The following is a 70,821-nucleotide window of genomic DNA, read 5'->3' on the forward strand; positions in this document are numbered from 1 at the left end:
CGCAAATGCAAAAGTTTGGCTAGAACATACTGTCTTTTCACGGGAAAGACGAGGTTTCACATTGGAAATGCAAGTAAACGGAAAGACCAAAATAAATTTATAGGGAGATGGTTTGATTTTCCATGTGGTCTGTCAAAACCAGCTCTTTGGCACATTTCTGCCCTCCAGCTTAATTCCAACCTATAATTTCCACTTCTCAGCATCAAAGGCAGTTTGCTCACTGGATTGCTGGACACCGTCCACAGCATCCTCTAGCTGCGCGGGAAAGCAGGTGCCGAAAACCTCCCGCCCTGCCAAATGCCCGGCATCACGTCGTATTTATGCCGATTCCGGCTGCCTTCTGCTGGCGCTTTCCCCACCCTTGAATTTTTCATCCCCTCCTCTTGCCGTTGGCTGAAGTTCTTCTGCTTAATAATCAGCATCTTCTGGACAAAGCTGGGGAGGGGGAGTCTCCTCTTCTTTGCTTGGCTGACACTGCTCCAGTTTCTCAGGGCGCTGGCCGTGTGTTGGGAGTAAATACCGGGACGTAGATATCGCTGGGGCCAGAGGGGCCGCAGCCCGGCAGACTTGAGCTTTATCGAGAAGGGTGACCTTGCACGTCATGGCAAGCGGCGGCGAGAGCCGGGCCGGCGCCGCGTTGCCGCCCAGCGGCGCGGCGCGTTGCCCCGCCTGCCCAGGAGAGCGGGCCGGCTGCCGGGCGCCGCGCTGCGCCCTTCCCTCTCCCGTCCCAGCCGGCAGCCCCGGGCGCCGCGGGGCCGCCGCTGCCGGCCGCTCCGGCTGATCAGAGGTGCAGGGTTCACCAGGCCTTGGGCTTGGCTGGCGCGGGGGAAGGGCAGGGATGGCGCCACGCGTTCTGCAGAGCGAAGCAGGGCCCTCCGCGGGGAGGTAAGGTGCCACGGCAGCACCGCTCCCAGCCTACCTCCTGTAATTCTGCCAGAGCAGCGGGTGCCAGGTAAGAGGAGGTGAAAGCAGCTTCCCTCGCCCTGGGACGGGCACAGAGCAGCAGGGCTCAAATCTGCAGCTCTCTCTGCTGCAGCGACGCAGCACAGTGCGGCCCATCACCGGCACCTCTTCCCGCTTCCGAGGGACGGGGGGACTCGTGTCCACAGGGGTGGCGATTCACCGCGCCAGCGCTCGCTGGTGCTCATCCAGGCGCCCGCGTTCCCGGGGCAAGGACAGGGAACCGCGTCCACACGCAGACCTCAGCCACGCATGCGACGAGGCGTATGCCAACACACCGGGAGCGGGAAACCAGGGCTCACAGGATGTAACGAATTATCTCAAAGCAGTTATAAATGCAGTAAAAACGGTCCGGTGTGCAAGGGCCAAAACGCGCCAGCTGCAGCTAGAGGAAATTCTGACGGCTGTGGCCATGGGCTGGTTGATCGCCATCGGATTTTTTTTCCCCCTTCACAAGGCGGCAGCTGTCCCCGGCCCCCGAGGCTTGTGGCTAAAAGCTTATTTAATTTGAGCTCTTCCTTTCCCAGCGTCAGACAATTGAGCTGATCCCCATCACAGAAGTTCACTACCAGTATTCGGGGAAGCCTTACCTCTGCTACATCTATGGACTCGAAAACAAGGTGTACGTGCTGGACTACCCCGAGAGGTGCTGCTGCTGCTGCACCGTCGTCTGAGTCGGTGCTGGGAGAAGAGCAGTTACGGCAGCAGCCACCCCCCAACCCCTGCGCCCACTCGGGGTGCTCCAGGGGCACCGGTACCCGCCGGGACACGGACCTTTCCCACCGCACCGGCTGTGCCTGCGTCTGCAACAGAGGAGTGCGAGCGAAACGGAGAAGGGAGGAAAGCCGTGACACCCTTCCCTCCGAAGCACTTGTACCCAGCCCTCCCGCTGGGTGCAGGATCAGGCCTCCGCCTAAAGATTCCACGCCGTGGATGTTTTCCTTTCTTGCCGCAATGCTCAGCTGCTGAAGCGATGCATATCGACAGAGACATTTTCAGTCCAGCTACGCACTTCATGGCTGGTGCTTTCCTTTCCCTGTTTTATTTGTCAGTTTTCCTGAGTTGCTACATAATCTATAATGATATATTTCAAAATCTATCCAATTACCAAAGCTAACTTTACAGGATTTCATTTTAAAATACCCAGTAACATAATCTGAGGGGTCGTCGTACCAACATGAAAACTATTGCCTAAGAATAAAAGGCTCTTGCGGTACGTGCCGCGTGCGATGTCCTCGGCGGCTGCAGGGCTGGGGGAGCAGGAGGTTGGGGCCGGGCGAGGGGTCACCCCGTGCCTCTGGCGGGGGGGGCCGAGCTCTGCTGCCGGGGTCAGCACCCGCTCGCGGGCCTCGTCCAGACGGGGGTATTGGCTCCGGAGCCTGCGGGAGGCAGTTCTGCCACGGCTCCTCCTCATCCGCTTTTCCTTTTTTATCACCAGTCCTGCAACGTTTATCTCAGAAGAGCTCGCAGGAGACCCCCGGCTCGCTTCGGGTTTAAGGATAATTTAATTTTAGTGCAAACACTTGTCTTTGCAGCGTAGGGCTTGAGGAGACGAAGCAAAGAGACCCTGAAGAGTTCAGAAGTGTGCAGGCAAACAGAGAGACACCGACACTCGTATTTGAAAGCAAACCAAACAACCCTCCTCTCCTCCCCTGTGATTTTTTACACAGCGCTCGTGCTGTTCGGGGCCTAACGGAGGGGTTTTGGGGGGGGTGCCCCAACAGACTGCTGCGCCCGATGGGGCCGTGCTCGCCTGCGCCCTGGCAGCTGGGTTATCGCAGCAAAATCCGCATGGGGGGAACACTGCTCTGCGGGCTGGGAAACTTTTAAAAGATAAAGACCCATACGTCAGCTTGAACGGGGATTGTGAGGGCTGAGAGTGAGGGAAAAACGACCGGGGAAAGACATTTAGCAGCCGATAAAGTTGAAACAAGTGAGTTGAAAGTACTTTGTAAAGGAAATGTTTTCTAATGCTATTTCTAAAATGAAAAAACCCATGTGGTTTCTGCTACTGTGTAAGCAGAAAGGATGGGAGGGGGTGAGGAGCTTTCCTGATTTTGCTGTCGAGGGGGGGACACAGGCAGCAGCTGCCGTCCCGGCGCAGAGCGATGCCGTCCTGGCGCAGAGCGATGCCGTCCTGGCGCAGAGCGATGCTCTCCTTCATCGGCCCAGCCTGGGGCGGTATGTACTTACATATAGACACATACGATTTTCTATAGCTGGGTGCAGAGGAGCAGGCCCCTGGGGCACGTAAATGAAGCAGGCTGCCTGCCTGGCAGTGGCAAGAGTTTTCGGCAGATGCATCTGATGCAGTTTTAGTCTGGCCTTACTCGGGTTAAACAAGTCCCCAACCGGCATAAGGCTGAAAAACGCTGCAGGGAGCTGATGCTGCGACTCATCGCACCGGGTGGCCCATGCAGCGCAGGGCAGCGGGCGCCGGCGTTGGTGCGGGGGGCCCTGGGAAGAGCTGCAGGACCCCAGGAACCATCGGCCGCTCACGCACAGGAGCTTCGTCGCAGTCGCTGCAGCCACAGCCAGGGCTTGGTTTTGTCTTGTTTGAAGGGTGAAACCTGGGTGAGGGCTGAGCTGCAGCCGCCTCCTCCCGTCATGGCTCCTGCACCCCAGAGCCCACTCAGCGTGCAGCTGGGCAACGAAACGCGCGGGGAGACCTCAGGTGCTGCGCATCAGCGCGGAAACGGGTACTTGGTGCACGCGCAGAGGGCGAGTCGTTGCGAAGAACAACAAAAGAGAGCGGAGAGAGAGCTGGAAATGGCTCCGATGTGTGCCTCGCAGTTAGGGCTGGCAGGGGAGAAGGGAGGTGGGGGGGTGCAGGGGTGCCCAGCGCCTGGGGCGCTGCGGGGCACGGGGGCTGCGGGCTGGGACCGGGCCAGCGGGCGGCAGCCGGGCTGAGTCCGGGGCAGCCGTCCTGCCCTGCGGTGACCGGGCTAGCAGCGAAATGCCATGGCAGCCACCCCCAGGCAGGGTCCTCCTCTGCGGAGGGCTGGACCTGCGGCTGTTGGAGGGCACCGTGCCGTTTGCGGAGACCACACAACACCATCACGGCGAAGAGGAAAGAAAGGAGGGTGTTTTTCTCCTGAGCCGCCAACGGAGAGGGACCAGACAGCGTTAGAAGCAATCCAAACAGCCTAAATAATCATCAGGCCAGACTCCTTCTGGACTCAGCAGTTGCTAGTGGTTGTTCAGAAACGAACACAAACCCCACTTCGCTCTCAGCGCGTCGTTCTTGAAGCAGGAGATAACCTCCATCCTCCCTGCTGCTGCTGCCAGGGCGGAAAGGGCCAACGGTGGTCTCCGAACAAAGAGCATCCCACTGGCGCCGTGGCAGCCGGGGGCCGAGGGACGGCTGGTCGGACATGCTCCGTCTGCAACAGCCCTGCTCCTGCCCTGCCCCACACCGCCCTGCCCCACGGCCCCGGGGGGCACGCACCGCAGGGCCTTTAGCTCGCCGTGTTCCGCTCGACGCTCGAGCCTGCCTGTGTTCCCGGCGCGGGGGAACGCCGCGGGCACGATGCCCGGGCGCAGGGCGGGCAGCGGGAGCGGCCGTGGGAGGCAGCGGGGCCGCCAGCCCTTCCCGCGCCCGCGCCTGGGCTTCCGTCCCCGCGCTAAACCGGTACCCGGCCCAAGGCGGGACGAGCATCCCTGGACGAAGGTGCCTGTGGGAATGAGGCACCGGCAGCCAACGCCGGGTGCTGCCTCCCCCCGTGATGGCCTTGGGATGGGAGTCCTGCCATTCCTGGCGTTTTTTTAATAGAACTTCAACTATATTTAGATCAAAAATAAATACATTCTTGGCTTGAGCACGCTTTTCAATGCCTGATGAATGAGCAGGACCTCTTTCACAGGAAACTATAAAATTCCTGGGGCGAGGGCTTGCCCCTGCCAGGGCGCAGGGAAGCCGAGCTCTGCGCTCGCGCCTGCCAGCCTGCGTGCGGACGCCTTCGCTAGCCGAGCGCCGGTCAGTACTGTTACCGGTAACTGCACTGCTACGGTGGTGGTTAATGCTGCATGGGAACGAGGAGAGGAGCTCGATGATGCTGAAATCCTTACCCTGTGTTTTAAGGAAAGCGAAGCTTTGTAAGGCCTTGCTGGGCGGGAGCAGAGGGGCCCTGGCCTGGCCGGACCCTCCGAGATGCTGTCTGGGGAGAGCACCTGAGCGTGGCCGTTTTCTGCCGTGTCCTGACGTTCTGCGGCACCATAGCTAGGGATGCTCGAGGGCCTTGGCTGGTTCCTCAATTTCGCTTTCTGCACTTGCTGCCTGGGAATTCATCCAGCCTGCTCCTGAGCACGCCCACCCTGTGTGCCTGTGCAGCCCCCGGGGCAGCAAATGCCGCGGAGGCGGGCGGCAGCTCGAGCACGACTGCAGGTTTGCCCGAACCGATGCTCTTTCAGTCGCCGCAGCGCGCGTCTGAGGAAGCTCTTGGTGGGGGCCCCAGCTGCCACCAAAGGAGCGAACCCTGCTGGGAGGGTCCAAAGTCTCCCCCTGCCCCCCGAGTCTTTGCGGGTTTATAAAACAAGTTCAGTGTTTTGACACAACAGCCCCTAAATGCCGTTTCACCCGATACATACGGGAAGTTGGTCGCAGCGGCCATGCTGTCAGCGCGTCCTCCCCCGTTCCCGGTGGCCGGGGAGGGCAGCGTCGTGGAAGACAGGAGAGGGTTGGATTCCCGGTGGGTTTGGCTGGGATCCCCCCGCAAACCCCCTCCCTCTAGCCCCTCTCCACAGCTCCATCCTCCCCCAGGGCTCTGAGCGCGCCAGGATGACGCAAACGCCTCCTCCGTGCCAGGAGGGATGCCGCCTTGCGCGGAAGCCTACCAGCTTCCCACGGCTCCCACATCCCACCCAGGTGCCCCCGGCCCCCAGCCCCACCGCGCCCGCTCCAGCCCCGGGAGCTGCAGGCGGCTGCACGGGGGGCCGGGGAAAGGAGCTGTGCGCTCCCCTTCCCTGCGTCTTCCACCCAGTTTAGCTTCCTCCCCGTGTTTTTGCCTCTAGCACCTTTAAAATAACATTTCTTCTACCTGCTAGAGCAGGCTCGTTGCTTTACGCTGAACAGCCAAAAGCTCTTCAAAAAACTGTATCTTCCCGGGAAAGAAAAAATCTCACTGCATTGATCTGTCCGTCTGCCTCAGCTCCGAGGCCCCTCGCGCGCTGACCTCCCGGCACAGCCTGCGTCTGTGGAGGAGACTGCTCTGAGTTAGGCGGCTGCTTCTCTCCTCTTTGCGGGTGCTGGGGGGGTTTCCAGCGGCCGAGGCTGCGCAGGGCTCTGCGCTCTCAACGTGGTAATGTCGTATCTGTGTTTTGCGCTTGCTAACCGTCAGTCAAACTCCCGTTTTAGGACATATTTTCACTGAAATACTGCCTTATTTGGCCCTTTCCTCTCTGTGATTCCGGTGACATCACCCACCAGGCAGTCGATTCGAACGGCGCAACGCGGAGCCGCTGTGCCGGGGGCGCGGGGCCGGCGTCCCCTCCCGGCAGCAAGCTGGGGGTGGCGGGGCCGTGAGCCCGACACGCGGCGCGAGCAGCGGTGGGGTCTGCGTTTGAAGGGAGCGCTCAACCTTCCCCCGCGGCGCGCGCAGACTGGGACGCGCCGCGGCTCTGCTGCTGGCGCGTGGCGAGCGTGCCGAGTCGGGCCCCTGGGCGTGTGAAAGGGAAGATCTGCCCCCGGGCCGCCCGCTGAGCCCCCTCTGACACGTATCGCCCTCAGCCGCGGGGTGCTGCAGGGCCGGCATGGGGACGTGGGTACCACCTAAGCGCTGCTGCTCGGGGCAGCGCGGCCGGGCAGCGCGGGCGGCGGGGCTGGCGTCGGCGAGGCGGCTGCAGCCGCCTTCCTGCCGCTGCGCGCCCTGCGGCTCTGCGCGGTCTGGCAGGAGCGTGACGCGTGCCGAGGCCGCGTAAGTTGGGGGCGGCTCGGCAGTAAACTAGAGGTGCTCCTTGCTCCGGTAGGAGCCAGATGTCTCTTGCCCCCGGAATAACAATAAACCAGCTTCACAGTCTACACAAAGGTTTCTGTTCTAAATCCTGCTCCCCCCAGGAGTTATCTCCCCCGGGACAACCACCTTTATTTCCCTACTCCAGAAATTTCTTCTTGCCGTGTCGGAAATTCACAGACCAACTCTATAAATATCCTTTTGGCTGAAACCCCACTATAAAAAAGTCCTGTGCCAAGAGCTAATTAGAAATAAAAAGAAGATTAATTCTGAAAAATCAGATGAAGTGGGGTATTTCTGGGTTAGGGATATTTCCCGATTGCATAAACCCAAACAAAACAAGCCTCTCATATTAATGACTCCTACTAGATAAACCGATTTCTTTTGCTACATTTCAGAATTAATCGGGGTCATGTTATTGCAAGAAAGACGTGGTTTTGCCAGTTTGTGCTGCTGGTATTTCTGGCAATGAAATGGCTGAGGACTGTTTAGTTTGGGGTGTCCATCGCCACCGGCTGGGAGCGGGCAGCCGGGGCCATGGCCGCACAGTGCCCATCCCTCACGGCTGCTCCGTCGCTCCTGCCTCAGGAAACCCTGTTTTTCAGTGCCACGTACCTTGTGGGTGGTGAAACGGCTCAGGGAGGCGTCTGGGGGAAAGGGAGCAGGACAACCTCGGGGTCAGCTTTTGGGTGGGGATGTGGGAAGTGACGCAGGTGCCGGTTTGGGGGTGCTCCTCCGGGTCCCCTCCAGGTCCCTGCCACCAGAGCATGAACAGGACCCCGCCAGGGAGGCAACAAAGAAGATAAACCACATTTTCCAGTGTGAGTTGCTTTGACTTTCTATAACGAGAACCTAGAGAGCGGAAAAACATTAAAAAATCCATATTTGAGGCAATATACACGAAGCAGCAGTGAGGGTTGCAGCAATCCCTTCGGCAAGTCCATGGATGTTGGAGTCCCCTTGATCCCTGCATCTATTTTTGACATGGAATGGCTCCGGCGGCGAAGGCATCAGCTAGCCATGCTCGCCCTGCTTTACGAAAGACGAGGGAACACCTCTCCCACGCGGGAAGGGAAGGAAAAAAGCCCTTACAAGTGAATGCAAGGATCAGCACAGGAAAGCCTGCCCAGGAGGCCGCTCTGCGGGCAAACGCGCGCCGGGGCTGCGGCTGGCTGGGTCGCGGCTCAGGCGAGGCGTGGTGCACAGCGGCGTGCCGGTCGGGGCAGCTCCTTGGCAAGGGAGCCTCTCCAGAGCAAGCTGGGCTCCACGGAGGGGAACGCCGCTCGCCCGGGCTGTTTTACCTCTAAGGAGATGCTAAAGATACCCAGCAACCGCTCGGGTGGTAAGCGGGTGCAGGCAGGGGGGAGCGGCACCCGTGGGTGCTGGGCACCCGCCGCAGCCGGCTGCCCGCGCGGCGGATCCCTGCCGGGGACTCGGGCAGGGCGCTGGCCGCGGGGCTCTGTTCGGGGACAAAGGCGCGGAGCCCGGCTGCAGCAAAACCCCGGCCGTGGGCTTGCGGCGCCCGGGGACCTCTGGTGACCGGCCGCGTTGGGCTGGGAGGGCAGAGGCATCCTCCGCAGCGGGGACGCCGAGGCCGCAAGGCTTTCCCCCCCACGCCTGCTACATCAGAGGAGAGCAACAGAAAGACCAAATCTTTAAGACTGTGCAAGGAAAAGGCTAATTAGAGACGTTCTCTAACTGACTAAAACGCAGCGTTATCGGGCCTTTTTTTTTTTCTTTTTTTCCCCCACTCCCGGCCGCGCTACTCCGCTTCCCCAGGGCAGATGACATGTTTATTTGCCAGAGCTGTGGCTGGGAGCTTGTACAGTCTTATCACTGTCAAAGCACAGCCTAGCAGAGAAGTGATTTTATCTTTTGCTCTCTGCTATTTTTGCTCCTTCAGGGCTGCCCTTGCAAGTAATTAGTAATTTAGCAGCAGCTCAGAAGAGGCTGTGTGATCCTCTGCGGAGCTCCTTGCTTTCTCAGGCAAGTGAATGTTTCTAACTCTTAATTTTGTGTAGTTCTTGGGTTCAAAATTACTACGAGTTAGTTACAGGGCTCGCTATCATAAAAGAGTATGTTTTTAAGGACAAGAAAATACATTAATTGGTTCAGGCACTAAGAACATATGAAATAAATTGAATTTCATTTTGGGATTAAGGAGGAAAATCTAGGGAGGCTCCAAGACAAATTTGAGAAAATACGAGAGCTGCAGTTAATTGCAGTGTTTCAACCGTTGAAATTTGTCTTCCCAGAACCGGGATCTCTCACAGAGAGCTGATTTGGGCTCACACACATCACTTCTTTGTATTTGATACTTCAAAACGAACTGGAGTTCTGCATCCAGCTGCAGTTAAAGGCAGTGCCAGGGTACGTAGGTTACTGTCCGCGTTTTATTTTTACAGGGGTTTTCTGCTCGTTCTCTTCCTTTCCAGTTCCCCGCTGACTTTTTCCCAGCTGAACCCGCGACCGGCCGCGGCTGCTGGGGACGCTGCGGGGGCTGCGCGGGGCTGACGGCGCCCGCGGCGCTCTGAGCACCCAGGGTGCTGCGGCTGCCTGGCCGGGGGCACGCACCCGCGTTCGAGCTGCTTGGACCACCGTGCCTGTGAGCCAGCCACCACGGCTCCGGTTTCTTTGCTTCCCTTTGTTCTGAATTCGTAGGAAAATAACGTCTCGAGCACGGCCAGCAGCACCCAGCAGCGCCCGGCAGCGCCCGCCCTGCAGCGGGTGCTGGCAGCGTTCCTGCAGCCTCGCGCAGCGTGGCGAGGCCGGATCTGGACGCAGCGATCGCCCGTCAGCGGGCCGCTTCGTCGCTCCTCCGCTCCCACCGCAGCGCCTGCCGGAGAGCGGCATGGCTGCGGTGACGTTCCACCACCGCTTTCAGATGTGGCCTCCGCACTTGCTGACATTACCAGGGAAAGATTTATGGGCTGTGCGAAGTAATAATAACAAAAATTTCTATTTTATTCTAAGCCGCTTGAAGGAAAAGAACGCCTTTCTGCATTAAACCGAACAGAACGAAGGAAACACTGGGGTCGTGTTCGTCGTAAGAGGCTCCTGCGAAGTCAGAGCAAAACGAGGAACCCGCCTCTGGAGCAGGCCTTGGCAGCTTGCGAATTCTGTTTTATGCAGTAAATCATAAAAAAAGTCCTTTCATGACGATTGCTGACATTTGCCCCGCAGACGGTAACACAATGAGAAAGCTGAAACCCAGCTGGACGTTACCTGGAGCCCTGGCACCGCTGTTAGCGGCTGTGCGGCTCAGGACGGAGGGGCTGGGGCCGCCCGTGCTCTCCTGCTCCACCGCTGTCCCCACCACTCTTGCCCGGCCTTTGGCGATAAGCGCCCACGGCACCTCTCTTCTTCCTCGTGTTCACGCAGATACCGGTCGCCTTCCACCCTTCTGGCGACGGTTGGCCTCCACACCCCTGCTCGGCGTTACCTTCGATGTGAGCTATGAGGCAGCGGGAAGGCCCGGATGGGTCGGTGTTCCGGCAGGGAAGAGAACCATGGCTGCCTTGGCTTACGGGCAAACGCCGAGCGCAGCCTTGAACTGCCGCGAGGGGCAGGCGGCGGTGAGAGGACGCCGGCGAGACCTTCCGGCATCAGCCCTGCGACGCGGCGATGAGGGGAAGGGCAGACCAGTCCCTGGCGGCTTCCCACGCCGCCGCGGGCGCCCACAGGTGACCTGGGACCGCTGTGCTTAGGAAGCCCACCTGAGAGCTCGGGGCGGCCCTGGAGCGGGGCGGCTGGGACACCGAGGGCGCCGGCAGCGCTGGAGGTTTCCGGGATTGGGGCAGAAGCCCCGGGAAAAGCTGCTCGCGGCTGCCTCCTGCGGGTTTTTGCGAAAAGCAGCCAAAAGAAGGGGACTAAAAGCCTCATCCGCCGAGCGAGGGGCCGCTGCTCCTGCGCAGGTGCTGCACGCTCTGCGCTCTGCCGGCCGGCATCGGCCGCGTGAGCGCGCTGAGGGCTCGCTGCAGGGGCTGCCGTCAGCACGTAGTACCAAGAGGCTCATCGCCTGAGGCCACAGTCAGCCCTTTGAAAATACGCTTTATCGGAGGCCCAAAGCGATGCAACGGCTTCCTGTTACAACCAAACGCATCTGGTTTGGGTTTTCGGATTTATCCCTTGATCCCTGCCATAAGGGGCTGGTGCTTTGCCAGCCCATTGTTTCTCGGGTGGAAACAGATGGTATGGGCTGGAAATCTGACTGCCTTCAAACCCCATCCAAAGCGTTTCACGTCAACCTGCTGGCCAGACGCGTCTGAGAGATCTGCCCCGCCGCCGCCCGAGCGCCCTGTCCCCCGGGCGGTGGCCGCGCCGTGGGTCTGGGGACGAGGCACACGCCAGACACGCAGGCTCACGCCAGTGGGACCCATGGCCACCCCCGTCTGACCTCGTGGTCCCAGGGCAGACAGGCCCCACGCTTGAGGTCCGTAAACCCATTCATTTCCGTGCTGGAACCTTTTAAATCTCCAGACCCTGATTTACCTCTGCCTGGAGTTCTTCTTCAAACTGAGCGAAATCAAGAACCAAAGGTGGTCCGAGAACTTAATTCTGATGGAAAGCTTACTCCGTCTTGGAAGAGGACAAACAGATTAATACTCACTTTCATGGCAGCCTTTCTAAGTCACCTTTTTGGTGACTAAGAAACCATAAAGGACAGCTTCTTCAGGGAAGACGCATTTCTCCCGATACGACATTTTCATCAAAATTGATCGAAACTTAGCTGCAGAGTTTTGCAGGAGCCATTGATATTTCAAAATTTGTTTAAAAAAAAAGATGACTTCTTTTGCCCAGGCAGTGGCATTTGTAGCGGAACCCTCGAGTAATCCTGGCTTTCTGTCGGTGAAAGGTCCTGATGTTCTGGTGCTGTGAAGAGATGCTCTTCCTGAGTCCTCTGTGCTTTGCCGTGACGAGTGTTGACTACAGCCTCCATCTCTCCAAGACTCATGCTTGCGACAGCCCTGCCTCTTTCCCCAGGCTGTTATTCAGCCTCCAAAACCTGACGCCAGAACTCTTCGCTCCAGGCAGAGCGGGCCAGGTTTTCCCTGCCGCTACTCAACCAGCTGCAGCAAGTTTCCACAGGGGAATGCGACCCAGTGAGTTTAATCAAAGGGCACTTTCATGCGCCTTCAAAGCATAGACGTAAGTCACACGAGGGACTATTGACTGGGATATGACGACCAGAAATCCGATGCAAAATCTAAACGCCATGCTGTGCTGAAGTGTTCAAAGCCAGACCAAGGAAAAGAAATTAATATAAAAAGAAAGAAAGGTTTCCTCTTGAAGATTTAAGAGCAGGCTGCAGCCTCAGATAGATCAGTTATATTCAAACTGCCCATAGGGTACGAAAGATAAAAGGACAGGATTTCTGGAAAAAGTAAACCAAACCAAAACAAAATTGGGCCACTGAGGCCAAGGTGTTCAGCTGCACCCTGCTCCTCCTGATGGGAAAAAGCGTCGCCTGTGACACTGGCTTGATTTCCATCGGTACCAAAAAGAGGTTCCTTTGCAAGAGCTGCTTTACTTCCTGCCCTAAAGAAATGTCTATGTCACAATATTACAGGCTGGGCATTTCCCACAGCAACCCGCAGGGAAGGGCAGTGTCAGTACTGGCAGGCTGCAGGCAGCCGAGCACTGACCCCATCCCAGCCAGCCCCAGCACGCCGGAGAACAGGAGAAAGCGGTTTGCACGTTACTGGCTGGCACGCAGGCACATGTGGCTGGTGGGGAGCACGTACCGTTTGCTAAACAGTTTAAATATTGTGCCCGACAGTCAAGCAAATTCTTGTATATTCTAAACAAAGCAGAACATGCTGATTGTTTTCTGCTGTAAACACTAGGGTTTGATTTGTCTAAACTTTTGTCCTTTCAGGGGGGAAAAAAAGTCTTAAAGCATAAGATATTTGTAACTATTTTTCAGTTTGGTTGTACTAAAAAAATGGAAGGGCTCTCTTTTTGGCTGGTGTGCCTCGATGAGCGCATCCCTGGCATGCCAAGGAGGGCAAATGTGGGTGCCAGGCATCGTGGTCACCCAGGCTGGAGCTAGGGAGGCTTCCAAAATCACCAGGAACTCCTTGGGGTCTACCAGTGGCCTATCCTTGGGGAATGATTTCCCGGGGGTTGGATTATTCCCTCTTTATTCATATTTAGTGGTGCCTTGGGGATTTGCCAAGTGGCTGATAGAACTGAGTTTTACCAAGAGCATTGGCATCGCCCCGGGCAGCCCCTCGCTGCGCGGCGCTGCAGCAGGACGGCAGGGAGACGTCTTGGTGCCCCTTGACTTTAACCTGACATACGGGAAGAAAGCCCAGGGCTGTGCGCACGGCGGTCACCCGGGGCTGTGGCCAGGCCGGGCAGCACCCAGCGGGGAGCTGGTCCCAGGATCGGGCCCCGGAGCCGCCTGCTGGGATGCCAGGCTGGCCAGTGCAAGGGCGCTTGGGCTGCCTGCTGCCAACTGAGAAGCGAGCACGCTCCTCGGCGGAGCAAAAGGGGAGTTCCCGCATGGGGCCGCAGCGGCGCGGCTGCAGGAAGCCCCGGCTCGCGCGTGTTTGGGAAGGCAGCCGACGACCCGTGGGGCTCGGGAGGCTTCAGGAACAGCAGCGGCTGGAAACCTGGGGGAGAGCAGGTGGGGTCGGCAGCGCTTCCGAACATCGAATCCCAGTTTAGGATTGCCCCTGCCGGCCTTTCGCCCAGCGTGTCTCACCGTGCAGGCGTGCGTCAGCGCGAGGGAGCCCTCCTGCCCGCAAGTGGTTCAGCTCTGCCGGTCGCTTCCCACGCAGACCCAGCCTCCGGCACCAAGGCTTTAAGCGCCGGGCTGCCAGCTGCGGTGCTGCCGGGCTCTCAGGGGGCTGCAGGCAAGCGCACGGGCTGGGGGTCGCACGGCCGAGCGCAGGCTGGAGCCCGGTCAGCGGCCGCAGCCTCGGCGCCTGCTCCCCCCGCGCACCAGGCTCCCCGGCGAGCGGGTGTTGGCGGAACAATAAGCCCCGCTGGAGCAGCTGATCTCCCTTGAAAAGTCCCTGGAAAGTGGGCAAATGTCTCTAAGTGTCCCAAACTCACACTGTTTGCCCTGCAAACAGTAAGGTGCTCTGTTACAAAAAACGCTTACGTCACTTAGAGCGAACCAGGAACACCGGGAAGTATTTTCAGCGTGGCCACATAGAAGAATTATTGTGGGAGGCTGATACAAGGGCAGATCCTGAGTGCTGCGGGTCGGTGCAGCTCTGCTGCGACCCCGGGGACGAGCTCACCTACTCTGGGAGCCAGAGGACACCGGTGCGGCAGCGGTTTTAGACGCGTTGCAACGGAAGCCCTCAGCAGACACAGGTCTCATAGGGGCATCCATTGTCATACGGGCTTTTCTGCCTCCTTGCTCCCAGTCTTTTCTTTGGAGAGTTTATGGCCAAGCCCCGCGTTTAAAGAGGTGTCTTCGAGATCTAACATCTGGCCACGGAAGGTAGCGTTCTTGATGCTGATATGTCAGGGTAACACCTCCACATCCTTTGGGTAGTGTTAATATTTGGACAGTGTTAAAATATAACCAGCATTTCTTAGTTTAGATTAATGCCCTGGCTGAGCCCCAGCCCTTGCCAACCTGCGAGACGCTGCCTGGATTTCCTCCCAGTCCTGAAGCAGCACAGGGCTTCGGGCTTGACATTGGCACTCGGTGTTTAAACAAAATACACATTAATATCTGCGGAAGTAATGCCTGAGTAACAGCTGCAGGAACAGACACGACTAAGGGCTGTGGAGAAAAACAATTAAGCCAATCAACCAAAATATCAGGAAAGCAACTCTGCAAATACCATTTTTTTTCCTCTCAAACATAAAGAAGGAGTCTGAGGTTGCTGAGAGCTGTGCTCTGAATATTCATGGGGTATTACTGGTTTGCACTGCGGATAAGGAAGGCCACCAGCAGTTAACCTTTGCAATTTAGTCTTTCATTTCCCGCATTAATACACTATGCAAAAAGCTGAAAGTGGCGGTCATGGGGTATTAGTCCTGATAACGGCTGCGTGAAATCGGGCTGAACTCCCTTGTTTGCCCACAGAAAGGAAGCCTGGGCCCGAGTCTGGGGGAGAAAAGGAGGATTTTCTCATAGCCTGAGCGCAGCGGTGGCCCCGCCGGGGCTTGGGGACTGTCAGACATGGGACAGTGTCTGCTGTGACCCTTCCTCCTGAGAGAGCCAGAGGCTCCGCCTTGAGGGCATCACGTCCTGCTTGTGTCTTGTTTCTTCCGGCTTCATCACCTAGTCAAGGTTAAACTCAGCCGTTTAGAAATTAGGTGCAAAGAGCTGCTGGCTGAGCCGGCAGGCACTCCGGGACGCGCGCACCTTTGCCTTTGCACCGGCACCGGCAGGCAGACAAACTCTGGTACAGAACTTGGGGCCGTTTTGGGGCGGGCAGACTGCTTGGGAAGGGTTATTTTTCTCCCCAGGCTTTTGCCTTCCCCACTTCCCAGGCTCTCCTGCCCGCCTCTCTCCCCCTTTACGGGGCAGTTCTCCCTTGCTCTGTCTTCTGCGGGTTCTTCTTTGGGTCTGGTGACCCGCGTGGGTTGCTGCATGACAGACGCTGAAAGCAAGCTGCTCCTCCCCAGAGCGAAACATCGAACTGCGATCTGCTCGTTGCTTCAAAGGCAAAAAACCGAATCCCCACACAGCGCAGATCTTCCGGATCCACTCACTTGTGTAAGGCGGGAGTACGGGAAAGCATTGAGAAAACGTGATTTTTCTGGGGCATCTAAAATATAAGCTGGTATGTAGAAACAGAATAGTCTCATGTAGCTCACTATGAACCTAAGCCGGCATGACATGGCGACGCCCGAGCGCTCTGGCTGGTTTGCAGAGCCGAAGAGCAGACCCACACGCCTCGTCCGCTGGCGCGCCTGGTCTCCCCGTTAGGCGCCGGCGCAGCCAGGACGGGGCCGGGCAGTGCCCGCGCTGCCCGCCGCAGCCGCATCCCGTCGGTTCACCGCCCCGGCACAGGGCAGGTCTGCCGGTGGCCGGGGCAGCAACGCGCGAGCCGCAGGGCTGCGGTGGTGCGGGGCACGCCGCCCTCCTGTTGTGGGCCCCGTGCCGCGCGTCGCTGGGCCGCCTCCGGCCTCCGCTGGTGCTCGCTGCCGGCGCTGGCCCGGGAGGTGCGGTTTGGCACCGCGGGGCCTGGAACCACCCGTGGAAAAAGCAACCCGAGAACAGCGTGGCTCTGTCTCTGCGGCAGCCCGGCTCGCGCAGCAGCCGTCCGTTTGCTGGCCTCCGCGCTCGGAGGAAGCGCTGGTGAATTAAAGGCGGAGGAACAAAACCTTTCATTTTGGTTCGTGGCATGCGCATATGTGCAAGGGCAGCAGGACGCACGGGGAGGGCTCTGTTTTGCTTTCCTCTCCCAAAAAAGGAAGCCGTAACTCCAGCGTCGTGCCCGTGTAAGGCCGCGCAGACACCTCACACGACATACGAGACAAACCGGCTCTTGGGAAGTTCCTGACCGCAGTCCGGCCCCATGAGACAAAGACAACCCAAAAATGCAGTCCCTGCGCTACCGACTGCTGGGATGCTGCCCGCCGCTGGGTGGGAGCGGAGGAGGAAGAGCGTCCCCGCGCCGCCGGGGGTCCGGGCACGGCCCTTCCCGTGCACCAACACGCTGGAGACCAGCCCGGGCCCAGCGGCTGGGTCACCTTCATGGGAAACCACCCCATCGCCCCGCGCAGGGGAGCGAAGGCTCCGTGCCCGTGGGTGGGGGACGGGCGACGTCCCCTGGGATGAGAGGGGTCGCGGGGCAGCCACCCTGCCGGCACCGAGCCCGTCTGTCGTCCCTGGGTTTGCAGGGCTGGTTGATGGGAAGGCAATGCTGATTGCGGCAAGTACGACCCCTCCGCCCTCACCTGCAACCGCTTCTCTTCCTCCGGCTTCTCACCACGTGGTTTAAGACGTCCTTCGTTAGCACAGGGACCGCGGTGTTGCATCTGGAGGGGGACGAGCGCAACGGACTCGGCAGCGCTGTCCTGCGGCAACGAGTGAGCGACTGCGCATTAGTCGTGGAGCTCAGGAGCGTGAGGGGACTGCTCAAAGCACAGCTCTCATCCAGACACAAGGAAGCCGCTGTACTTACCCTGGTTATAAACCGGCCGATGGCGTTTGCAGAGGCATTCCCTGGATCCGCCATTCCTGTTCATTGTCCGTGCTCCCGCATCCCTCCTCTCCCCCGGCACCGTGGCGGTACCGGCGCCGCTCATCACAGCCCCGCGCTCTTCCAGCCGCAGGAAGGTCCCTGGGAACCCCAGGGAATTTATGAAATCCCCTCAACGTTAGGCACAGTCACTTTATCAAGCGTAGTTAGTTAAAGGTGACTTGTTGTTACTAGTTTGGAAGTTCCCAGAGTCTCCGATTGTTCAGTCCCTGTAACAGCACCAGAAAATAATAATTGCTGCAACAAGTTTTCTTTGGATCTGAAAAATGACCTTTCTTTTCTGAGTAAATTCAGAGCTGCAAAACCAGAAGGCTGGTGCCTTCCAGTTGAACGGCTTTTGAGTCCCGTTCCACTAAAAGGGCTGCTTTTCAAGCCTTGTCAATCTAAGGAAATTTGTTTAGGCGGTCTCAAGGGAAGGCCTTGGCAACGTATTAATAGGTTTCTTTTATAAAAGAGACCTTTATTCACTGGTCTGCAAGTTGGCCTGTGTCTCGTTCGGCTTTTTGAGTTCATGTGCAGAGAAAACGTCTGTCTTTGACAGTCTCCATGCTTCAGCGCCGCTGTGGGGCTCCGGGGGAATTTGCTCAGCCCGTAGCGAAACATCTGGCTCAACAATAACACAGCTGCGCGCGGCGCCTGCGCACGCCGGGCGGTGCGGTGCTGTAGCCCTCGGCGTTACGGGCACGGCAGCTCCCGCTGCGGCTGCCTGCTGCAGGGGGCACGCGGGGAGCGGGCAGCGCGGGCAGCGCGCGGGGAGGCAGGCTGGTGCGACAATAACCCGCCCTGCCGTGCGCGCTTTCTTACCCCGGATCCGTCGCACCTTGCCTGCTAAAGTCGCACCGAGGCAGAAACTGCTTCATGGAAAAGGCCTTTTCCCACTCCGGGTCGTGGCTGGGGACGGAGCGCGGGCAGCCGGAACTGCAGAGGACCGAGCGTGCCCGCAGCGTCTGGGACCCGTGGGCCTGGCCTCCCGCGGCGGCGGTGGGGCCCGTTTCAGCACACGGCCGCCTTCCGCAGCTCTCGCCCGCACGGCTGCTTGCTTCCAGCCTAGCTGCGGGGTGCCCCGCGGCCGAGGGGACAAACTTCTAGCACAGGCTGTAGAAAAGCCATGGGAGAATTATCCTTGCCCATGGAGTAGAGCGGTGAAATATGTCAGTGCTTCGCGCAATTTAAAAAAAACCCGATTCAAAGAAAGCATGTTCGGCTGCTGCAGCGCTGGTCCTGCAGCCAGCCGGACGCGGAGGCGCGCCACGGCTCAGCCTCGCGTCAGCTACCGCGGCCGGGAGCGCGGTTCTTGGTGTGCTCCCCAGCCTGCAAGATGGTTTTGAGCTGACAGCTGGAAGTAGAAGTGGTTATCGGGACACTAACCGTCAGGGCTTGTTCAAAGGCGCTTTGCTTTCCAGGGAGACAAAACCTGGCTCCTTTCAGCTTGCTTTTACGAGCAGTACAATGCAGCGTGGAGGCGTAAAGCCATAAATCAGGTATTCCTGCAGACGTGCAAGGCAGGACGGGAGAAGCACCGTCGGATGAGCCCCGATGCTGCACGCATCGCCTCTTGAAAAAAGGCAACAACGCATAAAAACCTCATTGTAGAGAGATTTACTTTTTTGGTGATTTGGCTGACAAAGTTGAGTTAAAAAGTAAATAAAACCTCAAATTAGATTTATCTAGCCATAATTAACCTCACTTTTTATAGAATAACACGTACGCACCTGAACTTGATGTAGCTCAGTCCTAAAGCAGCAGCTCTTGCAAGTCACTGGAAGGATGTTTCCACCGAAACACACCAGCACTTCAGGACTACTTCTTTTTGCACTTCTAAATTTTTCTCTCTGGGGCTTTTAAGCAAGTTTTGTATTGTAGCGTTTATATAGCTACCTCAGTCTGCCTTTGGTTTATGTTTTTCTCACCTGAAGCCACTGAACTTTGAGTTTTATGAGTTACAGGTATCTGAAATCACATTCTTTTAAGAATTGACCGCACTAATAAAACTCCTTAAAAGTTTCTGTTTAAGGTAATTGTCTTCTGCCCCTGTATCCCATTCTCACCGAGTTATACTCAAGATCAACGACTTTTCTACAGCTGTTTGTTACCACTGAGGTAAATAAGAAGAATTCCATCAATTCCAACAAGTCAGGACTGAGACGATTCACTGGAGAAATAACCAAGCAAGCAGAATTTTTCTTGAAAAACATTGTAAAAGCGAATGCTGCTTAGCTTTTCTTGCCGAGAATGATGTGAAACGCAGCCTGATCACCATCGAGCCAAGCCTCCACCTCCCAAAAGAGCCTCTCCCATGCTGGGAGGAAGATGCCGCGGAGCAGGACCGCTCTCGGGCTCCAAAGCCGCGCACCGCCCCAGGTCGGAAGAGCTTGTTTCTGCTCCCCTTCAAGGCTTTCCTGCCTCTTGTGCACGGTCCCAGAAGCGGAGGGGTGCGGCGCTGGCCCCAGGCCCACGCATCGCCCGCGCCCTACAGCAAGCGGCTCTCGGGGTCAGCGCTCATTTGCTCCCGGGGACCGGGCTGCTGCCCCACGGGCGCCGGGCCCAGAGATGAGCGGCGCTGCCCCGGCCTTTGCCGTAGGCCGCGGAGGGGGAAGCGTGGCCAGAGGCTCTGCCTAGGGAGACTTGTGGAGGCCGCGGCGGGCACAAGCCCCGCTGCCGGGGGCCGGCCAGCTTCCGAGGCCCTCCCCGGCACTGACGGTGACCGACGCCTGCCGCGGAAGGGGCAGCCCGGTAACAGCAAGATGCTCTCCTCCTCTCACAGGGGTAGCTGGGTTTCACCAAACTGAGAAGCTTTATTTCAAGTTCTACCGTTTGCCTTAGAGCAGGTATTTTAAACATACACAGAGAATCGGCGTCACTTAAGCAGAGGGCTCCCTTCCCTCAAGCCCACCTCCCTCGCTGGGGCGCGGGACGGCATCGCTCCAGCCACTGCTCGTTACTTAATCACTTCTCTCCCCACCTCGGCCCTGGAGGGTCCCCACGCTCAGGGCAGCACATGGCAGCCCCCCACAGCCGGGGCCAGTTCCTCCTCCAGCCCCGGGGACGTGTGGCCCTGGGGAGGGTCAGCCCCGGCGGCCGGGGGGATGCCTTGGAGGCCTCAGGAGGAGGGAGGTGACCCGAATGGAGCCGCTGTCCTTAAACAGCCTCTGCCTTTCCACTGCCAAAATCCTCCCAAATCACAAACAGACGGTCCCTTTTCCTTCCTCAACTATTTCTTTAAAAAAAAAAAAAAAAAAAAAAAAAAAAAAGGGACCACAAATAAGACAGCACTGCAAATATTTGTAGGTTCAGATCAGTTAAGCTTTGAAAAACTTCAGCTTGCAAAACTTTGGCTGAAATGTGGTTCCCCACAGTCAATGGTTATTTTCTCCCTCCTCCCACCCACCACGTGCTCCCGGCTGGGTCTGCAGTCGGGGGGGGCCGGTGAAGCACCCCCCGCACCCAGCATAGCCCTTCGCTCCCCGGCCGGCTCCGGACGCTCATCCCTCAGCTGCTGGCGTGTGCCAGACCGTGGGCCCCAGCCCAGGGCCGGGGCTCAGGCACTTTCCTGCCAGCACTGCCACGCTCCAGTATTCATTTCTCCTCCATTAATGGGTTTATTTTCAAAGTGCTTCCTCGCCCAGACCATCTCGAGGAATGTGGGGTAACTGCACTCACTAAGCCTGAAAAATAACTAACCTCCAGTAGGTAATGGCACTGGGCAACGAGTTAATTTTGTCCCAGTGTTTAAGCATCTGCAGCATCTACGAAGGCTGCGTGCTTGCCATCTTTGGCCATCGGCAAGAGGAAATTAAGAGGTTTGTCCTTTGCGGATTCACAAGTCAAAACACGGCTATCAGTTACTGCAATGCGTGGTGCTCCACCGCAGCCCAGGGAGGGTGCTGGGGACGGCCCGGGCCTGCCCTCACAGCGGCGGCGGGGGACGAGGGAGGGCCACCCACCGCCACGGCCGACAGTAAGGCAGCGCTGGACGTGGAGGCAGGCACCGGTGTCGGCGTCACGCCTCCCTCCCCGCTGCCGCGTGCACGGCGTGCCAGCGCTCCCCCCAAAACCCCGTCCTGGCCCAGCGCCTCTGCTCCGACATTTGCCCAAGCTCCCACCATGCACCTTCCTCTGCAGCAGAGAAAACGGGAACCACCTCTTCTCCACCGCCTCCCGTTGAGGCTGTCTTGGCTTTTAACCCCAGGCGGGGCAGCGGGGAGGGGACCGCACGAGAAGAGGGGTCTGCTGGAAATCCCACCTCTGAAGGGCTTACACGTAGGTGCTGCCCCACGGACGCAGAAAAGCTTACTTGGTGCCAAATACTCAAAAAAAGAAGGAAAAATTGTCACTGCACAGCACCCGGCCCATGGGGTCCCCAAGCCCCCCAGGCTGCAAGGTGGGGAGCGGGACCGGTGTCTGGCACAGACCCCCGCAGCACATTCAGCTGGGGAGGGCGGGAGGCTGCGGGGGAAGCCGCTCCAGGGCAGGGACGGCCAGCATCCCCCTCCAGACACCCACCTTTAAGGAACACCCGCCCCTGCGCTCAGTTTACCACGAGCCCTGCAAGGAGACCGCGGCAAACCAAAGCAGACGCACCCAGGGAGAAGGCGGCAGCGCTCAGCGCTGAGGTTTCGGTGACGGCGGTAGTTTGGTTAATAGTCTCTCGCTTTTAGAAACTCGGTGTTTTGTTGATTTATATTTTGCCGCATTTCGTTTTCTTGCAGACATCTGTGTAAGGGCTGTGCACCTACCTTGCAGGCAGATCACCAAGAGGTAACCAGCGGTGTGTGCAATCAGACATTGACTTTCCGTCAGGGAAGGGTGTTTGGATGTTAGTGTCTGTGCTGAAACAGTGTTTTATCAGTGTTTTACACTATTCCCATCACTGCTTACAGCGTGTGCACACTTTAGGCTGCCTTAACATCACAGGGTTTAGAACAACGCTGTGTCTTTGAAAAAAAATATATAAAGATGTAAAGTCATTCCCCTTGTAACAAAATGAGGAAGAGGCAATAAAAGCTAAGCACTGGGCTTTATTTTTCATTCCCACTTTACTTATAACCGAAGTGCCCGTATCCAAGGGAGCTTTACTATTCCTCAGACAACCCTCTCTTGACTTGCAGCATCCGACCACGCTTACAGAAGCGACACCCCCGGGCACCCAACGCATCCACTGAATAACCCACTGAGAGGGACAAGCGGCCCCAGGAGCACGTGCACCGCAATACCCTGCAACACACGTCCATCACCCCCACGGCTACGGCTGTTGCTGCCACCTCGGGCTTTCCCTACTCTGCTCCAGCTCCGGAGGCAGCATTTCATTTACTCTCTTTAAATATCCCAGCGTTTCCAGGAACATCAACCACGCAACAGCACAGGGCTGGATGAAGCGTAGGAGGCACTCACACCCCACACACAGGTATGTCTTTACAGCACATCGGTCTCACCTGCTCAAACACGGTGATGGACTTGGCCTGCTCCTGCCCAGCAGCAGCATGGGGCACCCCCATGGGGCAGAGCCCGGCCCGGACTCGCATGCTCTAAGCCCGGAGCAGGTACAGTTTCTCCCAGCTCTGATTTGCAAGTTATTTTATCATAAGCAAGCAAACATCCACAGCATGGAGCGCACTTTAAAAGAGAAACCAGCATCTTCTGTAGCAGGAAGAAAAAGTATTGATTGTGAGCTCCTTGCACACTCACCTCTGCAAAAAATATTCCAGTTCTGTGGCAAATAATGTAGACATTTAATATAAGAAAAAAGACTGAGCACACAGACATCTGCCAGCCTCACCCATCTGGTATTTTCAGTGACTACCAGAAGCATCACTTGGTCTAGGGAACAAATACTATCCGCAGAGTCTCAGTGCCGGATAATGGGATAATGTCACTGCTACCAGATCCAAGAAGGGACGGGGACCTTCCCTAGGGCCTAGATTGCTGCGTGACAGGGAGCGGGGCAGCGCCCAGGGCAAGGGTGCTGCCAGCTCCGAGGGGGAAGGTATGCTCCCCTGCTTCTTGGAGGAGGTCACTGATACACTACAGGGAAAAACTGGCATTGCAGCACTTCAGGCGCAACATCCCCCCCAAGACAGCTTAGGCTGGAAAGCTGTTTCCCATAAAATTCCTGGTCAAACCCAGCCAAAATAAAGGCCCATACTTTAAATGCTTAACGACCTCCAGCATCACAGCCGGAACACAATGCCGCTCTGTGGAAACACGCTGGCCTGCAGCAACGGGCAGCGGGAGGCAGGCGAGAGGCCGGGCAGCCCAGTCGGTGGGACCCCCCAGGAATGCGTTTGCATTCCAGCTTCAGGGCTGGAGCTCACATGGGCTGAGGCACACCCTTCCCATCTCGCCACGGTTAAACCAATCGCCCTGTGTGCCAACTTGTTATTTTTACATTATTGTACACTTAGGAGAAAGCTACAGCTACATGTTGCTGCAATTTCCTATCATTTGCTTTCAGAAAGTAATCACATCGGTTAATCAAATTCTTCAAACCCATTGCTTTAGTACAGTTGTCAGCAGCTTGTTAGCATAAACTTCCAGTATGGATTTAAAAAAAATACTAACAGCCCTTGTTTTTGACCATGACCATAGGTTTAGTATGCCAAAAGTAGCTTTTGAGATGCGTTATTTCCAAAAGACTATTGCAAGATCTTAGTCATAAGAAGCTTGGAGAGCCTTTATAAAAAACAGCACAACACAGAACCTCCTTCTCAGACCCTCCTAGTCAGATATGCCATATACCTCCCACCCGCAGGCATATGAATTTCCTTTGCTTCCTCCCCAAAGAAATATTCTCGTGGAAGCTTTATTGGATGCAAGGGGGCACTTAGTCGCTTGCAAGTGAATAGCCAGGCTCTAATTTTTTTTTTTTTTTTAACCTTCCCCTTCTCATGTACTCGTCAAATGACCCCAGACCTGGTGGGACCTTGGGCAGCCCGCTTCGGCCCTGGGCTGCTCGCTGCTCAGAGGCGTTTGCTTTTGCTGCAGGTCGTGCACAGCAGGCTGGTGTTGTGCAGAGCGAAGGGTTTGCCAGTCAGCAGCGTCTCGCACTCCAGGCAGGCAAAGTGCTTCTTGTGCCAGGCCATGCCTTCCACCTGCTGGTAGTCCTCCGAGAAGATGATCTGTGGGACACACAGACAATTGCTTATTTCCACCATCTCGCCAAGCCGGAGCACGGCAGGAGGACCATCCCCGCGCCTCCCACCAAGCCTGTTAGCCATGGAGGCCAGGCTTCGGGAAGGGGTGAATAAAAGGCACGGGACTGCTCCTGAGCAATTAAGCCAAAGCCGTGGGCTGCAATTAAGCACTATAAAACCACCAGGTTTTAAATGCAACTAGAGCTGTTGCTCTGAGATAGATACAGCGTAGCTAGCCGAGACTGTCACTGACATCACGCTGCTCTACCCCCATTTTCTTTAGGCACGTCCAGCTCCCCAGCGCAGCCACAGCCCTGGTGACCAGCACCAGAAGGATGCCGCTCCCAGAGGGCATCCCAGGAGGCACGGGCGGGCAAGCAGGTTAAGAGGCACACAAGAGAAGCACTGAATTAGCCGTGCCAGGCCACCAGCGCAGGCAGGGAGCACTGGGCGGAGGGAAGCCAGCCGGTCCCTACCTCGTCGCAGCCGGCACAGCGTGGCCGGAGGCTCTCGCAGTAGTGGCGCCCGCACCAGGCGGCCCCGCTCTTCCAGAAGTAGATGAGGTCGACGAGGGGCTCTGAGCACCGGCAGCACACGAAGCACGCTGGGTGCCACTGCCGGGAGTAGCCTGCCCGGTCGGCATACACCACTGGGCAGTCCCCCGGCACCGCCTGCTTGCAGGTCTCGCAGCGCTGCAAACGAGAGGCAGTGGCGTGAGCGTGGGGCTGGGCGCACGTCGGGTGGGAGCAAAGCGGCGATGCTCAGCTCACGCGATATGGATATTCACTTCTCAGACTGATTCACGGCATCTTTTCAATGCATCGTGCTTAACCGCACAGCTGGTAAGAAGCACGGTTAGCAAAACAGAACTACACACGATCTCCAAGCACGCCCTCAATGCTTCCTGCATCTAAATAGCCTGAAGGATGTACTCTGTTCCTGCTTGACATCCCATAGCACCAAGGAGGGCAGTGGAAATAAAACATTTAATTCCAGGACTGCTAAGCTGTGTGGCTTAGGTTGGTTTTGTTTGAGCTCTTGCTCTGTGAAGGGAAACTCGAGAACACCAAAGCCAGATTTTACAGCTATGTCAGCTTGGAAGGGACAGCAAACACACCAGTCTGGAGTGAGGACATAGAAACCGTGCAGCGAGGTGGAAGAGCAAGGACAGCTAAACGGGAGAGAAACCAAATGGCTGCAGCTCAGAAATGCTGGGAAAATGTCTCAATTGTGCAGTAGGATTCAGACAACGCAGAGAGCATCACAGGGCACCCATGGCCAGCAGAAGCAACATCTCCAAGTCTATCACCCCAGATCTTACGCAAACATTTGGACCAGTGCTACATATGGGCAGAGCATCAAGGCATAACATAATTAAAAGTCATTATAAATACGTATTTGCCAGCCCTCACCTGGAATACTGTTTACGTTCTTCTATCCGGATCCTCGGGCAGGCAAGAATGGCACTAATCACCATCAGCTAGGAGTCTGGCCTTTGGGACCCCCCAAGCTAAAACCAACCTGCACTAAAGTCCAAATGTTCTCAAAGAAAGAGTTAAGACATCCTATGGTGCTGAAGTACAGCATGTCAAAGATGTTATTTTGCATAAAGATTAGGAAATTTGATCTTTTCCTGCATAAGACAGATGTCACTCTACAGATTTCAGCACAGTCCTTTTGATTTATAACAGTCCAAAGAGACAGAATTAATTTGGCTAATCTGAAGACTAATTAGCATCTATGCGTATTCCACACAAGACCAACTGAGTTTACCCTTTATCTGTGCAGAGTGATCCTGCAATTAGTTAAGAGTAAGCTTTAAAGCCCTCCTCTCTGAAGCTAATGGGCTGTTATTTAAGTTCCCATTTAAGTCTGGATAGTCCAGGTCAGGCTAATAGCTGTGCTTTGTCACTCCCTAAAAGAAATGCTCTTAGTAGCAGCCGGAGTCTCTTCCAGCAGGGCCCTTGGCTGACAGGCCAGATTTCCACTAGCAGTCTCTGCAGAAGCCTGGCTAGGGCTTTTACAAAACCAAGATTCAGCGTGCAGCCGCTCGCGTGGTGCACATGCTGTGGTTTATGCTGCTGTGCCTAACCAGAGCATTTGCACAGCGGCGTCCCCCCTCCAGCACGTTCCGAGCAGCACAGGGTCGAGGAGGGGATCAGGAATTTCCCTGCGCTCAGATGATGACTTTGCTTACAAATGTTCCGATTTAAGTCAACAAGCTTCTAATAGGTGTGTAGAAGAGACACAAGAATAAAATTTCTCAGTAGAAGGTAAACTAACAGCTCCTGAGCTGCAGGAGGACATCAGGGACAGAGGACGGGGACCACCGGTGCGTGTCCCGAGGACCACCACCCTGATGCCACCTCAGCCTGGGAAACCCTGCGCTGGGAGGACAGGACGCTGCTGCAACCCCAGTAAAGAAGGACCAGGGTTTCTCTATGAGCTCTGCAAGTATCAAACTTCAGACAAGTTTTCCCACCACGTCCAGCCCCTTTCTAGTTCATGGCATGAGTGTTAAAAAGACTATTCTTTGTATCTAAGGAGTTTTCTTAAACTCACTTCTCCCTTTACAGCAGGTGGCTACACGTCTATCTACACCCACCAAGTGGCTTTTCTTAGTTTTGTTACTATTATTGCTAGCACACCACACATTTTGCTGTTGCCTCCTCCTTCCTTCGGTCTGGATTTTCAGTGACTGCCCTGCAGTCCTTAAAGGGGTTCCACCACACTGACACGCATCTCCTGTTCTACCAGCAAATCCCATATGACATGTGAAGGCAGGGCAAGAGGAGACAAAATGTTTTCTAGCTTGGCTTTCCTGTGAGTCTGAAAGGGGATACGTCTGCCTCTTCTACTGTGAAGGGCTTCAGACACATTTCTAAGTACTCCCAAGACCCACGCCAACAAAGGAGCACGCCCAGCAGGGCGCGGAAGCTGTGCTATTTCTGGTCTGTATGAACAAGAACACAAGTACGTGGAGCTGCTGCATGCGGTGCAGATCGGCTGGCAGAGCACTACTCTCAGCACACCGGCCTCGCTGTCAGCAAAGGAGGATGGCCACCGATGAATTCTGCACCCATCATGTGCCCCCGATACCTCCCCAAGGCACCAGAGAGCCTGACCCTGCAGCTGCCTCTGCACCATCACCCCCAGAGAAACCGCCAGACCCATCCAGCCCAGCCCTGCTTATCTTGCAAGATCTAACAGCAGGAACAAACACGAACAGCTTTCTGACTCCAAGCTCAAGTTTCTTGCCAATAAGAACTGTTAAAAAACCAATTTACTTTGCTGTTTCTTTCTATGGCAATTATTCACAGGGCTTTCCCGAAGCATCATATAACTTCCACCCCCCTGCCATTTACACACTAAATAATTGGCTCTTCAAATTTAAGATGGGATTACAACCTGGTACTCATTTTACATCTCCATCATGTAGGGAGAGGAATGAAGACTTTATTAGTGGAGTTACCAGAGGTGTTGGCCAAGAAAGCGTCCCTGTCTCCTAAGCTTTGCAAAATAGCAGCCAGTGGAGAGAGCGAGTTTGAAAAAGACAGCTCCCACAGAAGGAGCTCCCCAGACATCACAAGGCTTCCCCTGAGCACTCACTGCATTGCTGGCCTCAGGCTTTTTGGGACAATGGCTAATTTTGATCAGCTGCTTCAGGATTTGGTTTGATTCCAACACAGTGGCTTATAACACCAGAAGACTTTCCAGTTCTGAGGGGGTTAAAGATGATTTTATGCTTGATGGAGAACATTCAGCTTGTAGGACAGGCTTATTGCAGTGATTGGGCCCCTCTCTGCAGTTCAAAGAGCTGTTTGAGCTCAGTTGCCTCTCTCATGGCGATTTACATCAGCCCTGTATGTTTTCCTTCACACACCAATTTCAACACAGCTGGCCTGGGTGTGCAGTAAGAGGTTCAACCAGCTTAGCACAGGGACCACACAAACACCCAAAGAAGTCATTCCAGCTTGTTTCTTGGTGCAGCTTTGGTGCTTTCTGTGTTCGTTCTCTTCTAGAACAATGGTAGTGGTTTTTTGTTAGTTGACACCCCCCCCTTCATAAATCTATAGTTCAGACTCACACCTTGATCTGAAATAGGGTGAAATCAAGCAGCTGGTGCCAATTAAGAATTGATTCTGTTGAATAACAAACTTCTGTGTCCTAATTCTAATGGACTCAATGAAGAAACATCACACAAACTGCTTGAGAATCAGAATCTCAAAAATAAGCTATTCAAGCACCGTATTTTCCCCCTACACCCTTGAACCAAAGGCACTCTCATTTTCTTAAAAAGTTTTCCTCACTGCTGCAGTCATGCAGGACTTTCCCAGCTGGGGACAAACGCTCCCAGCTGAGGACAGCATGCCCTGGAGTGGCCCTGGGCAGGCTGGTGGCACTTGCCAGCATCACCTGCAGCATCCCAGAGAGCAGCACTGGAGGGAGGCTCAGGGGAGCTTCCTCAGGCTTGGGAGAAGGCATCATGTTTAACACCCAAGTTTTAGGAGACACATAGGAGATGGTCACACAAGTAGAGAGCTACCTAAACCTCCAAGTCTGGAGTGTGCTGATCTACATTTCAACCCTGAACACATCAACAACACTAAAGCCTCCAGTGTTGTTGGCTGCATGCACTTCATTTCTCAGCCCCTTTACATCCATTCTTGGTCTTCACATGGCTTCATTTTGCTCACATCTAATTTCAGCCTCACATGTATTGCAAAGTGCAGTGATGGTGGATGAAAAGCTGGACATGAGCCAGCAATATGTCCTCTCAGCCCAGAAGGCCAATTGAGTCCTGGGCTGCACCCAAAGCCGCATGGTCAGCAGGGCGAGGGAGGGGATTCTGCCCCTCTGCCCTGCTCTGGGGAGAGCCCCCTGAAGTGCTGCATCCAGCTCTGGAGCCCTTGGCCCAGGAGAGACGTGGACCTGCTAGAGCGGGGCTAGAGGAGGCCCCAGCAATGCTCTGAGGGCTGGAACAGCTCTGCTGGGAGGGCTCAGCCTGGAGCAGTGAAGGCTCTGGGGAGACCTTACTGCAGCCACCAGTGCTCAAAGGGGGCTGATAGAAAAGATGGGGACAGACTTTTTAGTAGGGCCTGTAGCGATAGGACAAGGGGTAACAGTTTTAAACTACAAGAGGGGAGATTTAGACTAGATATAAGGAAGAAATGTTTCACGATGAGGGTGCTGAAACCCTGGCCCAAGTTGCCCAGAGAGGTGGCGGATGCCCCATCCCTGGAAACATCCCAGGTCAGGCTGGACAGGGCTCTGAGCAACCTGCTGTGGTTGAAGATGTCCCTGTTCACTGCAGGGGGGTTGGACTAGATGGCCTTGAAAGGTCCCTTCCAACCCAAGCCACTATGATTGTATGATGCCATTTTTCTATGGCAGAACTTTTCTTCTAGTGCAGTTTTGTGAAATCCAGTAGACCTTCTGGAAGTTTAGCACATTTCAGATCTTGGGGCACAGTCCATTTGTATCAGGTCAGCTGCATTAATTCCTGTACAGAAGATCAAATTAAAACTGGTCGTGTTTTGTTAGAGGGGGAACAGGAGGTCTGCTCTTCAGTACGGCAAGAAACTATAGTACTTCAGTCTGCTACAAGCCGAGCTGCACAGCATGCTGGTCAAAGTGGATCTCCTGCAACTGCTTTTGAAGCCGTTCCATTTTTCAGCTAGTGCCTCTAGAAAAATGATGCTTTACACACTATAGAGACTAACATCAGAGTTATGTATTTATTTGGAAGGACAAACTTGCAGTCTAAATAAGCCCTCATTGCTAAGATCACTTTCATTAATGAGTTTAATGGAAACCTTTTTTTGGCTATTTTTTTAGCCTAAAAGTCTTTGTCCAATTCAGCATCTTGTTTCAGTAGTGAAAAACTTTTACTGTATCACTGGACTCTTGAAGTCAGATGCATGTTAACAGAAAAGGCCATAGCAGAGGGCAGACATTACCCAATATGGAATGAAAATGAAAACTGCTCTTAACATGTTACAATCTCAGTGCAGTAATGGCTAGAAAGATCTTGCATTAAAAACACTCAGACACCATTTTTTTTCCCCATCTTTAAGTCCCCTGCTGCAAGTCACCCTCACAAGGGCCACTATGAAATACTTTCACTCACCATATTTTACAATAAGCATTTGTTCAGCAACAATGGCCACTCCAGACAGGAGAATATAAATCTAAAAGGGCGTTGGGGAATGTCAGTCATTTCCCCGTGGAAATGTATTTTTATGCCCAGAGACAGGCATGGTCTGTTCAAAGTCCCCTGGCGTGATTACAGCCCTGGCAGCACTACCTCCATGTTCACAGCTTTGCATTAATTAGACTGAGCCACCACCCCATCACTTGCGGCCTTTCCACTCGCACTGGTCTGGAAACCTAGCTGGAAACACTCACTAGCTTGCAGCAGAATGGTTTCTGATCTTGAGTACCTGACTGATGCACAGTCATCCATGGACATGTCATGCCCAATCTTTCAGAGCTGCCAAGAATCCAAAGCTGAAATCACTGGCTCCTGCAGCTAATGGAAAATTTACTGACCTTGGTGGCTCAGCACAGCTTTTGCTGTGGAGGGAGGGAGACGGTGAAGAGATAACCCATCCCTCCTCACCCCTGAGATGGAGACCTGTGCTCAGCAGGGCTGGCAAAAGCACGAGAGCGGTCCCACTGGGGTTGTTCACACTGCTGTACCAAAGCATGCCGCAACACAACCGAGCATCACAGCACTGCTCCGGTAGTTTGAAAGCACTGCAGCAGGCTTGGAGAAGCCCACAGAAGCAGTATTGTGAACAAGGAACCCTGGCTGGTGGAATCTTTTTTACCCACCTCAAGTTGAGGCTGAAGCTGTTCCCTGAAAGCTCCCCAAACTCAGAGCAGAGCTGGGACACCCCTGCCAGCCCGTCCCGCCGCCACAGAGCGCAGCACTTACATAGTGCCCTCCCTCAGGCACATGCTCTGGGGCCCCGTTGGTGGACTTGGGGGGTTGGCTGGCAGCAATGCTCTTGTCCTGCGGCTTCCCCTCCTCCTTCCCGCCGCCTCCCTGGCCCGGCAGCGCCACCTCCCCAACGCCCAGCGCCTCGGCTTTGTACTTCTTCACAAAGTCTTCCATCAGCTTCAGCTCGCCCTCCGCGAGGCCGCAGCACTGGGATGGGTCCTGGTCATACAGCGGGAGTTGCCTCACCAGCTGCCGCCGGCGATAGTATGCCCCGTCTGTCCCCGCCACTGGCTGCATCTCCTTTGGGATCAGCTCCATGTACTGCATGGCCTGGGATGGAGAGAGCACCAACAGTTACTCTGAGATGCCTTCAGTACGGAAGCACGAGCTTTCTTTGCTTCTTCTGCAAACAGATGCTCCACTCATGTGAAGAGCAGTGACAGAAAATGTGCCACTTCCCCTTTGAGTTGTTCTAATCTTACACTTCAGAAATAAAAGGCTGAACTTGCTTAGATGCAAGTAGCAGCCAGGCTATTGTTAATCATTTCATCCTCAGAAAACAGGCTGGGTAGTTTTTGGTTTTGTTTTAAAAACCCAAACAGACCCCCTAGAAAGACAGAGCAGCAAAGACTTGCTTCTCTTAGTTTGCACCCAGACCCCAACACACCTGCCCTCACTGCATTAGCATGCCACTAGTCCAGGTAATTTGACAACAAGGCTGCTGGAAAAAACAGAAACCCATAAACAAACCCCAAGATCAGCCAGCTTCCTCCTGCCTCACACCAGGATGGGGAGAGCTCCGGCAAGCAGGTCAGAGGCTGCACCAAGAGCACCTCAAGCCCTCATGGGCTGCATGCAGAGTAGTTTACAGCAAAGGATCCCCTTTTATCAATTAAAAAAAAATCTTAATACAGGAAAAAGTAGTCAGATAGCAGTTGAGTCTGTATGTAACACTGACAGCCACCAACTCTACCCAACTATTAATTTTGCAGTAGAGGGAAGGTGTTTGGTCACTGATGCCCTGCAACATGGAAAGTAAATGCCAAGAGACTATCCAAAATGAAGTCTCCTACTCAACTGGCCACTAGCCGCTATCTTAAATGCAGAGTAAACTGATCTTGCAAGAGGTCTGTCCCATGCTGAATTAGCATTTGCAGGACAGTGGGGTCTGTACAGTTAACAACTTCTGGCCTGGTGCTAAGGGGAAGGGAGTTTCCCAGTCAAAGCGTTTTTCCCATTGTAGTGTGAAGAGCTAAGGGGCAGCCAGTTGGCTCTCTGCCATTCTGTTTTAAAGAACAGCATCCAGCTGTTCTTTAAATTTGTTTCTTACTTGGTCAGCATTGAAAACCAAATTTTAAAAAAAGGAGAGAAGCAATTAACTGTTTGTTTACTGTACATAGTCTAGTTCAGTGTGGCCTTTCAAATACAGAAACATTTGCACACAACATTGAAGGTAACACATCTCTAAAGAGTCTGCTTTCACCTCAGCTGCTTTTGGCCAGATAGCAGCATTGCAGGGCAAGATTCCTGCCTGAAGATTTGCAAGAGCAATAGAAAAATGATTTAAAGGAGGCAGGGCTTCTTCTCTTTCTTGAAGCACATGTTAACATCACTGCACATTATGATATTAGACATCAACACTCAGTATATTGTGCCTCCATGCAAAGGGTAAGATTGATATCCAGAAGTTTACTGAGGGAGGGTTGTCACCCTGTGGGAGAAGGTGCTGCTGAGGAATGGCTCGTTAGAGAGCTGCAGGATGCTGCAGGAGTGATATGGTGCACAGATGGCTTTCACAGACATGAGAAATCCTAATAGGAACTACAGAAGCAAGAGACCAGAATTCCCTGACAGCTCCTCCCAGGCCTCACACAGGCACAAAATAAGGATACTGCCAGTGAAACCTGACAACTGGAAAGAGCAGCAACCAAAGCCTCCATGCTGCACATCCATGAACACTGAGACAGTGTACACTATGCAGTTTGCACTGTCTTGGCTCAGCCACAGCAAGAGCGCTAGCAGAGTAGTAACACGGTAGGATCTTAATGGAATAAATTCTTAATCCACTACAAACGTGCCAAGACTCATGAACACTTATACCAGAGCTACGAGAATGGCACTGTGCCAGCATGAGCATCTGAAGCCTCTTGTTCCACTCCAGCACCAGACTCTCCATTGCCAATACAAGATGTCCGCACTGAAAGCGAGGGAGAAAAGCAAAGTCTCAAGCCTCTCTTAAAAGTACAGTTGGACTGGTCAGCAGCAGGTTTCAGTATCTGCCCAGACCTGTGGTGGGCTTTCACTCCCTGATCAAGGGAATGCTTCAGGTTATAATTGGAGATGCCATAAAGTGTGTCCAGAGACTAGATCAGGGAAAAAAATTCAACCTGACACCAAAAACTGAAATGAAGGATCATAAAAAGTTGTTTCTTCTTGCTGCTACCATGCAGCATAGGCCAAATGCTTTACTATGTTGCCTTAGCACAGATAATTTTGAGGAAGAGCATTTTAAGTTTTCACTGTTAACTACTGGATTCTGGAGATATTTTATGATCTGTTCTTTTCACTTTCCCCAAGGACCCTGAACATCTACTTCATAACTTCTCCAGGCACAGCTTAATGAAAACATGCTCTGAACTTCCTCCTATTATTGGACCATCCACTTCAGGATAACAATATTAAAAACAATCCCAAGTTTCCAGCCTGCTTTCAGAAGGAAATCACTAGAGCGAGTCAGTTATGCATTAAAAGCTTTTTGGCCCAAATTCTTTTTGAACTATCCTGAGAATGGCTGACATCCAGCATTGCTCCTAGAAGATGGTCAAGTTGAACTTCAAGCCAATTTAGCAAGGTTGTCTTCAGATCTCTCGCACATTGTTTACTTGAACCAAGATGCCTCCCAGTCCGTTCAGGCACTATGAAGAACTCATAAGTTCTCCTGAAACGTGTGCCCCCCTGAGCTGCCCTCACCAGTGGTGCCAGGCCGGGGGCTGCACGGGGCTGCCTTCCCAATCACCCCAAAGGCACGCTCGCAAGGGGGGCGGCCGGGGTTCAGGCCCATAGAAGAAAAAAGCAGCCCAGGAGCTGCAGAGTTGGGGCATCCTTCCCAGCATGGAGCCCAGCCTGCCCCGAGGTGCTGCAGCACCATGCCGCACCAGCTTGTGGAGCCGGGAAACCTGTGTTTCTGATAAATCCCAGGCTGGGCAGCGTGCTTAATGAATCAGGCTGGGTGGGAAGAGTGCCAGCATTGTTCTCCCCATCCCTCACAAGCTCCCTGATCCCCTGTGGGACCTGCGGAAGGCAAATGCTGGTTAAACAAACATTCCTGCTGGGCCAGCTCCTACCAAAGGAAAGGGAAAAGAGGAGGCTGCGAGCAGCAGCGCTACGATTAACAGCCGGGCAGTCGGATGTGCGGGGGTCTTGGGCCCTCATTAAAGCCCAGTGCTTGGCTCCAGTTAGCACCACAGGCCCCAGCTGCACTCCCAGTACAGGCTTCATGCCACCCCCAGTCAGCCTTTCCAAGGGGGCGAGGGCAACCGAGTTTTAAGAAATAGTCTGCCTCTTGGGTCTGCAGCTGCAATTTCACATTTGTTTCCCCAATTCTTTAAAAAAATGTGGTTGCAATTTTCAGCAGCTTTAAACTATTTGTTTAATTTGAAGAGCAAAAGCTGTCCACTAATGACGGTGTAATATGTAACGTTTTTAGTACCACAACACAGTTAGAAGCCAGTTGAAGGCTTTCCCTCAAGACATGCTCTGCTGGCTAACACTGCTACAAGCCAAAAACCACTTCCATTCGTTCCCACAGCAATATTGCTCGCCCTGACAGAAACTGGGTGCAGGAGGGAAGGTGGGGCTGGGGTCTTATTTTTGGATCCAGCCCTCTGCATGGGACCATGCTCCCCATTTCCCCTTTTTAACCCAAGTTCTCTTTACCAAACCTAAACAGAAATTTTTTGTTGGACCATGTTTAGCTGTAAGGAAAAACCCTCCCAGCTGCAGTGCTGAACCTGGGAGGGGTTCATGCCCACACAGGCAGGAGCTGCAGGCAGGATGCTCTTGGCCAGAGCTCAGCCTAGCTTTCCTCCAGGCTGGCACACCTTGGTGGGATGAGCTTTCCTGCTCCTGTTCCCCGGGGCAGGAAGGTCCCCGAGTCTGCTGGGGACATGGACGTGCTGCTGCTGCGCTTCGGCAGAGGTGGCTGGAGGGTCCCTGGGCACAGGGGCCAGGGTGATGCAGCATTCAGCAGGAAACAAGGCTGCATTCTGGGGAGGTTTAGGGCCATCCTATTATTTACAGAAGCACAAGTGAGAACTAGTCATGCTCCTGGTTAATAAGCCTGAGGTGCCAGGTCTATTTTAAGCCCAAGATTTTAATGACTACCTCAGCAAGCAAAGACAATAATTACTATATTAAAGATGACAGTTATTTTGCTGTTAAAGCCCATTTCCATAACAAAATTATTTACAAACACAGCACTGGATTTACAGGCAGCATTACTTCCTTCCACATTGATTTAATTTCTCTGCTTTTGAGACAGACTGAAACATAATTTCCTGAAGCGTTTGCTGAAAAAACCTCCAGGTTAGTGGAGATGTCCCAGCTAACTACCTCCACCTGCACTGGCTGCTCTTGGGACAAGCTCACACCCAGACTTGCAGAAGATCAGACTCAACAAGCAAGGCATCCCTCTCCAACAGGGATGTCAGAGCCCAGGGCAACTCCTTCTGCCCAAATAAACCACCCAAATAGCTTGCCTCTCCTAGAAGCCTGGTTTAGATCCATGTTGCTTTAGAAGCATGGAGATAGGTCTCTGGGGTTAACACACTGTTCTTGTGCGCATCCCACTGCTTGCATAGCTTTCTGCCTCCTTGGTGCCCTCCTGGGGGTCTTCAGGGAGAGGACCAAATCCCAGTCCCAACATCCTGAGAAGGCCTGGAGGAATCGCTCTCACATCCAGCCTGGGGTTTTGGAGCATGCAAACACCTGCGTGGGCTGCACAGGCGTTGTACAACTGGCAGGACAGCAGAGATGGGATCTCGCCTCAGCAGTGTTTTTATTGGACCAAAGTAGTGATCTTTATACTTGTAAAGTCCATTAAGAATTCTCCTAGAAGTGTAAGCAAACCTATAAAAAGCCCAAAGCAACCTATTCCCCTCTCCTACTTACTCTAGTTATTTACGCAGTTCTCCAAAATATGAAGTATTACATACACTTTTGCTCTCCAAGGCAAACCATACGTTTTACTATTTTTCCCCAATAACTTTATACCAGAACCAAATTATGTTCTCCGTTAAGTGACACAACTACCTGCCAAAGTGCCGTGGATTGTCTTACCAACTTCTGGGTGAGCCCCGGTGGAGCCCACTCATACGTGATGGTGTCAAAGGTGGGGTCTTTCCGAGAGACAATGGGGTTGGTGATGATCATGCGGTTCCTCTTGTAAATGCGAACACCGTCACCTCCTTTCACCCGGGCGGTGAGCGTGGCATACTTGGAGTCTGACAGCAGGCGCCCAATTTTCCGATCGTCCTCCACATCTGAGCTCAGGCTGTGATCCTCCTGGCTGCATTTGCATGATTTGCAGATTTTCCTGTGGGTGACAAGCAAGATCATCCTTTCGATGCGAGATGGGCTGTGGGAGGCACATGACCATGCAATGAGTCGGCCATGGAGCATCAGCCTCTTCCGAAGGTTAAACACAGACCAGGGTTATGGCATAAAACAAAAGGCTTCTGTGGCCTGAGCTGCATGTGGAAATTCAGCATTATTCATAGAATCATAGAATGGTTTGGGTTGAAAGGGGCCTTTCAAGGCCATCTAGTCCGAACCCCCTGCAGTGAACAGGGACATCTTCAACTAGAGCAGATTGCTCAGAGCCCCGTCCAGCCTAACCTGGGATGTTTCCAGGGATGGGGCATCCGCCACCTCTCTGGGCAACTTGGGCCAGGGTTTCAGCACCCTCATTGTGAAACATTTCTTCCTTACATCTAGTCTAAATCTCCCCTCTTGTAGTTTAAAACCGTTACCCCTTGTCCTATTGCTACAGACGCTGATAAAAAGTCTGTCCCCACCTTTCTTATCAGCCCCTTTAAGTCCCGTCATGCTGCAGTAAGGTCTCCCCAGAGCCTTCTCTCCTCCAGGCTGAAGAACCCCAACTCTCTCCAGCCTGTTCTCACAGCAGAGCTGTTCCAACCCTCTGAGCATTTTTGTGGCCCCCTCTGGTACCACTCCAACAGGTCCCACAGCACTGCAGGGGGGGTCTCCCCAGAGCGGAGCAGAGGAGCAGAATCCCCTCCCTCGCCCTGCTGGCCACGCTGCTTTGGGGGCAGCCCAGGACACGGTTGGCCTTCTGGGCTGGGAGGACACATTGCCGGCTCATGTCCAGGTTTTCACCCCAGAGGGATCAGCAGCAGCACAGAGCAAGAGCTACAAACCCTTAAGTGCTGTCCCAGGTGAAAGTGGCTGCACCAGCACTGACAGGCTGCTGCCTCCCACCTGCCATGGGGAAATGCCACTTTCTGTGAACTGTATAAACCCCTTCAAGCATCATTAGATCTCCAACAGAGTGCTAGTCTCACCTCATATGAAGCTTTACATTCCCTTAAAGTAACTGCTAAAAGAGGAATTGATACTTAAGTGTCTATCATTTTAATTATAATAGCTATAAATCATAAAGATAAGTCTATAAGGCCACTTTCTGCTGGCCAGCTTTTCCATCAAAAGGTAATAGCAAAAAGGATAAACTAATTTTGATGCAACCCCAAGTATTTCAGCAGGATCCTGGAACAAGTATGATTCAAGCCAGCCTTTAATTGAGTCAATTAAGAAAAAGTAGCAATTCAACCAAGTGTTTTAAAGTTTGGATTTCCAACCAGCTGAGGTACTGAAATTGGGAACTGAAGGATGCAAGACACAGCTGCATGCCACCGTTGTGAAGCCCACTGAAGCATTTCAGCAGCACAGACAGCACACCTGCAGGCTCCAGCGCTCTGCTGCGGCAGGACCCAGCTGCACAGCCCACAGCAACAGGGCTCAAAGAAAAGAGTCCAGGGTTTTGCAAGACAGCTTCAGAGGGCACTAATTCTTTTTTAATTAATGACATCTGGATAGCTCACTTCCATTTCAAAGTCCCCTTTGTTTCTCCCATTTGAGTTTGCAAGCAGACAGGGCAGGGCAGCAGCCCACTGCCCCTGCCCAGAGCCAAACACGCAGTACTGGTCAGCTCCCACCGGCTACTGATACTGGTGGCTGTTTCTCTAAATTAGTGTTTTTAAGAGGAAAAACTGAAAATAAAGTATCAAATAACAAGACATTCCTGGCACTAAGCATAGCATTTCAGCCGTCAGAGTGCTCAGAACGGCCAGCAACAACAGCCGCCGTGGTGCTGCCAAGCAGGATGCAGCACCCAGCCCTCGCCAGTGGCTTTGCTTCACTCCGCCAGCTCTGCAGCCACACTCGCCCTTAAGGACAAGGGCGACAGCCAGGCACTCGGCACAACTCCTACTGACAGTGTAGGATTATCCTTTTGGTTCGTGTTTCCCTGCCTCTAAAGCAAGCAAGGATGGGTTTGTTTTCACCAGCTCATTTCCAAACTACCTGACAGGCTGGGAAGCCAGCATGTGGCAGGCAGAGGATCCGTGCTCCGGCATGCACACTGCGCAGGGCATCAGGCGGCTCGTGCCCAGCACAGTGTGCAGCAGCTTCAGCACCGTGCCCCACTCCTGACATCCCACTGAGCAGCACCAACCACACAGGGTTGTGCCGAGGACAGTCCCGTAGCAGATGAGACCCTTCTGCAGGCTGGGCCATCTCTCACCCTGACTTTCTCCTCTTACGAAGCCACAGCTCTCTGCCAGGATCTGCACCAACCTAGCAGAGGTAGTCTCAACTCCCAGGGAGCAGGCAATGTTAGCAAAAGCAGGAAAAACCCAACCCAGCTGCATGAGAGCCTCAGCTTGGTTTGAGCACTTGTGGGTGAGATTTTAACTCAAAAAATAAAAGAGCAGGACCAGTGAGGGAAAGGGGGATGGAGAGCAGGGAGCATGTTCTCAACTCAGCAGTTGTCCTAGCCAGACAGGAAGTGCCCTCCGCACCTCCCAACACCACTCAAGTGCTCTGCAGTTCTTTGCACTCAACATCACCAGAATCTGGTATCAACAGGACCAAAGGGACAGTGTCAGGGCAGGGCCCATCAAGACCAAGAAGTTACCTCCAAGAATGTGGCTCAAAGCCCGTGCATGTCCCTCTGCAGCGTAAACAAGGCACACCTCTTCCCGACTGTGGCTGGCTCACTGACATCTGGAAAAGAACAAGACACCGAGTTGGATAGGATTTATCCTCAAAGATTATCCAAGACTAGAGTACTAACATTGTGTTTTGTCCTTCAGATGTTAATTTTTTCAGCCATACCTTATGTCCTGTGAAGCCTCAAACCTCCCAAATGCCACTTAACCACTGTCCATGCAGACCTGCTACAGGTTTCTTTAGGGATGCTTGGGACAAAGGTTTTCACTTTAAAGCGAGGGAAGATGGCCGTGTCTGGAACAGCACAGGGGGGTGGCACATGAAACATGCACACACCCTGGGCAGCCACCTTAATCTCATGCACAGAGGCCTCAGGTCTCATTAAAAGGTTATTTTGATGCAGCTTATACATTGCATATGAATCTGCACAAGTCAGAAGTTTCATGCAGCAAGACATGGAGGTGCATTGCCATGACCTGATGCTAAACATGCTTTACTGCAGCTTAGACCTCCTTGCTCCTTCAACAGGGGTGCAAGTGTATTTTGGGAATATGGCACATTTCCATGCCTGGGCTTTACAGTGGTTTCCTCAGTGAGCAGAAAGCACAGCGGGGAAAGGCTCTGGGGAGGAAAGGCAGGGGAAGGGCTGTGCCACATGCTCTGCTGCTCATTGAAAGCAGAAGAAAGTCAGTTATATACATGGGTGCTCAATACTGCACAGACTGTCCTAGTAACCTCCCAACAGCAGGCAGACAAGTGCCAAGACACACAACAGGAGCCAATAACACTGAAAATAAACCTATTTTAGTGCCTGCGCCACAGATTTACCAGACATGGCTTTTTGAATGTGAAGAACACAGGAGGGTACAATGGGAGAGTAAACCAAAGTACTGCAGGAAGCACCAGGGAGAAGTGACACCACGGGACACTGAATTTATCTCAGTCTGGTTGTTTTTACAGAAGCTCAGACTCCTGTGTGAAAGACATTTGTTCCCTGTAAAAACAGACTTAAGGAAAAGGAAGACAGTCCCACCCCCAGGACACAGACCCAGCAGAAGCAACGGCAGCATCACAGGAGCTTCGCCCCAGCTCAGCAGATCGACCCTGTGCAGTCACAGATTGAACTACAGGGTGGTCACCTACCTCTGCAAAAACCCAATACCATCAGTCGTCAAGAAGCATTATAAAGCAGCAGTTTCTTGCCATTTTCTGACCACTTTGGACCTCCCAGCCTGTGTTTTCTGCTAAGGCTCAACATGTACAGGTCTCACACCATGCCCTTTCTGGTGCTTGCTCCCATTCATCAAGTTTTTGTAGAAGACCTTTAATCTCTCTCAAAATACAAGCCTGTTCTAGACACTGACTAGTCATTCATGCGCACACATTTAGAGCCCACCAGAAGAACAGTTGAGGCTGCAGAGGTTTCTAGTGCTGGAGCAGGGTGCTGCCTGCCTACACCATTTTAATCTAGTCCATGTGCATTTCTGTGTTACGGTAGCCTTTCATTACAAGATCATATGCTATTTAAATCAATGTTGTTACACCTCCTCCTGCCCCAGCTCCTCGCCTTCCTCACCCAGCCCCAGCTCCTCTCTCCACTGCGCAGTCCTCGTTCCCTGCATGCTGCCCCACCGCAGCAAGGCATGCTGCTCCCCAGCTTTGCACGAGGATGGCAGAGGCCATCCTTGCCAAAACCCATTTTCAAATGGAGGGATCAATGGCAGTAAAAGAACAGAGGTTCTTTTTGAGGTGTGGGTTTCGGGGAGTGCGCTCAGCTCCTTCACTCTGCAGTGCTGTGGGTGTCTAAAAATGTAAATTCCCCTTTGAGGAGACTCTGCAGGGACCCTGCACGGGTGGCCAGGCACCACAGGCAGTGGCTTAGCTGGTGACCAGCCCTAAGCTCTGCCCAGGCTCCGCAGCTGCGCTGGGATGTGCCACTGCTGGCAATGCCAGCAGCCACTCCTTCCTCCCACTCGCTACCAGAGCCACCCGTCCTGCTTCCAGCGCCAGCTCCTGGGCTCCGCAGACCTCCCACACAGACCTGGGGCACGCCGAGGTCTCCTCTGACGTTCAAACCCACGTTCTGCAGCTTTGAAGAGGAAAAGGTCATCTGACAGCACTCAGTTAGGAAAGACATTTCATTTACTTGGAAAACCCAGTGCTGCTAGCAAGGACACAGCTTTCATGAACAGATGGTTCTAGAAACAGCATGATGCTGGTTTGCCAATTTTAAGGTAGATGACAAGCCGTTACATTCTTTTTGTGCGGAACTATTAAGTCTCCATACAAGGCTGCTCATCCTTGAGAAACACAGCCCAAAGGGTACTAAATGGTCCATTTCAGCTCACTTCACCCACGGGACTGCCATTTCATTTGTGCCTCAGCTTCCACCTCATTTTTCACCTGCAGTTTTTCCAGGTATCTTGAAGCCAGTGAAGAGACCTCTCAACCTGGGAATTCATAAAAATACATCTTAAAAATGGTCTTAACATGCACACACACTCCACCCTGCCTCTAATATCCAGAGAAATGGGACATTTGATTCTTCAGCTGTGTGCAAGCTCTCCAGAACAGATAAAGACATTTAAGATTCCAGCACAGACCACTTAGTCCTGCCAGTTCTGGAACTGTGTGCTAGATACCTACTAACTGATGGGATTTTTTAACTGACTCTGATCCGAGTCAGACAGAAGTTGAGTTTAGGCAAGGGACTATGAATGGTTGTTTATTTAAAATACAAGCATCTGGATTAAACAAACTCATTTGGAAGAGTTCCATTACATACAAGGGGGAAAGGAAAGGGAAAAGCATTGTCAGTAGCAAGAACCAGTATGTGAATGCCCACCAAGACAACCTGATGCTTCACAGTCCAAGTGTCAGTGCAGGAACTCTCAGATAATTGGGGGTGGCCACCAGCCTGTGACCTCCACATTGATACGTACGCCCAGTATTTTACTTTATTACCTCAGCATTTACAAGACCCCTTCTTGGTAATTTATTCAGCCTGGTAATTTATTCAACCTGGTAATTTATTCTGCTTATCCAAATACAACTTCTGCTTCATGTCCCAGGTCCAAGTTTAAGTGAGGTTAACTGCTCTTCACTCAGTCTAAACCCCATGGAAGTACCATGAATCAGTAGTCCCCAGAACATCTTCCTTCCCACTCTCCAGAGCAGGCTGGCACCACCCATCACCCCAGTTAGCTGGAAGACCTGTGGCCAGGCTGCTGGATCTGCTTTAGACACCTACCTGACTCCAGCTGCTGCCACACAATGGCTTGGGCATGACTGCCCATTGCCAAGGGCAGGGCAAGCATCCTGAAGCCTAAGAGCTGGCAGAGTTGGGATCATTCGGGTGGTACCCCACATCACCATGTGCTGAACAGCCAGCTCACAGATGGGTGGACGAGTCCCACAAGCACCTCTGACCCAAGGAGCACCTTGCAGCACAGGCTGCCTCTGTAAGGCTCGTGGACCAGCCCAGGTGAGGCAGGCTGCACCTTTCCAGCCGCTGACCCTGCACAGCACCTCTGCCAGCACCCACAAAATTGCTTTTGCACTGTCACTGTTGTCTCACCACAGTTACACATTTACTCATCCCAAATACAGTAAAATGGATCAGATTTAATACAGCAAAGTCTCAACTCTTAAACTGCTGCTATCATTTCACTGTTGGCATTGACAGGCGATTCTTGCCTTTGGGTTATACAACAAAATCTGAGGACCCATTTCCTTAAATTGAAAAAGCCCTAGCTATTATTTTGGCCATATTCAGCTTCAGATGTGTGCAGAAGGTCTAGTCACCAGCCCTCATTTCTGCACTGCTCTAGCCAGGACCAGACCACATGCCTTTGCAACCAGGAGCTCCAGATTGCCTCAGGAACTCTTGTTTGCAGTGTGAGGCTCCTCACCATGCAAGCCAGCCACAAGTCTGGAGCTATGGGAAAACATATGGCAGAAACAATGTGAAAATTGAGAGGCTCTTCAAGGCAAGACATGGCTCCTGAGATGGCTCAGGCTTCTCTGCACTCAGAGGTGTAGGTCTCCAGCAGGAGGAGAAGGTGCTGGGATGGCAGCTCAGGTGAGCCCGTGAAGTCTCAGCGACACCCCTGTGGCACAGGCAGACCCTGCCAAGGCAGCAGGAGCAGCCGGGGTGAACACACCTGAGACCCCTCCACATGGGGACAGGGCACTTACCCACCAACTGCTGCATTGCCTTCCCCTGCAGGCTCAGACCCCTCCAGGCAGCATCTCCCTGTGACAACTCAAAGCACAGCCACATCTCTGCTTGGAGGACAGCGTTAGTCCTTGCTCCAAGCATAACAGGCGCTGCTGCCTGTTTTTCAGGCTGCGTGGTCAGCAGGACTTCCTGCCCAGATATGGAGCTTCTCGTTACAGCTCCACTCTGGCTCCTCAAATATGCATAAAAGGAGATTTCTTTAAAAAAGAGACACAAGACACTGCAGAAAACCCAAACCCGGTAAGAATATGAAACAAATGCTCACCAACTATCTTAGACTCTACCTATGCTCAAGATCATTTGGTAACATCAGTGTTAAACAAGGAGATAAAGTTTAAGATAAAGAGTTTGAAGACATTTGTAATGCCTTTAAAAAGAAAGCCTGTGTCAACAAACTGCTTGGAAGAAAAGCAAATTCTGCTCACCATGACTAGATATACAACACATTAAGATTTCTGTTTTGGCTTTGTGTCTTATAGCATTCTTGCTATTAAAGGAGAGAAAGCAAGTCAGTGCAGAGGAAATTCTTAGGTAGTGAAATTATAGGAAATTGAGCTGTTCTACCCACAAAAACATCTCTGAACAATCTCAGGAATACACCAGTAATACCATGGTTCACTATCATACTGACCAAAAGCAGGGCCATTCTAGGCGCTGGTAAGTTTGCTCAGTGGCTGGAAAACAGAGTGCCTATAAAGACAAGTGACAAGGAAAAAACCCAAACATGGCTCCAACTTGCTTTAGAGTTTAAGGACTCTTTTGGCAAGCAGCACTGAGCTTTCAAGGCAGGTCTGGTGAGATGGAGCCCTGGTTAGAAGTTATGAGCAGGTCTGGGTCCAGCTCTACCAGTCTGCTCTATTCACAGCTCAGCTGAGACTCCAGAAGGTTTTGCTGGTGTATCATCACCCTCTGACCAGTCCAGCACAACTTGGCCAATGACTCTTTGCCAAACAGTCTACAGGAGCTAGTTTGGCAACTAAGTTTGTTGCAAGGGCACTGTCCTCAATGGCACATGGAGAAAACAGTGTTTTCACATCCATGACTTGTAAATCCTTCCTTCCACTCTCCTCACAGCCAGTTCAGTTCCAGAGATTTAGTATATCCATGAAGAGGAGACTTCAGACTAAATGTAGGTGTTTCCCAGTGAAGGCTTCTCTAGAAATAACCAGGCTAATGCTACAGGCAGACAGGCCAAACCTCTAGACCACAAATGGGCTGAACTTGGACATGCCAGTGCTCAGACACACTAGCTATCATAGGCACAGGCCCACAGAAACATCTCCTCCCTTCTAGAGTTGCACAAGCACTTTCCTCGTAGGTATAATTTGATATATATATGGACACAGAGCTCCACTAGCTGTCATGCTTTTGTGGTCTCCACACACCCAGTCTAAAGCTTTAGTGACAAGCAGCTCCCTGCCAAAAGGCTCAGTGGCAGGAAGGCTGCTGAGATCCTCCCGCAGGCGGCAAGGAGCTGGCTGATGTACTGAGCAGTAAGGAGCAAAGTGTGTCGGGACGTATTCAACACCTCTGCTTTGTACAGCCACAGAAGTACAGGGTGGCTCCAGCACTCTGCTCCTGGGCACTGAGAGATCCCATTGTTTTATGGAGTACTGAGTAGAAAAAATGTTAATATAAAACTTTCAGAGAGCTTACAAGGCAGCCAGCTAGGGAAAGCTAGCATCCTACCACCCTCTGCTAACAGCTGCTTTTGCAGAGAGGCTGGTTTATCTGAGGCCCATTGCAGAATCAGGAAGTCCCACCGAATGTCTGTAACACACAGATTAACCCACCAAGTGCCACGAGAACACATAGCGATATTCTGCTTTCCTTTAAGGATCTTGGTGAGTTTGATAGATGAGGGCAATCAAGCACAGCAACAGACTGAAAGCCAATGCAGCCAAGCACATGCCTGAGGGGACCGTGTCACTGCCTCCAGCCTCGTCCCCCCAGCCAGCAGCACCCACCTTTGCTGAAGAATTTGCTGACACCCAATAAGGGAAATGCAGTCATGAGCTTAGCACTTGCTTTTTGGTGATGCTTAGCTTTCTTCCTTTTCTTTTGCTATGAGACAGCTCCCTACACCATCCCTCTTCAGCAGTGCACAAGGCACAGGGTCAAGACAGGCTTGATAAATTACTTTTGACCTCCAGCAGAAGCATGCTACATGGTCATAAGACCACAGCACAGACTTGGTTAAGTGACAAAACAAGGTGGAAATAGGAAAGTGGAGCCAGCTCCAGCTGCTAAATCAGTCACTGTAGCAAAAGGATAACTGAAGTAAGGAGATTATTATCTGATAAGGGATGCTTAGACCACGCTCCCTTGGAAGACCTTTAGTTCCTTCCTCCTGCATATCCATAGGGACCTTGGTCTAATCAGAAGTTTGTAATAGTCCTGCAGATGGGAAACAAATACCGTTGAGAGGCCAGGGTGTCTCCTAGCAGGACAGTTTCAGCATTAGCTGCACATACACTACACACCACATGAAAAGGCAGGGCAGCTCCAGCCAGAAGAGGACATCCCTTTGGTCAGCAGCAGCACTGGCCACCGCGCCGCTGCTGCGGGGGGAGCAGACCTGTAGGGTCAGGAGCCCAGCTGACTGATTAATCCAGAGCTGCATCCTCAGAGGAACTCAGGCCTGAAATAGGGCTCACTTTTGCCAAATTTGGCTAACACGGTTATTAATCAAAGACTGCTGAAGACCCATAAAGCTTCTAAGAACATACACCCTGCTCCAAGAGTTAGCTTCGCAGTGATGGGAGATGAGGCAGGACTCCGCTGGCTCCAGGTCACTGCGTTCAATGCCAGCAGAGAGCACAGGCACCATCAGAGCAGGTTCAAGGGGGCTGAAGGGTAATGCCATGAGAGCGTTACTCCTCCCCAGCACGGCTGCACGAGCCACCCACTGCTCTCCAGCCTCCAAAAGGGCTTTTGGGACCAGCTGCCACAGCTCCAGAAGGGACAGGGGAAGCAGGGCCCTCCTGCTTCTGTAGAGGTTTCTGGATCCTAAAAGCGCTTATTGCACAACACCTTATTTGGCGACTAGAAACGGCGATGGAGACACGTAACTACCTCAAGTATGTTTTCTCCTCCTTTTTAGGAAGGAAGAGGAAAAGCTGGTTTCCAAAAAGTTACTACAAGCTCACAACAGCACTTCAGGGCAGAGGTCCTCATTTCACCTCTCCTCACAGGCAGACTGCTCCTCCAGCACCCACGGCAAGTTCAAGATAAACCCTTCGGTGCAGCCTCTGGAAGACTCTTGCAGTGTCAGCATTTGATACCCTACCCTGACAAATCACAGCCAGGGCAGAAGATGGCTTAAGTGAAGCTAAGGGACCACATGAACACTTTGGGTGGGGTTCCTCCACAGCTGCAACAAATTTTGGAAATTAACAATTCTAACTTTGAGAAAGTGCCTTGAAAAAAGAAAAAGGGAAAAGTCATATGATATTCACATGGGTGGGACCAGTTTGCTCAGTACAATTGTTGAGGAGTGTAGGAATATAGATGGATAGCAATTAATTTGTTGTCATTATTTGACTATAATAGAGCTAAGCTTGCACAATAATAGGGAGCTAACTCAAAATTCCTTAAGTATTTCCAACAACTGGAGGCTGTAAGTGTTTACATGTAACAGAGGTATCTGCATCCCAGCGAGGGGAATGCTGCAAGCTTTGGAAAGGGACACCATCGTAAGTTAAAACTAAGAAATATTTACATGGGCTGCAGGAGAAAAATCAGCCAAGCCCAAGAGCAAAATAGTAGCACATCCAAGGGGCTGGGTTTTAGTTAAAAGCAGGAATGGAGCCAGACTCTGTACATACAAAAAGCCTCTTTGGTCACATTTTCCTTCCTATTGTGGGTCCAGCAGGGCAGATTTGCTACAACTGTCTTACTATACACAACCATGTGCTGCACCCAACTGTCCCTTCTCAGCATACACGCAGTTGCCTCTTCTCTAAGACAGGTGGGCTACCTAGCAGCCTGTTTGACCAAGGCCAGGGACTTCTGAACTTTCCTCAAAGCACAGCAACACACAACATCAGCTGCTAGCCAGAAAAAGCTTTTTCTGGCATGCCCAGGGACATGATAGCACAAAGCCTTCCAGCACAGAGCTGGCCAGCCCACCTGCTGCCAGGTGGCCTGGGACTGGTCATTCAAAGCAGGCCCCAGCCCCACAGACACCCTGGGCTGAACTGGGGCACTGCCCAGGCTGCACCCAAAGCTTCCTTCAGAGCTCTTCACTCGGGCAGTGAGGCCAAGTACTTGGGTCAGTGACCTCTGCAAATCCACAGGGCACCAGCAGCAGGGACAGAGCCACCGCAGAGACCAAGCCTAGGGTATTAATATTATGAGGTTGCCTTGACTTTAAGGCAAGGCAGGACAGTGTTGTGCTAGCCATGAAACAAATCCTTTGCTGCTCCCTCAATTTGTGTAGTAACTAGAACTACTCCATTTCTGAGCCCATACTGTTCCATACACTACTGGGAGTCTTTAAGGCATCAAAGTCTCAAATAGCTATATATAGTAAAGGTAGCACCTAGGTAATATTTACCCTGAACTAATGAGAAACCCAGGTCAAATAGTCTCATTCATATTTTCATTTCCTAATTCAAGCTGAAAAGCAGATGCACTAGAAAGAATAAGATTCTCTGTTACCTGGTCAAATTACTAAGATCATTTTTCCCTTTAGTGGTTCCAATGCTGGCAGAAGGTTCACATCAGTCTAACAAATCTGAACTCACAGGTGATTGCTTGAATTTAATCATTTGACTAGCTTTCATCTATACATTTAAGTGCAAGGGCAGTTATTGCTAACAGTCCAAGGGCAGGTAATGCTAACACACCTGCATTTCAGCACAGCAATGCTGGAGGCTGAGCTATCTGCTAAAGCTCTGCATTCACGAGGTGCAATTGAAGTGCATGCCAAAAAAAACAAACCTCATTTTTTGTGTAACCAAAATGATGGTCCAGAATTTCAGGTAAACACCAAAAGCACTGAAAACTTGGCCTAAATGTCCCAGTAGTAAAGGCTGTATATGTCAGAAAAAAACCCACAGCTTTGTTTAAATATTTAAGCAAGCAATTACTTGGAATCTTAAAATACTGAGTTAAGGTCCTTTTATCATGCAGAAGAGCCCAAATCAACACTTGCCTGGGTGGCAGAAACTTCTTTTCAAGATCTTGGCCTCAGGCACCTTAATTCACAGTTTGGATGGGCAATCTGTCTCACTCAGCACTTTCCTAGTTTTCCCATCTTGGAAAATCTCTTAATAAATTCCTTGAGGAAGGGGATCACCTGCTTCTCATTAAACCTGCCTCCCAAACTTCTGGGGAAAAATTACCCACAAAAAGACATCACTGGAGAGCTGAAGAGTTCCAAAAAGCTCTTTTGTGGACTTGTTCCTCAGGATCCAGTGCTGAACAGGACCTGGGGCGAGTGTTGCTCCAGTGCAAGAAGAGCAGCTGCTCATCTGAGACCAAGTGCTGGCAGCAACTAGAGAAGCAGAGGACTTGACCTCCGCTCACTGTGAGTACCCGTGTTGGAGCCAACACTGCCCCAGACATCTGCTTGGGAGTGCACAACAGCCAGTGATGCCACCCCACCTAGCTGTTGTCTTAATGTACATTTAAGATGAGTTAAGGGAGATACAAACAAGCCCCCAGTGATACAAAATACCCATGTCCCAGCTGAAGGACAGGTAGTCCAGCCTGAGTCATCTTGGCTTTATTTTGGCTCTCTGCTGGAAGAGATATTGCAGAAGTCTTGGATGCAAGAGCCCTACCTGGTTTCACTGCTCTGCCGTTCATTAGGGAAGACATTTGCCGCTTCTGCTAATCAAGCAGAGCCAAGGTATGACATTGGTCTGACATGTCAGCTCTGCTCTCAGCCCCTGAAGTGTCACTCACCCCAGACATACACAACCTGGCAGTTCACATGCAACAAGGAAGGGGAAGTCAAAGCTAAAGCATCTGGACCAACTAAAGCCCAAGGAGAATGCTAGCTCTAGAGGTGCTCCTGGGGATGTCCATTTTTCTCCCCACTTTGTCACTGTCAGAACTAGGGACATTGGTACATCAGAGCGGAGGAGCCAAGGCAGCAGAACTACCACTCCTGGAACATGCTGACCTTGCCCAGTAGTTCTACATAGTGGGTATTACGCTGATTTTTTTCTCTCCTGCTAATGACCAAATGTCCTGGACTGTAACTGATGTCTGGTGAGGTCCAGTTTCAGGCATGCTCAGGACTCAGCTCGCAGTACTAGCACAGAAGAAAACTGTCCAAAATAGCTTGGACCAGCTGGAAGCCAGGCAAGAGGGTTTACCTCCAGAGTGGGAAACTCACCGCTGTGCTGGACAAGCTTTTCTGGATTTTAGAAGGGGCTCCATGACAGTGTCTGCAAGTGGAATGAATTTGTGCAAGGGCAAAACCCCATTTTTAGACATGCATTAATCAATATACACATTTGCTACTATCATTTTGACTGAGAACAAAGGGTTGATTTGTTTTCTTCTTGTTTTCATAGACAGAAAGCTTCTATTGTAATCATGACCTAAAAGCAATTTGTTTCCCTGCCAGATTCTGAGCAATCAGTTATCCAGATTACCACACTCACAGGGGGAGGAATCACTTACAAAAGACTGTCTTTCATCTCAAATTCTCTCTATAGGATTTATTTAAGTCATCAGTGAATGAATTGGTATCATCAGGAATACCAGAAGCACTCATTGATATTAAACTCTGCAGAGTAAGAAGTTTGTTGTCCTTTATTTTAGCAACATAAAGACCAGGCAAAGGCACTGATATCCAAGAAAAGTAATTCAATGGAGCTGCCAGATCTCAACCTACAGGATGACAGAGATACAGCAGAACCAGAGCCTCTGCAAATACCTTGCTCTTCCAAGAGCACATAGTTGGCAGCATTCCTTTCTCCCCTAACAATGTGTGAATTAATGATAAGGGAAGGGCAAACTTTGAAAAATAAGATGAATTTATTTTTCCACAAGCAAGACAGTGCTTCAGACACTTAGTCTGAGTGAGTAGGTGTATGGAATGGGAAGAACCCACCCAAATTTAACCAATCAGCAGCTATGCTAAGGCCTGGCGTGCTCAGGTGAGCGTTGCAATCATCAGTTACCTTCACTGAGCCAGCTTCATCCTTCCCACCTCAGGAGAAGGTGCTGAATGGCACCCGGAATGGGGGTCCCTCAGAACACCGACATGTTGCACTTCAGGAGCTGCTTCCATCAAATTTCTTACAACACCAGTTTACTCCTCCTAAATGTCTTCTCAGCGCTACCTGTGTTTTACTGCTGAAGAGACCAGACAGGAGAAAGCTGAAGATGGGCCCACGGGCCTGTCACAGCAGCGCGCACGAAAGGCAGAGGCATGTGTGGGCCTGGGCCACCCAGCCCTCTCCTCACCCCGTCCTTCCCACGCTGCAGCTCCCCTGTATCAGCTCCAAGTCTTCCGTGGGACCTGGCCACTCTCACAAACCCCTCCAAAATCTCAAAAGGCCCATCCAGCTGTGCAAGATGCAAAAAAAGGCTTAGGCATGAGGTGTTTAAGAGGAAAGGTATCAGCAGCCCTCTGACAGCTACTGAGGAGTTGTCACACCAGCCTCTGGGGCCGTAGGTCTGTGTTCCCATCCTAAATGTCCAGATCCAGGACGGGTACTTTGAACTAGGAGAAATACTGCTCAGTGCGGAGCATCAGGATGTAGTAACCAAGACACATGGCCGACCGGAGCCGGCTGGCTGCCCTCCTGTAGGCCGCCTGCTGTAGCTGGCGCTCATGGCTGTGCTTTGGTGGGCCGAGCAGGCTTGGCAGCACGTGTGAGAGGAACTCAGGGGATTTTTTTTTTTTTTCCCTTTCCACTAGAGCTTCATAAACTTGACACAAGTTAGCCTCTCACAGAGGGGAAAATAAGGTGAGGTGCTTTTGAGTGACACCTTTCCGGGACTTCAGAAAGAGCAAGTGAATGACTCCAAGCTCACCTTGTGGCTGGCAACACCCTGAACCCTAACGCAGAAGCCAAAGGGCTGTGCTCCTCAGATACAGCCAGTCACGATGCTTTCGGGTAAATTTGCTTTCCTATGTTCCTCTGATAAGATGACAGTAGATTTGTCTTCCTATTTGTTCCTTCCCAATGGAACACTATCAGGAATAATTTGCCAAAGACTACATGAAACCTAATCTTGACAGAATTTAGCCTGTTGTCTGAGTGGGTAAGGCAATAAACCCCCAGCATTTAAAGCTTCCAACAGACACAATTTCTGTGCTAGAAATTAATAATGGTAGTTGCACAGCAGTTTGTCTGCAACAGTCACACAGCTGCTTTAGTGCTTTGGCGCTTCTCTTAACCAAGACTTTAACATTGCAGGCATAAGCAGAAGTCATTTTTCTACAAGCATGTATTTTTGCATGTCTGAAAGGTACAGCTAACAGCATCCACAAATACTAGCAGAAAAAGACCTTTGTTTTCCTTATTTCCTACTACTCAGCCATCCTCCTCCATTTCCCTACTATTTGTATTTGCACTATTTGACTTTCAGGTGAGCCAGCCAGCATGCACTCCTGTTCACTAGTGCTTATTTTAATTCCCCAGGGCCACCCAGCGCCGCAGGACAAGGGAGAGCAGGCCTTCCTCTCCTTTGCCTCCGACCAATTCAGAGCAGCTGTTCCTGCACGGGTTTGAGCTACTGCACCTAGCGAGCTGAACACTGACGATTTACGATGCCGTATCTGTCAGCAACTAAGTCAAAGCTGCTATTCGTTTCTGTTGTATCAACTGCTTTTAATGCACTTTCTATTCAGGTCAGGAAAGCCCGGACGCTGGCATGCAGGGGAGTGCAAAACCAGCATACCCAGCAAGAGGAAAGAGCTCCCCATTGCCAAGGCAGGTAACGGCTCTGTAGCAGTTCAGAGGCTTTCAGTAACTGAGGATGAAGTCAAAGGGTTCACAGTAGGCGAGATGGTAAAAGTACAAGGCATCAGGCTGGTAACCAGCATTAGGAAACTCTTGCTCTTCCAAAAATTGCTAATAGCTGCCCTGCAATCTTTCCCTTTCTCTGAGCCCCATCTTTAAATAGAGCAATAGCTTCAAGCTAGGACATCCAAATATCTCTTTTCCTGAAGAGTTGAAATACAGCATTTCCTTTTTTTCAAAAAGAGAAAAACACCTCAGCCTAAACAAATACTCCAGACACTGCCTCCCTGCAGGACAAGAGGGATTTTTTAACTTGTAAATTGTATTTTATGGGACTTGATTTAGCTCTGAGTCCAAATCCCCAAATACACTCTTTAACCCATATGCTGCTTTATGATTTCATATCTATAAATGCTTGTTGGGAGCTAAGCAGGTTTCTGCATTCAGATCAACATCTGTTTTCCTGGGACAGCTGCAGCAGCACTTCCTCCCTTGAGCTCCAACACAAGGACACTGTTCTTGGAGCAGGGGTACAGCCCCACAAGTACATGCCACCTTCCAAACAGCAGCACGTGGGGTGACAAGTCATCTCCCCCGAGCCACAAGCCACACCACCGACACGGGGGCCAAACCCCTTGTCCATCTAGCAGGGACTTCACAGAGAAGGTACCAACTTCTCATAATGAAGCTCTGAGCTTCTGTTAATGGAGACTATAACCAGAAATAGCAAACACAAAAGAAGCCTGCAAGGGCTAAGTAACTTTTGATGGTCTAATTGTTAAAAATTATGAGGTCCAGCTTTCAACAGTAGAGGTGAAACTGCCTGTACAGTTACCAACAGCGTTTACACAAATGAGCACTAGCACGTTGAAATAACTAACACAATGGCTTCACAGGCACACCCGCTGCGGTTACAGCGTTCTCCATTTTTATCACTGTGTGCCCAAACTGCTTGAAAGTGGTTTTGGACAGAAGAGAGATTTTACAGATGTGTCCTGCAGCAGGCTACTGCTGGGTGCAGCCCCCATGATCTGGGAGCTGAGCATCCTTCCCCACAAAGCCAGCCATCCACCCACGTGCTGCAGATGGTCATGGAGCACTGGCCATGCTGTGACGAAAACACTGCTAGGGGTTCAGCCCAGGTACCCCGTGCACCTTGACCAGGGGACACAGCTTGTGAAAACATGAATGGAAAAGCCAAGTCTCTAATATATTCCTCAAGTTTGTTAAAAAGCTCTGAATCGTTGGACTTTATGAAGGGCAAGTTCCCAATCCTTAATAGCATTCCCATGTACATCTACAGCTATATGCAGAGAAGTCTTCAAGTGTCCAGACACACTGCTGGTGGAGAAGGGGGGCTTCTGGCGCCCCCGGGAGCCCGAGTCAACCAGACCCCCGCATACACTGGCGCTGATTTATCACAACGGCAGCGCTGCTTTTTTCCTGTCCCACAGCCTGTCCGCTTCGGATGTTTGCAAGAACGCATGCTAGAGAACTGCAGAAAGAAAAAGTTGAAGAACCAACATTTGTATTAACCAAGTAAACTTTACCTTGGCTTTGAACAGTGCTTTCAGCTTATTGGGTTACTTTCCTCTCCCTACAAAAATGGACTGAATTTAGTGAGAACAGTACACAAATCCCGCTGCCTGCGCAGTCCAGCTGAAGCAGCTCCAGTAATGCACGAAATGCCAGCCATCACGCTTTATCTTTGTTTTGGATTTTAACTCTCCATTTAGAATTTAATCTAAACAACCTATTTGCCAAACAGAATGCCATCCCACTCATGCTGTTTTAATTTCCTCAGAAAGAATCCCATAATACACTAGGCAAGACATCAACAATAATTAAACCCAACAGTGATTGAAAATCAAATTCAGGGCCTTGCAACAAGCCCTAATGAGTTCCAGACTTGCCTTCCTCGACTTGCTCGAACTGGTTGTGCAACACTGCCAAACCAAATTAAAATTTGACAGTATTCCACCCCATGCCCAGAAAAAGTGCCCTTCTCCTGATTCAGGAAATTAAACAGCCGTCTACTGTGAAGACACCCATTTGTCTTTGGACATATATTATTCAGACAGTGATCCAATGTCTGTATTATTTTTCAGCTTGTTTTCATTATGTCATTTCATATCCCTTCTGAAGTGCAAACTAGCCGGGACTTCTTTCTTACACTACCATGCCTGGTTCCAGTTCAGGTGGCAGGCAGCTGGTCAGAACAATTACACAGACACTGGGCATCACACCTCCGTCGCCCCACGCAGGGGAGGTTACGCCCGGCACTGCCTGCCCGTGAGCAGCCATGAGAAGGTCTCTCACAGCAGAACTACGCCCTTCCACTGCCAGCAGTTTGTGCTGCTCCCTTCAGAGTTTACTGACGCTGCAGTTAAAGACGACACCTTGTCCTTTACCCTTCCACCGAGGGGAGCCAAGTACGCAGCCACATGTTTTGGAAAGGCGCTGATGGTTTCTGCATGTGCGAGTCTTTCAGGTGCCTGGTAAGACCTGACACTGCTGTGTGGCCTCGCTACTCCATCCCTTGTGGACAATGCTTGAGAAGCTCCTGGGAGATGCATCTAGTGCAGTTGTGGCTTTGCTGGGGTGTATTTCTGCTCCGCAGCACAGACTTAGCTCAGCCCTCCTTGCTGCCCACATCTAGCCCTGCTTCTCCACTGCCTCCCACAAGGGATCCGCAGCCTGGGGCTGCTGGCAGAGACTTCACCCTGATGACATCCCTGAGCTCCACGAGCAGTGCTCCAGGCAAGGCAGGGATTGAGCTACTGCCTGACAACAGACTGACCACAGCCCAGCAAACATCGACATGAGCCACAACTGTAGTTGCCCATGAAAAGGGGTCAGTTTTCCCTCTTGTGGGACTGATCTCCACTCAGTGCCTGGTACGAGCTTCCCAAGGGCCTCAACTGGCATCTGAAAAGTGCCCTCCCCACATGAGTTGCAGCAGCCAGGACCCTACACACATGCCCAAGGGTTACCAGCAACAGGGACCCACTGGCAGGGGACACCTTGCTCTGAGTCTCTAGGGATAACACACCAGAAGAGGCCTTCCTGGCAGGTCTTTGCTATGCCCTGGTCACCCCCCACATGCCTGGTAGGACAGGGTTACCCCGTGGTGCCGCACAGAGGGAGCCTGCCCTCTCTGGCAAGCACAGACTGGGTCCCTGTGGCCAACAGCCAACTGGAAGCCAGTCCAGACTTACAGCAGTCAGAGCTGGAAGGAGGAGGGGAGGGAGGGAAGGAGGAACCCCACACTCGCACCCAGAGATCAGGTATTTCAGGCAGGACATGCGGAGAGCAGGAGCACCATGCTGCTGAGGGGAGGGCAGCACAGGGAGTGCGTGGTACAGCCCCAGCCACCCAGATGGCAACACATGCAAGGGACACCCACTGCCAAAACACCAAAGTTTGCCCGGGGCCACCTGCAAGGCGTGTCCAGTTTTCCACAGAACCCAGCAAAAAGTTTTCCATAGCACAGTTCAAACCTAATGGGATAGATGGAGCTACACCTGGGAGACAGACAGACTGACCCTTCCCATCCTGACAGTCAGGGACCTCCAAGGACAGTGTCAGCAAGAAACTACTCACAGATGTTCATAGCAACGGGTGCTGTTCCACACCAGGAAGATCCAGAGGTGTCCCTGTGCCCTGGCAGACCCATGGAGGCCCGTCCCAGGGCACGGTGCTCAGCACTGCCTGGCTGGCTATCTGGCATCAAGAGTGATGGGATTACAACAACGTGGAAACCGAGAAGCGCTGACATTAAGGGTTTAACTCATCTCCTAATTATGCAGTGACAAAGGTACAGCAAGTAAGGTCGTGAAAGCAGCTGCTCCCTCGCAACCCATTCCACACGTTTTTTATTTAGCAATTAAAATCCCTTCCATTCAGCTTAAGGCCATGCCAAGAGGGCGTTTCAGTTATTCTGGTTCTTTTGCTCACCAAAAGACACTGTGGCAGAGCCCCGGGATGGCCTGGGGAAAGCAAGCCTTCGGCGGCCGCAGCAGGCGGCGCGAACGCTTTCCAGAGGGTCTGCAAGGAGCCAAGCAGCCCCCCGCGAGGACACAGGCTCAGAGCAGCGGTGGTCGGAGTCCCACGCGAGTTAGCTTAGACGACAAACAGTTGCCTTTCCGGCAAGAGCTCGGTTGAAGTAGATTTCTTGTACAGAAGCAAGAGCAAACCCAGACGCATCGTTGGACGCGGCGGCCGGGCAGCCCCCGAGCGTGCCTGCGTGGCCGCGCCGCACGGCTAGACTTGCCCCACCGCGATGCGGGAACGAGCCAACGACTTCAGAGGTCACTTTCGTTCGCCCTTAACCCCGAGGATTTAGTAACCCACGTAATACCCGTGCCCTGCGACATTCCCCTCCTTGGCGCCTGCTGCCTCGGGCCCCGCTCCATGGAGGGCCACAAGCCGCCGAGGGTGGCCCCTCGGCGGCCACAAGCCACGGAAACGCCAGCACGAACGGGAGCGCGGCCGCGGCACTCGGCGTTAGATGCGCGCCCAGCCGGAGGCCGCGCACCTCCCGCGCGCTCGTGACACGCCGAAGCCCCGGCCCCCCGCAGCACCGGGAGCCGAGGGGATAGTGGGGTTAAAAGGTAAAGCCACACACGCGCGTTTCCAGCCCTGCCGCCGCTGACCGCGGCTCGCGCCCGCCCCTCCGCCGCACGCAGCCCCCCCCCGGGCGGAGGCAAGAGCCCCCCCACGGGGCGCCCCAGGAGGCCGGTCCCCCCGCCCGCACCCACCTTCTGCAGGCCGGGGCCCAGCTCCATCCCGCGCCGCGGCCGCCGCTCGCCCGGGGCGCGCTGCCCCACCGGCGCCTTTCATTGGCGACCGCGGCTGCCCCGGGCCGCCCTCAGCCAATCCGCCGCCGGCAGCGAACTTTGCTGCCCAATGGCGTGCGGCGGGGCGGGGCACGCCGGCTAAGGCGCGCACGTGTGCGCGGGCGCGGCTCTCCGCGCAGCCCCGGGGACGTGACAAATGGGAAAGAAAAGGGCACAAAAAAACCCAAATAAAGGCGTTTTTAGGCGCCCCCGCCCCAAAGCGGCGGTGCCGAGGAAGGGTGTGCCGGGGAGGGCGTGGCGGCCGGGGGATGTCCGAGCGGTGCGCGGGCCCGGCCGGGCTGGCGGGAGCTGGCAGCTTTCAAGCCGAGTCGCCTTTCTTGGCTGGGCTGGGGCCGCCCCGCTGCCCCTCTGCCCCCCTGTCCTGATGTCCCTCTGTCTTGCTGCCCCTCTGCCCCACTCTCCCTCTGTCCCACTGCCCCGCTGTCCTGCTGTCCCACTGCCCCTCTGCCCCTCTGTCCTGCCACCCCACTGCCCCGCCGCCCCACTGTCCTGCCGCCCCACTGTCCTGCTGCCCCTGTCCCGCTGTCCTGCTGCCCCGCTGTCCCGCTGCCCCAGGCTCTGACGCCAAGCGCAGGGAAAAGGGTTTCCCGAATCAGACAGGAATGTGCTGGGGCAGTTTATCACAGAAAACCGACGTGGAATGTTTTTAGCAGAAGAAACTGTCCGAAACCACATTTCTCTTGTTATTTCTATGTACGTTAAGTGTTGAATGATCATTTTGGGGGTTTTTTACATGAAATGCTACGGTCTTCTTTCTGTCTTTCAGGAAGAATTCCTGCCTGCTTCTGCTTTGGCAGGGTGGTCCAGCACAAAGGCCCTTCTGCTCCCGCTCCCAGCTCTCTGCCCCGGTTCCCCCCTTTCCGCGGTTCCCTGCTGTTCTCCCTTCCTCATCGTGCCTGAGTCCAGGAAAAACCCATCTGAAATAAGAGAAACCAGGATCCAGCTGCCTCCTTCTGTTCTGTAAAGTAGCAGAGCTACCAGAGCAGGGAACACAACCACCGCTCAGGACTGCACTGTCCCTTTACAGCTGTAGTTTGAAAAAAAAATCCTAAACTCCTGTGTTGATTTAATAACTCACACGTTGGTACATTTTTCTGAGATTTCTTGCATACGTTCCCGCAGAGAAAGGAAGCAGATACCCCAGGCCCATTTTGATCTGTATTCCATTTCTGAGGGTGCTTCACAAGTAGTTCTGTCCCTTTTGCTGATCTGCTTCTGCATGTGATCCCAGCAGGGTTTATTAGACTCACATTGCATTTTGATCCCAGCACCTGGATGCACTTTTCCAAAAGGAAGGGATACAATTTACAGCAGCTGTGTAGAAAGGAAAATGAGTCAATGGCGGCAAAGGCTGGTACTTTGCTTGGAGGAGACTGGGAACGCAACGCAGGCGCCTGGATTTCCCGTCTTGTGCTCCAGCCATGCTCTGCCTTGCTTCCTACATTGTTCCTTGGTCTGCACAAGAAAATAAGGACTTTCTGCTGCTTCCAGCTATGGGATGTATTGCCTGGGTCCATGCAGAGAGGAGTAAATCTGCACAGTGCCTCGGGGGGAGCTGTGTCCCTGAATTCTCCAGTTGTGCCTCAAAATCACCCAGGGACAGTGAAGACACCGTGGTGAGTGCCAGGCTCTCCTCTGCAGCCCTGTGCAATGCTGGGTGCTCTCCCTCTCCGGCGCAGGACCGAGCGGTCGATGCCTCCCAAGATCCAGCCCTGGGAGAAAGGGATTCACTCTGTTCAAGAGAAATAATGGGGATGGAGCTGGGTAGGTAACACTGGCCTGATACAGCAAACAGGCCAAAGGCATCAGGGGCTGGCCAACCCCCAGAGAGCGGGAACATGCCCTGACACGCAGAGCTAATGTCTCATTTCATAGAAGAGGTATTTAAACAGCCTCATAAAAATCTGGGTTAAAAAGCAAAGGCAGAAGAGAAATTCTGGAGAGATAAAATCCCTCAGGGGAGGGCGTTTGAACCTGACCTTCTGGAGGCATTTTGGGAGCGAGCAGAGGGAACAGTACAGGGATATTGTTTTTCAAACCCATGCCGTGAATGGCTTGGCAGCCCCAGGAAACATCTGAAATGGCAATGGGGTGACATTATCTCACTTTTCCAACGCGCACATGCACATGGCAACCTGGGAAATAGGAAAGAACTTACAAAGGGATTTCTGGGAGCCACGAGGCACAGGGTGATGAGCCAGCACCCAGCGGGGAGCGGTGGCACTGTCCCGCTGCTGCCCAGCCCCGGGGACACTGCGGGCAGCAGGTCCCCCCACAGCTCCCGTGCTTGCCCAGAGCCGAGAGAGGCACTTCAGATAAGCGTGGAGAGAAAGCGAGCTGTTTGTGGGTGACGAATCCATGTTGCAGGGAGACGTTACATGTAAAAGTGCTGCTCTGTTTTTTTTTGAGTTTCTTGGTTTTAGTTTTAAATAGCAGTTGTAAAGGTATGCACCACCGCGCGCCGGATGCCAGGGCAGCGACCAGGCTCTCCCCGTGTAGCGAAGGCTTTTCGTCAGCATGGAAATGGTGCCTGACACAGAGTGTAATTAAGCTCTATGATTTCTTACTATTGGAAGATAATAAAACCAAGATTAGAATAAGATTTAAAAACATCCTAGATGTTTGTATTTACAATAAAGTACATCTGGAATTGTAATTAATGATAACGCAAAATAAATCATGACAAGCGATAGCTAAGCGTGGCCAGAGTGAGATGCCATATCGAGGGTGGATCAGTTCTGATCTTCAGAAACCCCTTGAGAAGCCCCCGAGAGCAGCTGCTCTCAGAGATGGGAAACTCAGCCAAGCTGGATGGTGACAGACTTAGTTTCTAGGTTTCTGAATGATTCAGCCTGCCATCGGGAATAAACAACCGTAAACGCTGTCTTTGAGGATGAGACCTGCTCCAGCGTCTCGGCAGGTTGCGGAGCAGAGCGGAGCGCGGTCAGGGCGAGGCGAAGGCAGGTTAAAGCCGGCTCCGAGGAGGACCCGGCCACTCAGACTGTGCCTCGGGAAGGATGCCAAGGTCAGTTATCACTGACGGCCTCTGAATAATGAGTCTGCGCTATACTTAGCTCTTTGCTAGGAAGAGACAAAATCATCCTATGACTAAACACAGCTAAATCTCTGTGGTAGTCATTCCCCATAAACTGCCGACAAACGGATAAAGGGGAAAGATGCTCAATTATGAGAAACAGGGATTTCAGCTTCCCGTTGATTCACTGGCAGCCTCGATCAGGACACAGCTCTCCCTGCAGAGGTGTCACCAGAACATTGCCTCCCGAAGCGCGCTCGGTGGTCAGCTGAGCTCTGAGGGCAGAAGCCTGAACCGCAGACAAAAGAATAGTTGCTAGCTGATATAATGGCAGTAAGAGGCTGGCATCAGTAATCGTTTCTGAACCAAGCAGGGCGCTGCTGTCCTGACAAGGCGCTGAAGGCGAAGGCAGACCTCCCACCTCCATCGCTCTGCAAGGTCAGGAGTTTACTGGAGTCACTGAGGACAGGTCATCCGCGGAGGGCCGTCTCTCCTAGGGCATGGTTCTCTGTGATTTAAAGCGCCTTAAGCAATACGCGTTTCTCGGGTCAGAATCTGTACTTTCTAAGATGGATTTTGCATGGTCAGCTCAGCTGAGTCTGCAGCTTTATTCCTCACTTACATTCCTGCCACTCCTATTGTTTCAGCCGCGGCTTTGAAGAACCGCTTCCCAGCCCTTCTGACGCTTGAGCCTGGAGAACGAAGGCCACGTCCTCCCTGCCCCGTCCCGAACGCCGCGCGCTCTCACCGCACGCTCCCCTCGGCAGGGAGGGAGCAGCTCGCCAGGCCCAGCTCCCTGCTGCCTGCATCAGGGCTGCGTCTGGAGCCGGCGAGCCCAGCTCGAAAGCTTTGCTTCTCGCAGCAGAGACCCACCAAAGGGTGGGAAGAAGAGGGTGAAAAAGCCCCCCAACTGCCGAGGTGCGGACAGGCACTGTCTGAATTGAGACAAACTCCCGGGGCTGTGCAGCCAGCCGGCGATTCACCAGATCAGCTCGCTGGGCCGGAGCTTCCCTGTCCCCTCCTCCGGCACCGCCGGTGCCATCCCCGGCTGCAGCACGCGGTCCTGCTGGTGCAGCACTGACCTTGGCAGGACCGGGCCGGGCGTGAGGGGGGTTACGGCGTGCTCAGCGCAGCCCTTCGCACCAGACCTCGGATCTGGATTGCCATCGCGGCGGGCACAAACCCACGTGCTCCCGCCTGTGTCTGCCGGAGGTCTCGCCGGTGGGGGGTGGGAGCCCCCCCGCAGGTCCCGCCGCGGCTGCTGTCCACGCCTGCGCGGCGCTTTATGGACACGCCATGTACGCCAGCCGTAAGGACTGAAGGGAGACCGGTCCCCGAGCCACAACTTGATTTTCGCCGCCCTTGCGCGTGTGCCGGGATGAGAGCTGGCGCCCTGCTCCTACCGCGGCCCCTCCGCCTGCTCGGGCTCCTCAGGGGAAGGGGACGGCCCCGAGGGAGGTGGAGAGGGCACGCGGGGCGAGGTCCGCTGGAAGCCGCGTGGCGCGGAAGCGGGGTCAGGCTGCGGGGTGGGGGCTGCGGCGGCTGAACCCGCAGGAGAGAGGCAGCGCTGGGGGAGCAGCAGGATTTCCTTAAGAACTTCTTCATTTCCTCAGGAATCCCACCTGGAGGAAAGGGCCCCGTTTCTGCCTGCGATTGATGCTGACCTGCTTTGTTGTGAAGAAATTAAAGGCACTGCTGCAGAAAGGGGGGTGAGACCTCGGCGCTGAGAAGGGGTTTTGCAGTTCACCAGAAGGCCGACGCCGTGGGGCCGACAGCTAACCTGAGCCTCACGGAGTGGCCGGTGCTGCTCCGGCCCCCCGGAGCCTCCACGCTGACGCTCGTCATTTGAAGGAGCTGCCTGACTTGCTCCTTGACTGATGCAAGTGAAAATTTGGCCCAGAGACAGCAGAAACGGCCAACAACTGTAAATACTTATGATGCCATGAAGTAGGTGAAGTCGCAGACCGCACACCCCGACGAGCGGCCGTGGACCGCCGCAGCCTCGGTGATCCGGGGTCTGCGTGAGCTGGTGAAGTCTTCTGCCTCGCTGAGAGCAGGGTTTGTGCACTGCAAATCAAGAGGCTAATGCTATGGTTAAAGGGATTACTGCAAACTATGCTGTGTTTTCTAGTGGGAGAATCTGTGGTATTACGTTCTTGGCTAATCTTCAATTTTTCTCTTTTGTACAAACATAAAGGGACAAATGAAGTAGAAAATACTGCTCTGCAGCTGCTTTTGCTTAAGTTTTTGCCCGTCTTCCATGAACATAGTAGTAAAAATACAGATTTGGTTGAAATGTTTTGGAAGAAATTTTCATCTCCTGGACTCTCAGGAAGAGCAGAGCAATCAAAGAAAAATGACAGGAAAATAAATGGAAGAAACTAATCAAAAAGGCAGACAAATGACAATTAAATCCAGGCAGCTCCCTGGTTATTGAATAAAACAAGCCAAATTCCTGTATGTGCTGATTTTGCCCATGGCTGTTTGGAAAGAGATGTATGATTGCAGCAGAAAGAAAAAAAAATACTGCATCAACTCTAAGAAGTATTTTGTGGCAACATACTATGTTTTTTTCACTGGTCGTGATCAAATGAGTCATCCAGTTTGTAGTCAAAAATAGATCCGGTAATGTAGATTAAAAAATAAAACAGCAATACATGTGGTTATGAACACAGCTGTTATGATATGGGTTTCCTAATTTGGCTATATTCATGCAAGGTTTTTCTTCCAACGCTTTACGCAGTTAGTTTCATCATCAAAAGATTATCTGTAGTGAGTAAAGCTCTTAAAAGCATGTATCGGTCTGAGTCTCTGAATTCTGGAAGCCTATCTATAAAGTAAGAAGTGACGTATAGCGTTTATGAAGAAAATTAATCATCCTTTTTGCCCTTTTATTTTGAATCAAGGACTTTTACTTTTGCCTTGGCCATGCTGCTCAGAGGAAGTTGTTCCAGCGCAGACGGAGCCCTCGGGAAGCGGCTGCCCAGCACAACGGGCCTCTGTGCCGAGCCAGAACCGCTGCCGGAACCGCAGCGTGCGGGTGCAGCCGGGTCCGGCCGCAGGCGGGGGTCACAGCGGGCAGCTGGCTCTCTGCTGCCCGGGGGCTGCAGGACCCGCCACCGGCCTCCTGAGGGACCGGCGCTGTGATGGACAAAGCTCCGTGGTTGGCATTAGCTTTGCCCAGTGCTGAGAGCCGAGGGCGTTACGGGGCTTCCACGCCGCGTCTCCATCGCCCGGAGATGAAAACACCCGGGTGCCGCATTGCCGGCGCAGCCGCGGCCAACCGCATCCTTTGCCCTGCCAGCCACGCTGCCCAGGAAGGAGCGGCTTTGTCCCACCTGGTAGGAAGACAGATCTCGGAAGGGAAGAAAGTGAATCTGGATGAGGCAAAAGCTCTTGAGAGAGCCGTGGGCGTACACAAAGGAACTAAACGATGCCCCAGAAAGGACGTCCCAGGGCGGAGGGCTGTGTTTAGCTGAGGTATGTGGCTGTAGAAGGTCAGCAGACCGATCGGAGGGCGCCGGCTAGGCATGCAGTTGGAAAGGCGGTGGAGGTGGTGGGGGTGGCAGGGCAGACAGAGACCAGCCAGTAGACATCATGACCGTGGGAGCCAGTTGTGGTGTCTGAGCCATGGCGAAGCCATCCTGGAGCAGGAGCGGTCTGGTGCTGGGCTGTAAATCTTTTAGCCTACAAATGGCAGAGACCTACTGATCCAGCAACCCTGGCTCCTTACCACGCATAGTAAGTACATGTAAATAAAGAAGTGGCCTTCTGTTTCGGCCCCATGTCAAGTATCTGTGTCACCTTCTCTGTATGTGTCTGTATCAGGGCTGTTTGAGTTGCCTTTATTTGAAGACTGAAGTGTTATGGCATTTGGACCTTTACTACCAGAGTGGGAAATCCGGTAGTAAAGGTCTAAATTCTAGTAGAATTCAAAGTGCAAGAATACAAAAGTAACAAAAGTAATTCTGCAGATCATTGTAGTTGAAAAATAGAACCATTAACAAAGTAGAACCAGCCTTAGCTGATGATAGTCTTTAGTCTGGTATGTAGTTTTACGGATTAAATAGTTTTTCATTTTGACACTGAGTCCCCTTTTAACTTCCCAAAAGGCACATCTGGAAACAAGTCAGGAATCTCAAAAAGAAAAATACTCAAAAACAAAGATTCCTTCTCTGCAAAGTATCTTCTTAGTTGAAAAACAGCCCCAAAAGTCTCTCTCCCAGCTCCAGCTTTAAACCTTCTTTTGGAAGAATTTAAGAGCAGCCTTTTACAGGCAGTAGAGCCCGCCGGCCCCGGCCGAATGCATCCTTGCAGCCCTAGGGTGGATGAAGGATGAAGGCCTTCTCTCAATATCCTTTATGAGGAGAATACCAATTTTCATGTTCAGATTGTGACTGTTTTCCCACTTCCCTATTTTTTGTTGCCACTCACAGTACTCCTAACTGCCCGAGTATTCGTACATCGTGGTTCGAATGATCTGCTTCTGCAAGGTCACGAGTTGCCATTTAAACAGGTATCACGATGCGCCGGTAATTCCTTTTAAAAGGTTGCCATATCACCACCATTATTCATTGTAGAGGACCCATTGTAGTTTGATAGTAGGTGTCCTGTTTGCTTAAATTAATGATATACTGCAGAACTGCTAGGATGTATTTAAGTTGCCATTTACTATAGTAATAAATATTAATCAGCTTCTAACAGAAGAAATGTGCCATTGTTGGAAGGAAGTAAGAGAAAATTTCATGTTACCCTGGGCTGCCTTGTTTCTGCAGCGACACAAGAGAAATGGTGTTTATCATTTGATATTTCAACAGAAAAACACTGTAGGGCCTTTGTAAATCCATCCAGCTTAACTGGTTGCTCACAAGTTCAAAAAACAGCTATGGATTTAAAAGAAAGTGTTTATTTCCCTATCGTTTATCTACAGTTTATCAGATGCTCTTGCAAGTTGAAGCCACGCACCACTTCAGAACGAAAGGCATCTCCGTACCACACGGGCTGGTTCCGGGCAGGGGCAGACAAAATCGCAAATGGGATCGTTTCCAGCGTTCGCTGCAACGGCTGCAAGGACACCCACAGCAGCAACAACCACGGGCTTACACGTGAGCCCAGCCCCGCGCGACGAACTCTGCCTTGCAACGAGGCTGTCGCAAGCCCCTTCGCTAGGACGGCTCCCGCGTCGTCATCGGCTCTGCATCCATCTCTGCTCCCGCGTCGCCAATTACTGCGTTTGCGCCGGTGCCGTACGCTCGGGAGAGCTCTGGTAGCTCTCCAGGTCCCAGGCAGAGCTCAGGGCACCGCACTGCAGGCTTTTCTCCGCTTCCCAGCCCTTCGAGCCCCTGTCAATGCCTCCTCTCTCGCTGTTCTGCAGGTGGGGAAGGCAATTGAGGCGTACGTGAGGAGTCCCGGGCTGCGAGCAGGTGTTCGCACAGCCACACTCAGCAGCTCCAGAGGGGCCGGCAGACAATGCCGCTGTGACACTGCGGTGCTCTGAGCACAGAAGGCAGCAGCGTTGGTGGGGAGAGGGTAAACTCTCCCGAGCCACCGATGCAGCTGGAACCCCTGCAGTGGAGAGAGCTAGGGTCTGATGAAGTCTGTCAGGTCAAAAGCCTGGCTCCTTTTTCCAAGTGTATCAGGTCACATAATAAAAGATATTATCCCTTACCCTACCTAGATTTTGCCCTAATAAATGTGGAGGACAAGGAACTTCACAAGGCCTTCTTACAGCAACAGGGAAATTCTGCATCAGAGCTGCAAAGCTTCCGTCTTGTGCTGTAGCCACAACATCCTCCTTTCCTTTGGAGAGGCTTTTGCGCTTCTGTTAGTAATAAGTCTACCTATTAATCAATGAACTCCTTTGTTTCATTAACATTTAACCAAAAGTGACTTCAGATGGTACCCGGAGATCTGATACGCTGAAATCTCTTCGTAAACCCACGATGCAGCTCAGGGCTTGGTCTAGGCTGTCTTAGCGTTTGAAAGGGACCTGCTCTGACTGGAAGGGAAGGAACGGGCCATTTTCACCTCCATTTGGTCTTGGTACGTCATTCGGAATCAACTTGCCAGTATAAATTTCCTCTTTTTTTTCAAAGTGACAGACGTGGGAGGCATTTTTGTGGCACCCTGAGCATACGGAGTTCTTCAGGGGGCGTCTGTAGGAAGCTGGGGGACTGAATGCCGCGTGCACACCCACCTGCACCATGGGGCAGCTGAAGTGCCCTGCCAAACCTGGCTCCGACAAAAAGCAGCAGCTTAGGTTAGCAGCTCTTTTTATCACAAACAGTGAATTCCCTTTCTTTTTCCCATTCGTTTCAGAGCAGATCGTTCACATTCCGTTAGCACAGCGCAGGATTTATGTCTGTGATTTAGTAGGTACGAGTTACCTACTCCTGTCTCAAACACGTTGCCAGAAGTCTGGCACGCAGCCCCCTCTGACATTGCATGGACATTCCCTGTATTTATCTCCATTCCTCCATTAGTTTTGTGTTAATCTTGTTTATTACCTCGTTGTTACTCCTTAAAAACTGCCAGCTCATTCATCTCGCAGAGGCTCCCACTCAGATGCTGTCTACTAATTTGATTTAAGGGGCTGTAACTCTTTCGACCTGTCACTGGCAAAGATGCCCTCCTTCAGCCCCGGGCTGCTTTGAGGAGCTCGCGGTCTGAATCGGCATCGAGATGGAGGGGCTGTTAAAACACATTTCTGTCCAAAGAGTCAGAGTGGGAGAGAAGCACATCTGAAAACAACACTTCCCAACAAGAGCCCTCATGTTTTTACTCAAGTTTGGTCAACCGCCGTACAAACACCAGCACCAGACACTCCTCTCCTGCTCTCATAGCAATGGTCACGAAATCTCAGAAGGCTGCAGGAAGGGGAAAGTGGACCTCAGATTTTCCAGTCCCCAGTCGAGATGTGGGGACCCTCTGAAACCATTACTTCCCATCGGCACACTCCTTTCTCTCCATCTAGGTTGTCTCAGAGACCTCTTGGGTGCTTATTTCTTCGTGGCCGGAGCGTATACACACACTGAAGTGCTGCCTGGAAGCCGGCGAATGCTGCTTGCCGAGACGGCATAACAGTTTCACATGTTCTGGGACATGTAAACTGCTTTTCGAGGTCTCTCTTAAGCACCTTTGGGGCTCTCCCAGCAGACCTTGTCCTATCAAGCCCGCTTGAACAAGCCTGCACCCTAACCCCACGCACCCTCCCTCCTTTATCCCCAGAGCGCTGGGAAGGTGACGGAAAAACAGCCCAGAAACACGGAAAGGCGGGAGCGCTGAACTGGGAAAACTGGACGTGGAGCTGAGAGATAGGGCCAGGGGTGCTGAGCGGGTGACATGGGATGACTGACGTGTGCTGAGCTCATCGTTGGTGGCACTGAAACCTGGAATTGGGAAGAAGGCAGAGGGTTTTTCATGATTCTAAAAGATGAAGTTATTTCTGTTCTCTGATCGGGTCTTTGAAACATCTCCCTCCTGGGGAATCCATGCAAATGAGAGACTCGAGTCACCATCTACAGAACACCAATGCATTAATATTTTAATTCTGTAATGTAGGCATGCCAAGATGCAGAACCCAGTGATGTGCAAAACAGAAAGCCTCTTCTCATTTGCTTGAAGCAGAAACAATCACGTTTCATTGAAGCTAGACAGCTTACTCAGAATGATGGTGTGGAACATTTTTCTGCGTGTGCACCATGAATGGAGCTGAAATAGTCTCGAATAATAATGGCAGTTGATCATAACATAATAGGAAAAATGAGACACCGGTGTTAGAGCCTGCAGCGTATCTGGGTCCTACACGTCAATCTGCCTCTCAGGCAGGGGCTTCCCGACCGTTGGTGTGCCCTTTCATAGGACCCAGCATATAGATTTGATGTCCAGCAAGGATGACTACCCAGTGAAACTCCTGGTATCCTAGCCAGCGAGCTAAGTTGATACTGACGTTGACTCATGCTTTTCCACTGGATGTGAGGTAACAACCAACATCTGCTCTGTTACAAAGCTGGCGTAGCACGGGCACGATCCACGACCTGGCGTAACGTGAGGGGGCCAACCATCGCAGCAAATTTGAATCTGCCGAATGTGTTTGTAATTGATGAGTGTATCATGTGTCCTTGGTGGTTTTATCAGGGACTAGGAACTCTAAAGCTGCTTTTATGGAAGCATCACATGATGGTCTGAGTTATAATCTGGAGAAGGTGCCGTTGGATGTTAAACTTACGTAGGAAGTACTGGGAAAATTTGGGAATGAAAGAAAGAAAGTGAATTGCCGGCAATGGTTGATTGTGACTGTTGTGTGTGTATCCATCCATCACGGTCTGACACGCATACGCGTTCAGAACATGATTTTGGAATGTGGCTATCGGCCACAGACGAAGCCAGATTTATGGCTCCTAGCTGCGTAGCGGCGTGTGGAAGTAAATCTGGGCAAAGGAATTTCCTTGTACCTGTCATTATACAGATTTTATACATCACGGTTCCAGCAGAATTATTTTTCTGTATAATCACATCAACAACAGAGGAAACAGAGTCCTACGCAAGCATTATGAAGAGAGATGATTTTGCATCTGACATTCATTTGACTAAGAATATGATAATGCAGCTCCAAATCCATGTAACCGGACATTGGCGTAAAAGAGCACAGGGACGGATTCAATTACCGTAGTCCCCAACAGGCGACAAAACCTGATTAGCTCAGCAGAAATACGCTGGCAGGAGGGCAAGAGTAAAAGCCTGCAGGAAGGATGTTGAACAGAGCAGTAGGCCGGTAAATGGAGTTTGCCATTTCTAGGTGGACAAAGTTATTTTTTAGAAGTCCTAAAGTAGTAAGACAAATTACTTCGCTAACCTTATCATTACAGCTTGAGCTAGGGTCTGATCATTATTTTAATGCTTTTAGGGAGCAAATCTTCTGCATTGTAGTGAATTCTGGTCTTTTGAGTTGAATTAGGTAACCAGCAAATGGTGATTAAACTCGGGATATAGTTACGTTACTAAATAAAATTAAACGGGACCAAGGAAGAGGTTAACGCAGCACATGCATGCTCTGTCAGCAATATTCTCATCTGCGAGGAAAGTGACAACACAGTTCTGTGCGTGAACGCTGGGGAAGAAAAGCGAGGGCCGACCCAGCCGAAGAGGGGGCTCGCGCGGGCGCTCGTGTCTCAGGGCGCAGGACAGAGGCCACGCGAGGGCGGCACCAAGCGTGTCTCCCCGACGTCTTCCCGATTCTTCTTCGTGCCCGCGCCGCCGCCAGCTCTGCTCCCACGGTCAGATCGCAGCGTCGCGGAGGTCGGCTCTGCGGGCGGCGGCGGGAGGAACGGGCCTCGGGCGGCCGGCTTTGGTGCTCCACTTGCACCAAATCCCGAGACGTCTGAAGGGGACGGTGGCTGCCGCCCGCCGGGTGCACGGGGAAGCCTGGGCGGAAAGCCTGGGGCCGTCGGGGCTGGGGGCCCCTCCAGCCGGCGAGGAGGCAGAGCCTTGGCCGAGCCTTTGAGGGCTGCCGTTACGGGTCGCTGGCTTCTGTCCTGTCTGGAATTGCTGTTTTATCAGAAGTAGAGAACTGTGCAGTCTAAGGAGAAAAAAAAAAAGGCAAGCAAGCGAACTCAAGTATAAGTTAGAGCTACCCAGGGATTTTTCTAATTCATTTTCTGGCCTCAGTTACGGTTTTACGTGTCTTTTTCCTTTAAGCAGTCAATAAAAACAGTCCTTGCTATGGCAACTACCTCCTTCATCATTTAGACAGTCATAATGCACCATTCTAAGGACGCTCTTGCCAATTAGCGCTGAAAACTTCTACAGCCAAAGTATTTTAAAGGAGCTACTCAGTTGCATTAGCATTTTCCACTAACATCTTTATTCTTAATCGTTCAAAACATGTATTAATGGTCTGCTTCCAACCCTCCGCGGGGATAATGAACACCGGAAATTTTGCGGGGATGGTGCTTCCTTGAGAGACAGGCAGTAGGAGGGAGCGTCCCGGCCTTTGATGCACACACAGAGCACGCCCGTAAGCACTCGCACTCGGAAGTCCCAGCAGAGCACAATCCTGAATCAAAAGACAAAATGGCTTTTTTTAGCTTTCAGCTGGAGCATGGTACATATCACATTTGCAGAACAGAGCTTGGCGCGTCTGCATAACTCACTGCTGTGGAAAGAGTCATCAGGATGATGTATTGAAACACAGCCATCTCCATTATGGTATGCCATGTATGTTTTTAAAAGCTATTTTTAAAATTAATAGTACTCTGTAATGCTGATAAAGTAGAAAGCATTTATAATTTGTTGCACTCCCAACCTCTTTCTAAACCCACATGAGTCTGCTTTCCACTTGACTG

General features: G+C 52.5%; 2 protein-coding genes across 2 annotated transcripts in view; one reads left to right on the plus strand and one right to left on the minus strand.

The window, feature by feature from the left end:
* Positions 1 to 1,734, plus strand: part of SSUH2 (ssu-2 homolog) — a gene marked incomplete at its 5' end in the record, with an annotated part of 13,515 nt that extends 11,781 nt beyond the window's left edge. The window contains 1 exon segment of the mRNA XM_082004565.1: positions 1,488 to 1,734. Coding sequence (XP_081860691.1) covers positions 1,488 to 1,634 — 147 coding nt within the window. The 3' untranslated portion in view covers positions 1,635 to 1,734.
* A 21,907-nt stretch (positions 1,735 to 23,641) lies between these two features.
* Positions 23,642 to 57,372, minus strand: LMCD1 (LIM and cysteine rich domains 1; the record flags this gene model as incomplete). Its single annotated transcript, XM_082004441.1, has 6 exons — positions 23,642 to 24,204; positions 24,696 to 24,911; positions 31,160 to 31,495; positions 36,503 to 36,758; positions 39,378 to 39,466; positions 57,346 to 57,372. The coding sequence occupies 6 exons, from the start codon at positions 57,370 to 57,372 to the stop codon at positions 24,046 to 24,048; spliced, it is 1,083 nt and encodes a 360-aa protein (XP_081860567.1). The 3' UTR covers positions 23,642 to 24,045.
* Between the last annotated feature and the right edge of the window lie 13,449 nt (positions 57,373 to 70,821).

Source organism: Phaethon aethereus (assembly GCF_964289735.1).
Source record: "Phaethon aethereus genome assembly, chromosome: 11".
Classification (NCBI taxonomy): Eukaryota; Metazoa; Chordata; class Aves; order Phaethontiformes; family Phaethontidae; genus Phaethon; species Phaethon aethereus.